Source organism: Peromyscus leucopus, chromosome 7 (assembly GCF_004664715.2).
Source record: "Peromyscus leucopus breed LL Stock chromosome 7, UCI_PerLeu_2.1, whole genome shotgun sequence".
In the NCBI taxonomy this organism is placed as follows: Eukaryota; Metazoa; Chordata; class Mammalia; order Rodentia; family Cricetidae; genus Peromyscus; species Peromyscus leucopus.
In genome coordinates this window covers 67,467,529-67,538,633 of record NC_051069.1, presented here as the reverse complement: position 1 = coordinate 67,538,633, position 71,105 = coordinate 67,467,529, and the positions used below count along the sequence as shown (strand labels likewise).

The 71,105-nt window shown below is 43.4% G+C and overlaps 3 protein-coding genes across 4 annotated transcripts; all 3 read right to left on the bottom strand.

The window, feature by feature from the left end:
- Window positions 1-12,228: 12,228 nt before the first annotated feature.
- LOC114686796 (glutathione S-transferase A2-like) lies at window positions 12,229-24,820 on the bottom strand. The gene is made up of 7 exons (XM_028861466.2): window positions 24,701-24,820; window positions 21,638-21,746; window positions 18,519-18,570; window positions 17,557-17,689; window positions 15,549-15,690; window positions 13,393-13,524; window positions 12,229-12,599 (listed from the first exon to the last, which is right to left on the bottom strand). Exons 2-7 carry the CDS (start codon window positions 21,677-21,679, stop codon window positions 12,477-12,479), a joined length of 624 nt encoding a protein of 207 aa, XP_028717299.1. The 5' UTR covers window positions 21,680-21,746; window positions 24,701-24,820; the 3' UTR covers window positions 12,229-12,476.
- Window positions 24,821-34,055: 9,235 nt separating this feature from the next.
- LOC114686794 (glutathione S-transferase A2-like) lies at window positions 34,056-46,111 on the bottom strand. Its single transcript, XM_028861464.2, has 7 exons — window positions 45,985-46,111; window positions 43,106-43,215; window positions 40,143-40,194; window positions 39,173-39,305; window positions 37,209-37,350; window positions 35,068-35,199; window positions 34,056-34,270 (listed from the first exon to the last, which is right to left on the bottom strand). The coding sequence occupies exons 2-7, from the start codon at window positions 43,190-43,192 to the stop codon at window positions 34,148-34,150; spliced, it is 669 nt and encodes a 222-aa protein (XP_028717297.1). The 5' UTR covers window positions 43,193-43,215; window positions 45,985-46,111; the 3' UTR covers window positions 34,056-34,147.
- An 8,957-nt stretch (window positions 46,112-55,068) lies between these two features.
- Window positions 55,069-69,938, bottom strand: LOC114686793 (glutathione S-transferase A2-like). 2 transcript variants are annotated; one of them, XM_028861461.2, is made up of 7 exons: window positions 69,885-69,938; window positions 67,159-67,268; window positions 63,914-63,965; window positions 62,697-62,829; window positions 58,816-58,957; window positions 56,103-56,234; window positions 55,069-55,312 (listed from the first exon to the last, which is right to left on the bottom strand). In XM_028861461.2, exons 2-7 carry the CDS (start codon window positions 67,243-67,245, stop codon window positions 55,190-55,192), a joined length of 669 nt encoding a protein of 222 aa, XP_028717294.1. In that variant the 5' UTR covers window positions 67,246-67,268; window positions 69,885-69,938; the 3' UTR covers window positions 55,069-55,189. The 2 variants fall into 2 exon arrangements, with proteins under 2 accessions (XP_028717294.1, XP_037063692.1); XM_037207797.1 differs by lacking the exons at window positions 62,697-62,829; window positions 63,914-63,965; window positions 69,885-69,938 and having other exon boundaries at window positions 67,159-67,230.
- Between the last annotated feature and the right edge of the window lie 1,167 nt (window positions 69,939-71,105).

The window sequence follows — 71,105 nt, the reverse complement described above, 5'->3', positions numbered from 1 at the left end:
TCTCTTGATATAATTTAGCCAAATCTAAGGATTCATTAGAATTATGCCAAATTCCTTTAAGATGTGCCTTAACCCTTTTCCATCCAATAGCACTTTATTTATACGCAGAAGATGTAACAGAAATCCACTCATAATTGGCATGACATTTCAAATGTACTCTAGTTTTCAGGCTTTGGAGTTCATCTCCCAAAAATTGTACTACATCATACAAAGCATTCAATTTCTGTTCCATTTTCACATCTATACCTTCTTGAGTCTCTAAGGTCATAGTAACATTCATAGACAATTGATTAACAAACCCTGTTGTCTGGATGGACTGAGACAAATGCATTGAAGCAACAGTAGTAGTAGCAAGCATAGTAACAAGAGCTGCAATTCCTGCTATAACTAATCCAGCAACACGCTTCTGTTGCTTAAAGCTTTCTTGACTTCTTAAATCACTTGTAAACTTTTATCATCAAATCATGATTCACTCATATATACTGACAATATTACAAAAGAGGGTTGTTTTAACATTATTACATGAGTATGGCTATCCATTTGAGAAATACAATTGGTTAAAATGCAATTAAGACATGATATATCAAACATAGAATCATTCATTGAAATATTTGCATCACCAACTAAAAGATCATAGCTCATTTTAACACAAGCTAAAACAATTCCTTTCAAAAGACAAGCAGGTTTCAAGCAACTGGAATTTCCTGCCACTGTTCCCATGGCAGCAGCAAGTTTCCAAACATAAATTTGTGGGGATCCAGTACTTGAATACCAAATTCCAGCAGCCAGTCCTTGGTCCCAAGATTCTGCTGTAATCGTCCTGATTTCTGGACCAATTAGGAATATACTGTTGTGTCCCCATGATGTTATACTTTAAAGGAACAATGCCAGTATATCATCTTCATAGCAAAGTTCTGTTAGACTCTTGCAGTTCTTTTGTGCATGGAGGAAATTGTTGAGAGGGTGAAATATTACTTATCCAATTACTTTGAGGAAGCAATCCAAGACATTCCTCCAAAGTAATATTTTTTTTCAAAATATATAGGAATTCTTTTACCAATATCCAATATAAGAATATTGTGAGCAATCTGGAACTCTTAGGTGGCAAGTTGATCTAAAAGCCTGGCATCATTAATGGCAACCACAATTCTTTTCCTTTCCAAGTTTCAGGATGTAAAATTGGTGGATCAGGAACATAGGCCCAATAGGTTTCATTCTGGCATCTCTGGATGGTCATCAGCAACATCAGGATTAGCATCTCTCTGCTCCATACAACGCACCAATCTTTTAGGCAACCAATGAGTTTCATTTTCATGCTGTGAAAAAACATAAACATGCCCTCATCCTCATATTAAAACAGGGTTGGGGCCCTTCCATAAGCCAGTACAAGGATCTTTACATTTAACTTGAGCAAATTTTGTGGTGATGCCTTCATGCCAAAATCGATCAGTTGCAGATTTTCCAGCAGCATCCACATTTAAAAAATTTAAAACAAGATTTAAAGCATTATGTGATAACTGGGGGTATAACTCCCCCTGGTTTTATTTATTTATTTTTATTTTTGAAGTTGCAATTTTAGACTGCCATAGGCTCATTCAAAAATACTTGTCTTTGAGGTTCATAAGGAATACCTTTTTTAAAATATTCAGTTTGCCATTGAGAGCAAAACTGATAAAAAGCTTTATTAATATATCCAGATCCGTTATCAGTTTTAATAACTTTTGGTATCCCCATATAGGAGAAACATTTCAGGCAATGAGCAATTACATGCTTAGTAGCCTCCATTAAAAATCCTGAATAAATATCAATTGTCACATGCACATATTTCAATTTTCCAAATTCTACAATATGAGTGACATCCACTTGCCACATGATTAGGAAGAAGATCTCAAGGATTGACTTCAAAGTGAGGTACAGGCAAATATTGTGGACATGTAGCACATTTCTTAACATGATGATGAGCAGTTTCTCTTGTTAAACCAAATTGTTTTCTTAAGCTTTTACTATTTTGATGATGCAAAGCATGTGATCGCTGAGCAAACTCAGCTAGAGATAAAGTGATCAACCAAGTAAGTTTATCTGCTAAAGCATTACCTTCAGCCAACGGACTGGGAAGATTTGAATGTGCTCTAGCATGTCCCATAAAATATGGCAATTTATTTAAATGAATGGCATCCTGGATTTGTTGAAACAATATTCTTATTTGCTCATTAATAGTTTTAATATAAGAAACAGTTTCTAGCCGGGTGGTAGTGGTGGTGGTGGTGGTGCACACCTTTAATCTCAGCATTCGGGAGGCTGAGTCAAGTCAATCTCTGTGAGTTCGAGGTCAGCCTGGGCTACCAAGTGAGTTCCAGGAAAAGCACAAAACTACATAGAGAAACCCTGTCTTGAAAAGCCAAAAAAAAAAAAAAAAGTTTCTATAACTTGAAGAGCTCTATAAATATATTGACTATATATAAATTACATAAATTATCTTTAAGAACTTGAAAAACCAACAGCTCAACTCAACACCTTGAGCTGAATCAGGAGTAGTTTGAACTACATATCCTTCATCATTAATCACATAAGCTGCTGCTTTCTCATAATCACTTCACGTTTTTAAAGACCATTATTATCTGAGAGACTCTTAAATTGCAAAGTTTACCTCTCAGAGCAAGGTGCATTTTTGTGTATAAAAGCATTGAGGTGCAGCTTTAATATGTTATTAAACATTGTTTTAAGATCTTATCTTTTTAAACCTTATTTTTATAACATGAATTATCATATAGAAATCTATCCCAATCTAAAATATTTGAGGACTGTTGCCTCCTTAGTCTAAAAGGAGATACAATGAACAGATTCTTTTTTTTATTATTTTTTTATTTTTTAAGATTTATTTATTATGTATACAGCAAGTATGACTGCAGGCCAGAAGAGGGCACCAGATCTCATCACAGATGGTTGTGAGCCATCATGTGGTTGCTGGGAAATGAACTCAGGACCTGTAGTAGAGCAATCAATGCTCTTAACCTCTGAGCCATCTCTCCAGCCCAATGAACAGATTCTTTAACCTTATTTAAAGATTGTTGGGGGCTGGAGAGATGACTCAGGGGTTAAGAGTACCAACTGCTCTTCCAGAGATCCCGAGTTCAATTCCCAGCAACCACATGGTGGCTCACAACCATCTGTAATGAGATCTGGCACCCTCTTTTGTATACATAATAAATGAATAAATTTAAAGATTGTTGCCAGCCACGTGGCTGCCCATTTTATGATGAGGTCACAAGCCAAGATGGAGGAAGACCATATGGTTGCTATTTAAAATTAAACAATAGTTACATGCACACATACACACAGTTGGATCCAACTTTCATTCATACCCATAAGTCAATACGTCTACATACATACACATGTATATATTTCCATTTTAAACATAAAAAATTTTCAATGAAGAATCATCAGCTTTTTTTTTTAAATGAAGAAAACCAGAATTAACATAATATGGTTAAATCCCACTTATATCTTAAAGTTTTCCTTCACATTCTGCATAGTTCACATCTTCTCTGACCTTCTACAACTTACCATTTACCTTGAGGTCAGGTCCTTCCCTATGTTTGCTCTTCTGGTTCAGCCTGACATAGACAAATTCCTTTTTTCCCTTTCCTATCATTATTCTAATCTTTCACCTTCTCTTGCTTTTCAGACAATATGCAAATTTCCACCAAAGTTCCTTTCCTTGTGGTTTCTTCCCAGCAGTTTAGAACACTGCATATGCATAACATTTCAAACAAGAATAGAAACTTATAGATATATGCATATATCATAACAAAAGCTTATTTTTTACATTAATATATTAAAAACATGTATCAATGTGAAACATTTCAGATTAGCAAAAGTTTTTCTTATCTTAATCAATAATAATTTGTAATCAGTTCTCTTAAATGATGACAAGTATTTGTAACTCATTGAACTCAAATGACCGGAATCCATGTACTTTTTCTTTTCCTGTGGAGGCGAAAGCATAATTTTCCCCAAAACTGCAGAGTATGCAGGCTGGTAATTCAACATCTTTTCTCAAGCTGTATCAGGACACAGAAGGGTTAAAGTGGGTTAAAATTGGAAGTTGCTGGCCAGCAGAAAAGTTCTTGATGTTATCACAGTGAAGAACTTGGCATAGCAAGGAAAGGAGGTACAGAGTGTGTCCTTAGATGCCCGTGTTCCTGAAAAAAACTTTTTTTTTGTTCACTTCTCTGACTATAATAATTAATAATTAACATCACATTCTCTTTTTGACATTTTTTCAGCTTGCTAATTGTAGGAATGAACTCCCTGCCACTTCGTCTGCAGCTTCGGTCTCTGCCCTTTCCACTCCAAGAACGCATACCCTCACCCTCTGAGAGCTGCTGGCAGGCTGCAGGCTTCTCCTGCTGGCCAAGACCAGCTCCACTCATGCGTGCAGGCTTGATAGAAAGATGGAGGGAGGTGGCCCTTGCCATGCCTCCCTCTCCTTCTCTTTGAGGAAAATGAAGAAGATTAGTAGACAGAAATGAATAACACTGACGTAGACATAAGCACCGGAACATCAGCACCGAGACAATGGCCTCACTCACGCTTAGCGAGTCCCGTCTAAATGATGGCTTCTCTTGAAATCCGCAAGTCACACCTGGCAGGAGCTACCTGCTTATCTCAGTTCAGTCAGGGGGATCCAGTCCCCTTAAACACAGGGAACAGAACAGTAACATAGTAACAGTCACAACACAGACCAAGACAAAGAGTGCTCACGTTTATATTTACCAGCCACAGGGAACAGATCTGAAAGTGAGACACTGGGCTACCGGTTTGCTGTGACAACTGGCTTACTTTCCAGATGAACCAGTCATAGTCAGGAATGGAGGTGGGGGAGAATCTTGAGGTGTGAGAAAATCTTCATTATAACACTTAGCAGTCTTTTCCTCTAATTCTGCCTCATTGCCAAAATCTAACTGGTCTTTGTCATCAAATAACTTTGTAAAAGCATCCGAATAAAGCTGTCTCTCTGACAGAGCAGAATGTTTAGTTTCAGTTATACTTCGTTCAGGAAACACTTTATGCCTTTCAGAACAGAGGTCTAAGTTGTCCTGAATGAGTGTCCAGAGACTGAAAATATCTGTTCTATGTTTTTCTGGACCATGCTTATCATAATACTGCTGTACCTTAACTCCAGCATGTTCTACAAATTCTAAAAATTTACACAACTGCTTACATCCTATTTAGTACCTCTAGCCTTTAAGATATATTTAAGTAAATGTACAAATAGCTGTTTTCTATTTCCTTGGCCCATACTTATTTTTACACTTATTCACAAATTTTTACCACACATCTGCTTTTTTATTTACTCTTATTACTTTTACTCTCGAGTTAACTCACCACAGCTTCCACTTTTCGAGTGCACTCCTTTTTCTTCTGTGGTGTCCGTCACAGACTCCTCTGTACCTGCCCCCTCGCTGGGCGCCACTTGTCGGGCCTTCCGATAGTTAGCTGGGTAGCTGGGTAGAGGCGTGTGGATTGAAGAGACGATGAAGAAGACAGAAAAGAGTCGAGAGGTCTGCTGGTCAATGCCGGACAGCCCCGAGTTTATTTCACAGCCAGCTTATATACAGTCTTGAAGGACAGAGGTAGAACAATGCTCAGCTGTCTATCCTGCCTCCTGTCAAGGAGCAGGCAGTTTCTTTTTCTATCTCAATGTACCTGTGGCTAGCATCAGCAGCCTGTATCTAGCTAGACAGTGTGTTCCTTCTTGTGGGCTAATCAGGACTTTCTCACAGCCTTGGAGCAAACAAGCCTGAACTTTGTTGATTCAGAATAGACTTCAGATTCAAACTGGGAAACTGAGTCAGTTGTGGGCTCCCACATCTCTCTCTCTCTCTCTCTCTCTCTCTCTCTCTCTCTCTCTCTCTCTCCCTCGCTTTCACTCTCTGTCTTGCTCTGTCTCTGTCTCTCTGTCTCTGTCTCTGTCTCTCTATCTCTCTCTCTTTCTCTTTCCCTCGCTTTCGCTCTCTGCCTTGCTCTGTCTCTGTCTCTCTCTATCTCTCTCTCTTTCTCTCTCCCTCGCTTTCACTCTCTGTCTTGCTCTGTCTCTGTCTCTCTGTCTCTGTCTCTCTCTATCTCTCTCTCTTTCTCTCTCCCTCGCTTTCGCTCTCCGTCTTGCTCTGTCTCTGTCTCTCTGTCTCTGTCTCTGTCTCTGTCTCTCTCTCTCTCACACACACACACATACACACAGGGTCAAGAGGTAGGAAGGAAGGAAGAAGGAAAAAGTTCATGAGAATCTTAAATACTTTGACCTTCCTTAACTGAGCAAACCTACAGAACCCTCAGCTATTATAACAAAATGTGACTTTAAACTACTGACATTCAGGGATAGTTTGTTAGTAGTCCTAAATTACAAAATTAATACATTGTCTCAAATTTAAAGGTAAGTAAAGTACAGGTTACATTGCCCCCTGCTTATTGTATCCAATGAAGCATTCTGATATCTTATAATACCATGATAGCTGTCTTAACTTCGTCCTCTTTTAATCAGGATGTGAAGGACAGAAAGGAAATTCACAATTCACAATTTAATGGATGACTGTCCCAGCATGTCCCTGTCAAGGCATCTGTGCATCCCTGCAGCCACTACTGTGGAAAAATTGCCTTGTCACCATCACTAATGCCATTTCCAAGCTAATGATAATTACTGCTACTTTGTGCCAAGTTCAGACTCCCAGCTCTTATCCACAAACAAGGACATCTACCACTGACTTTATGCACAGACTCCCATGCTCATTTGTGGTTTTAGTTATACTCATTGGTTCATAGGTCTTTATTAATCATTACCTGGTGACCTGGTTGGCTTCAGAGATGCATGTCACATGCCTGAGTCTGCACACTGAAGGGGTTGGTTAAACTCTCCCATTTTCACAACTGAATTTAGGTTCCAGTTCTCTGAGAAGGGCAATCAGGTGTCTTTCACAACACAGGGCCATTTGTCTCCAAGGCTCTTACATTCAGGGCTGAGGGAGAGAAAGGACGCAGAGGGTCTAAGTCAGCATCAGCAAGTCTCAAGGACAAACCCAGCTGCCCCTTCTGAGTCATGTCCAAGCTTGTACAGATGTGTCCAAAATGGTAAGACTAAACCTCAGGCAATTAGAAATATCCTAATGTAAATGCTACTTGCTTAACCAATTATGTAGCTGGCCCTGAAACTCCCCTTAGCTGTTCTTTAAAGGAGCCTACACATCCCTCTTGGGGTCATTGCCATCCTGTGCAGGTGAGCAACCCCACATGCATGCTGGGAAATAAACACTCTCTTTTCTTAAATACTATTTGACTCTGGGGTCTTCCTTCAGCATTTCCTCAGACCCTACACATACCCTACCAGTGTCCAGGGCTGGCCACTTTTATCTTGGTATACACTGCTAATTTCTTTTCAACTTTAGGATTTCAATCCTCTAGAGGCGCTGAACTTCTCTAAAAATGGATGAAAAATTGGCAGTGCTGCCCTTCAGGGTGATGCTCATGTGCACCAGACCAGGATCTCAGGTCCAGGCATCAGTCTCAGTTACAGGGATGAGTTTGAACACCGCCCATGAAGAGTCCCTGTCACAGGCTGTCAGCTTATGGCAGAGGAAGACACAAACCCTGTGGGGAAGGCCAAGTGTCCCAGGAGAGCAATGTGAAGACTTGCTCAAGAGAATGAGGAGATCTTAAATGCACAGCAAGGACTGAATCAGGAATGCTGCTGAGGACTGCTGTTGCCTTAAAACTGAGTCTATTGTCCCAGCCCTGAAAGGAAGAAGCTTTTTTTTTTTTTTTTTTTTTTTTTTTTTTTTTTTTTTGCTGAGGAAGGAAGCCCTCAGCTGCCTGCCTGTCCCAGGCCATTTCCCTGGGCTCACGTTGAGTCCCTGTCCTTCTAGCTCCTGTACTTTAGTCTTCCTCTGCAGCCCAGGCCCTGCACAAACCATTTCTTCAGCTGAGCCTACTCCTCTCCATCCTCTAGACATGCTGTGTTTCCTCCATCACTGTCCTTCCAGACAGTGTGGAGCCCTGAGCAAGGAGCTCTCCAGGACTTGGTTCCAAGTTCCCATGGCTGGTCTAGAGTGCAGCTCAGGGGGCAGCCTTGAGGAGCATGTGACCAACTTTTCTTTAGTGTTTGGGATGTGTCACCATGTGCAGGTGTAAGAAGGACATTCTGGTGGCTCATCATGTGTCCACCACCAAACTAACAGATGTAAATTGTCTGATGCAGATCCTGGACTGTTTCTTCAATAAAAATGGAATGTGTCCTACAAGTATGTTCTTAAAATACCTTGGTCTCAAGAAGAGTTTACAGGGCTGGGAGCAGAGCTGGGTGGTACAGTTTGTTTTCTCATGCTCCCAAGAGCCTGGGGTAAAGCCCAACATGGAAAAGAGAAGTTCAAAGGTAAGAACCCCCAAATCTCTTCCCCAGCATGACAGTGAATGTGGGCATCAACCCCCCTTGGTGCCCTCACTCTGGGTTGTCTCTCTTTGCCTCTTAAAAGTTTGTGTCTTTGAAGAGTGCTAGCCATGTCTTTTGGCCTGTCTTGGGTCTTGTGGAGAGTTGATCAATTTAAGGCTTTCTTTGTCCTTGCTCAGGAGTGAACTTGGAAAGACCAGTCTGGGGTTGAGGCCTGGGCTTTGTAGGAGGTAAGGTTTTAGTTCCTGGAAACTTGGCTTTTCCTGATGAAGAGACTGGAGTTATCAGTCCCAAGGTCGCTATGCTCACCCTCTGAAATGCTCTTGAGATACCCTGTGTTCCCTTTGGGCAACATTGCTTGATTAGCCTCCTGCTGACTCTGTCCATATGTGACAGTCTCTGTGACTGTCCATATGTGACAGTCTCTGTGACTGTCCATATGTGACAGTCTCTGTGACTCTGTCCATATGTGACAGTCTCTGTGACTCTGTCCATATGTGACAGTCTCTGTGACTCTGTCCATATGTGACAGTCTCTGTGACTCTGTCCATATGTGACAGTCTCTGTGACTCTGTCCATGTGTGACAGTCTCTGTGACTCTGTCCATGTGTGACCATCTCTGTGACTCTGTCCATGTGTGACAGTCTCTGTGACTCTGTCCATATGTGACAGTCTCTGTGACTCTGTCCATGTGTGACAGTCTCTGTGACTCTGTCCATATGTGACAGTCTCTGCTGACTCTGTCCATATGTGACCATCTCTGTGACTCTGTCCATATGTGACAGTCTCTGTGACTCTGTCCATATGTGACCGTCTCTGTGACTCTGTCCATATGTGACCGTCTCTGTGACTCTGTCCCATTCCTCCCCTAACAACATTATATAGGATGCTGCACTTTTTAACAAGCTTCCTTGGCTTAGGACACAGCTTGTGTAAGACCTCCTCATTCCAACCTTATCTGCCTCTTTACCTTCTGATACCCTCATCCTCTCTCTCAAGGACCCTGTCACTCAAGAATGACCTAGTGGTCTAGGTCAGAATCTCCTTGTTATTTTCTGATAACCTGATTGAAGTTAAATATTAGTTGCAAGTTAATGCTGTTTCTCTCTCAACATATTATTTCCCTCAGTGTCATATGCAAGAAAATGTAGCTTGTGTCTTCCTAGAGACTTCTATAGTAAATCTCTTCTAGACTCGTATTTCTTCCTTCTCAAGCCAGGACCTCTGTTCTTCTCCAGAAATTTTTGTTTTTGTTCTCTTTCTTTCTTTGTTTCAGTTCACATATGCTAGTGGTTTGCCTGCGTGTATGCATGTGTACCAGTGTGTGTGTATTGTCCACAGAGGAGGGCTTCAGACACCCTGAAACTGGAGTTACACCATGTGAATGCTAGAAGATGAACATGAGTTCTCTTCTAGAACAAGTGCCCTTAACTACTGAGCTGTCTCTCCAGAATGAAGGACACGGTTGCACAACAGTGGCACATGCCTGTAATCTCAGCCCATTGCAAGCAGAAGCAGGAGGGGTCAATTCAAGGCCAATCTGATCTGTATAAGGAGTTCCAGGCCACCTAAGAGTGCAGAGTAAAATAGGGGGAGAGGTTTCTTCAGCATTTCAGTCCACGAGTAACAGTATCCTAACAGTTCTCTCACTGTCAACATAGAATGAACTGCTGCTGGAGGTCAACTTGGGCTTTAATTTGCATTAGCACTTACATGCATAGTAGTCCAAGTTGTTGACCTCATGACTTTAAAAAGTAACTCTAAAAAAGTAAAATGGCCCTTCTTGGAAGACTAAAGAAAGACATCCAGCCACAGTTGTAAAAAGTCTCATCAAAACAATGTACCCTTTTATGAATTACACCTCAATTAAAAAAAAAAAAGTAGCCCCAAATAAGAAGCAGCTCTGAAAAAGAAAATATAACTTAAGATATTTGAAAAAAACAAGGTGAATACAGGTTCAAAAATAATTAAGATACATTTTCCTAAGGCTACCTAGAATTAGGCTTTAAAGAATTCTACCATATCCTATATGCGCAATAAAACTTAAGACATGACTACACCAAAATTCTTTATAAGGTACACATGACATCTTCCATAAAGATGGATTCTATAGATTGACAGTTCATGATGAAGATCTGGTAGAGGATCCAGTGTAGTCTTTGATACTAAGATAGCTCAAAGGTCACCAGGCTCTTAGCCATATTCATTCCCAGACCCTGGAAGGGAAAGAGTTAATCCATCATTCTCTTTGATAGGACAATCCTATGTGTTTAGCATTCCTAGTCCCCCTAGTGCTTGTCTGTGACCACAAGGATCTCTGTGTCTCCCACAGTTGAGGGGAGAACCTGGACCTGTGTGTAAGATGTGCATCCTGGCCTGAGCTGGAGGTTGATGACAGTGTAAGTGGAGCTCAGCAGGGTGTGGAGCCCAGGCTTGATCAGAGGAAGCGGGGGGGGGGGGGGGGGTGGGTGGGGTGGGTGGTGGGGGGTGGTATGCAGAGAGTAGGATTAGGCAGACCCACCAGGCTAGACCTCAACACAAGATATTCAGGACAGGACTCAACCTAGAGATTTGAGGTTGCAAGGAAAAGATGAATTCATCAGATTCCAGTGGGGCAAGGACAGAATTTATTTATCATTTATTTATTCATTTGAGACTGGGCATCACTATTCTGTAGCTCTAGCTGTCCTGGAACTCACTATGTAGATCAGGCTGGCCTTGAACTCACAGAGATCCATGTAGCTCTGCTTCCCAAGTGCTGCGATTAAAGGCATGTGCCACCACATCCAGATAAAAACAAACATTTCAAAGATATTTTCTGTTATTGTTATTTTGCTTGAATGTGTATTTTCCTCTCTATTTTTACTATTAAAGTATTTTTTAATTTTTGTTTTACATGTTGAGATGTTTTGACTACATATATGTATGTATCTCATGGGTGAACAGTGACCACAGAAGTCTGAAGATGACATCAGGTTCTATGGAGCTGGAGTTACAGATGGTTGTGAGATGTCATGGAGATGCTGGGCACCTAACCTGGTCCTCTCCAAGAAAAACCAGTGCTTGTAACTTGTGAGCCTGCTGTCCAGATTCACCCTCACTATTTTAAATATTTAATTTTGTTTTCTCTGGTATTTTTTCTTTCTTTAAAATGTCTTTACACATTGAGGATTTAGCTCAGTGGTAGAGCGCTTGCCTAGCAAGCACAAGGCCCCGGGTTCGGTCCTCAGCTCTGAAAAAAAAAAATTGTTTAGAAAGAATACACATCTTTGCCGGGCGGTGGTGGCGCACGCCTTTAATCCCAGCACTTGGGAGGCAGAGGCAGGCGGATCTCTGTGAGTTCGAGGCCAGCCTGGGCTACCAAGTGAGTTCCAGGAAAGGCGCAGAGCTACACAGAGAAACCCTGTCTCGAAAAAACCAAAAAAAAAAAAAAAAAAAATCTTTACACTAGTTATCCAATTCCTTCTCCTGTAATTGCACTCTTTTTTAGACCTTAAATTTTTTCTTTATTTTTTATTCTATTTTTTTCATTTTTATTTCTCTGTCTTGTAATTAATGTTACCTTTAAATGTGGCTCATTCTACAACCATGTTAGTCACTACAACGGGTGTTAGTCAGAGCTGAGAAAAGTGACTCCAGTTTTCAACCTGGAGATAAGGATGGGGTCCCTGGGGGATGGAGGACGGCATGGTGGGGGCTGTGGAGAGGGAAACACAGTGTTGAGAAGTCAGAGCTGAGAAAAGGGATCAGCATGACAGAGACCTGCTGAGACACTGAGTGTACAAAGTTTGTCTTTTCTCTTGTCAGTGTTCTTTTTACTTAGGTTTTCCTCATTTGTACAACGTTTGCTCTTATTTGAAATGATTATTATTTGCCTTCTTGGAATGTGATCCTGCAATCCCAGGTCAACAACTTGAACACATGCCATGCATATATCCCTTGTTCATGTTCATTTTCTCAAACACCAGGATGAACAATTGCTGTTTATTATTTAAAATCCCAGAGACTGGTGTCTGTGGGCTCTCTCAATGCAGCTTTCCTAGAACTTGAAAATCTTCCTAGCCTCTGCGAGTTGCTTTGCATCAATGGGAAGCTTTCTCTGACTGCCAGGCTGTAGGAACTTCTTCACATTGGGCAGGCTGCTGAGTCTGCTCTTCAGGGCCTGTAATCCAGAAAACACAGCCTGAGAGTCAGAATGGCTTATGTGGACAATCCAAAAAACTCTGAGCCCCTCCCAGAACATGACCAACTGCATCCTTACAACAGCTCCAGTGTAGACAGGAGAAAAATGATAAAACCATTAGCTGAATCCACAGTTCACAATAACCTGACGAAAGACCTCCTTAGACATCCACTTACCTTTTCCTCAGGTCCCTGACACACCCTGTAGTCTGGTTTTGTGGTGCAGAGCACAGAGCACTGTGTTTCTCAGGTGTGAAAGCAGAGACTACCAAAGAAAACTGAAGACATGAAAAACTGAGTTGGAAATGGAGGCAGAAAAGTTCAAAGTCTAACCAGGAGCAACTCACAGCCAGTTTTCAACCTGGAGATAAGGATGGGGTCACTGGGGAATGGAGGACGACATGGTGGGGGCTGTGGAGAGGGAAGCACAGTGTTGAGTAGTCAGAGCTGAAAAAAGGGATCAGCATGATAGAGACCTACTCAGACACTGAATGTGCAAAGACAGGAAACGTGAGATGAAGATGAAGGCCAGAAGCATCCTGCAAAAAACAGGGGTCCAGGGAAACTCTTGCATCTTTCTCATGACAAAAGGTAAAATATTCTTCTTGGAGTACCAGTCTCCAATCTCCATACACAAAAGATAATTTTCATGCCTGAACCCAGGGTCTAGTAGCTCAGTTTGGAGGCCTGAGGATGGGCCCTAGGAAGACCAAAGACCACCATTATATTCTCAGAGGCATGTGTGTGTGGCTGCCTCTCTCAGGTGATCTCACCTTCAGCAGGGGGAAAGGGGCCAGAAGGCTGGAGTCAAGCTCTTCAATATAGAGGAGAAGTTCCAGCAGGTGAATGTCCACCCTGGTCAGCCTGTTGCCAACAAGGTAGTCTTGTCCATGGCTCTTCAACACCTGCAGAATTAAAGGAGACAGATTATGAACATAGAGTTGGGCAGGGACCACTGACTTTTCCCAAGTCTCCCAAGGGGTGGCTCTGCCTTTGCCTGGCAGGGATAGACGTGCAGACACTTCTCTAGGCCTGTGATGTAAGAGGGAGAGGGAGAAGTCAGGCAGGCAACCTCCTCTTTAAAGTTCAGGTGACCTTTCTCTCTCATTGCCAGTTCCTATGGCCTTCACACCACCCACCCTTCTGTACATTTTCCACTTGTGGTAAGGATTAGCCCTGACACATCTTGTTTCTTCCTTTTATTTTAAGCTGATGGGACACTGGAATGTCAGGACTTTCCTCTCCCTGTCCTCTGTTCAATCTCTCTTGGACAGAGACTCTGCCTGCAGGGAGCATCAGTCACCAGAGGACATCCCCTGTCTGCATTCTCGTCTGTCTGCTCTCCTCAGGTCTCTGGAATCTGAAGTACACCTGACTGAACTACAGCACATCCTCCCCTTTACAGCATTGGCTCTGACTCCCATCCTTCACTGTGTGGTGATTGACATGCTGAATTGCACAGGGTGACCTGAGTTGAAGTCTGTAACATTGTACTGATAACACTTGAATGTTGACAGATGAGCAAACCGACACCGTATGGTTTTAATCTTGCTATCTGATTGGTAGCTACGTATTTATTTAACATTGATGTCAACATTTCTGGTTGTGTGAATATTGGATATTAATACTGTCTTAGTTACATTCATATGGCATTTACTTAAATATCCCAGCAATATGAAAATCACAGATAACCACAAGGAAAAGCCATTCTTAAGGCATGAGCTACAAGTAAAGAACTATCAAAGGCTTTGTGATCACCTTCTCACACTGTACATGTCTACAGAGAAAAATAAAATTAGCACATCCAAAAACAAAAGGAAGCCAGGCACAGTGGCACACACACATAATCCCAGCACTCAAGAGGCTGAGGCAGGTGGATCTCTGTGAGCTCAAGGCCAGTCTACATAGACAGTTCCCGAAGAGCCAGAGCTACATAAAAGAGAAACCCTATTTAAAATTAAAAAAAAATTGAAAAATGAAGAAAAACTAAAAATACAAAAGGCAGCATCAAATGTTCTCAGTACATAGTTCATCGTGTACAAGGAGGTTATGAATCTCATACGCCCTGTGCAGTAAGCTGTGATGGCTGGACATTATGTTCTACGAGACAGGGCCTTGACTTTAGAGGGCTGTGTGAGGACCTGAAGGCTCTAAAACTCTCCCACAGAGCAGAGACAGCCATGAATGAACTTTCAGTGAAAGATGAAAAAAAGGTGATGCTTTGTAACATGGGGGTCAAAGTCAGGTCTTTCAGGAATGTCCAGGATGCACTTATCCTCTAGGATCATAGCTCTGTTCTTATCTTTTACTTGACAGAAGATAAATAGTTCTGAAGTGTTCTTGATCTTCCTCCAAAGAGAAGCCCTGACTAAGAGAGGCACTCCATGTCAAGGACACACCTTCATTTGCTGAGTGTGCATGGCTCTTCCTCCGGGCCTGGCATCTGTGACCCCAATTCGGTAGATCAGTTTCCCTTAACATCACTTCATCAGCTTCCTCCTCTCCACACTCCATCCCTGTCCTTGTCCAGGCACTTCCCCTCTGTCTTTGAAGCACTATCATATTCTGACAGCCAGTCACTCTCTGCCTCCCTGTGTGATGTGACAGAATATTTCCCATCTGTGTTTTTCTTGAGTTTGCTCTGGAATTGAAGCCTGTTGTGTTCTGCAGGATCTGGGTCCATCTCTGGTGTGGCTCAGCTTTCACAGATCAAGTTCTGGTTGTGGCCATGAACCCTGTTGAATACTGCCCTTAGATTCATGACCATGCAGGGCTCCTTCACAGGCCATTTTCCACAGTGCCCTGTGGGGCAGGGGGCTGCACAGAGAGGCTCATGGAAGGTCAGCACTGCAGCAACCTTTCTCTCCCAGACTCTACATTTCTCCTGTCCTTGGAACTCAGTGTCCCTGACTTCAAAGAGCCCACTTACTTTTTCAAAGGCAGGCAAGTACCGGTTTTTGGTCCTGTCTTTTATCATGGAAATCTTGGCTTCTTTTTGGTCCGGGGGACATTTAACCCGTTGCCAAATCATGTCAATCAGATCTACAATGCCCTCTGAATACATGTCAATCCTGAAAGACAAAATTGTCCAAATGGTCAGGGTCTTGTGTAATTCACTATTTTACATTTTAATCTAAAAACCTGAGAAATTAACACTGAAATGTGTTTGCAAGCTTATTCACCTCTAGTGGGTTATTATCTTTATATTTAACAGATTTAACTTTCCTTCTAGGATATCGTGACATTTCAGATACACTTTTAGAATTTTTTTTACACTCATGGCCCATCCCAAGGACAAAGAGCATCACTGGCATTTCAGAAGATAACCATCAAATTCTACATCTCTCTCTCTCTCTCTCTCTCTCTCTCTCTCTCTCTCTCTCTCTCTCTTTCTCCTTCTCTCTCTCTTCCCTTGTTTTAAACTCTCTCTGACAAAATATGTTCTTAACAACCCTGTTGAGATTCTCAGAGCTAACACTCTGACTCCCATGTAAGTTCAACACAGAGTCCTGGTTGAAGCATCAGATGCATCTCTGTGCATCTCTCCTTCTGCTGCATGGTCCAGAGTCATTCTTGGTCAGTGTTAGAGGTTCTCCAGTCTTTTCTGATGAAGAACATCTGTATGTCCTCCACACACTGCTCCTAGACTCTGGCCTTGTTAACTTTTGTCAGACTGGTCTATTTCTTTATTCAGTTGACCCACAGCACAGCACAGGACACATGTGTTCCCTTCTTTAACCTGTATTTCACACAGTGCTTTTGGAAAAGTGTTTCATTGTCACATTTTCACATGCTACCATTGCTGGCCCCCAGAAAGGTGGTATTCTGTGTTTCCATGCATCTGTAGCAGTCTAAGCATGTTAACATCCTTCAGTGCTAGAAGAGTTTGATCCTCATTCCCTTCAAAACTCTAATTCCACCCCTGTGGCAGCTGCTCCAGAAGGTGCTGATCCACTTCCTTCTTATCCACAGGGAGGACAGGAATGTTTCCTATGGAATGAACCATGGAGCATGTGCCCTGGTGTCTGCCTACTTTACATAATGCAGTGTCCACACTTGACCTTTGTTCTGTGCCCCTCAGCACTTCAGATATTTTCATCGCTAAAATTACAAGTTTTGCTCCTCTTTCTTCTATTACTGAATATCTGGGCTGAGTCCACCATGAGAAAATTATAAATAATGTTGTTAGGTGTATTTCTATACAAGCACTATTAAAGTGCTTCTCTTTACTATTAAAGCCGAGTCTCTCTTTCCATGGACATATGTTTCCAACACTAGTGTTTCTGGCTAGCACCACATTTAGCTCTCTGAACAACTAAAATACTCATACACAGTGGTTTATGAATGAAGGATTTTGTCATATTACAATGAGTCCCAGCATGGGTGGTACATTCAGCCTGGTTACTTTAGTTCTGAATTAAATGGTTCAGGTAATCTAGGTCCTTGAGAACCAGTCTGTCTAAGGCTCATTGAGTTGACCAGTCCATAGAACTGGCTGGCAATTCAGGTCTTGCTCTGCACTTTTTCTACTCCTGGGATGTGGAAAGCAGCCTCTTTCTCCTTCCCTTCCTAGGACTCCTCCTCTAGCCTCAAGTCCTGTGTCCTTTGCCCTAAGCTGTTGGCTGAGGTCTAGTCTCTGAAGCCTTGAGCACCTGGAGTCCTGATTCCACCATGCTCAGGGTCCTTGGACCATCATGTTTGCAACTGTGTCCCCATGCTCTGATGGCAACATCACCCTCTGCTGCAGTCACACTCACCTGAACCCACCCCAGCTGCTCCTCCCTCTCCTCCATGGACTCTTCCATACTTGGACTAAGTGTTTATATCAAGAGCCAGCCTGCTCCTAGAATCAAAGCCTGCACTCTCTTGCTCATTGATGGAGACACCAATTCCTTCCTTTCTTTCCCCTTGGAGTAATAACAGGAAATGTACCATACAGGGCTCTCTCCTTCATGTCCTTGCCATAGAGGTCGTATTTGGTGGCAATGTAGTTGAGAATGGCTCTGGTCTGCACCAGCATCATCCCGTCAATCTCCACCATGGGCAGTTGCTCAAACATCAATTTCCCGTCTTTGAAAGAAGAAAGGAAAGAGGTCTGTGAAGTGTTCAAGTCTCACTTCTCAGGAACAGAAAAGTTGTATTGAAATGTCCAATCATGCAAAGGAAAGATAAGTGATTGGCAGCCAGTCTTTAATTAATATCCCATTTACTTTTATCTCCTGCTTTCTCTTTGTTTCATAATCTTCTGTTGGCTTTGAGCTTCGCTCATTCACTGTTATTTCCTATCCAGATTCATATTATATCTCCCATGCATGTTTTTATGTTCAGTTCTTGTCTCCGGATACATTTGAGAGTTAGGAGGGACAGCAGAGGGCCATCATGCAAATAGAGCTATGTAGGGAGTTTGGAAGTCTAGTTATCTTCAAGACATAAGGTGTATGACAGTTTCCTGTGTAGTGAGCCACTGATTCCTCCAGGCTGTATTTATGGGGTGATAGTAACTCATCAGTAGGTATAATGAAAATGCTCAAGAAAATTATCCCTGCTCTTTGTCCACCCACGATTTAATCAATGGCCATGTACCTCTGTGGATATTGGGCATTGTGGGTGAAGAAAACGAAGGTAGAAGTGAATGAAAGTGAGCCTGAATGAAATAGCTCACTCTGATGCAGAAATAGTAAGAAAACATTTATTTACCGGTCACCAGACAAATGTTTGCTGAAACTAACTTCCTCTCTCTTGTCATTGTTTCCATTTTCAGAGCACTCAAGGAAACCCACCACCTACATCATATCACTCTGCCATTCTTGACTATTCCAACCCACCACCCACCACCATCACCATCTGGTAAACCTTCTACTAGGCACCACATTGAAGACATATGGATACTTAGTGTTACCTTTTCTTAACTTTTCCAAATCTTCTGGACATTCTATAAACTTCTCTTCAAACTGAAGACAGAAAAAGTAAATGCATTTTCATTAGCTCATTCTGTGTTGTTGTAGACTTTTGAACTTGAGTGGTCTGTGTCTGGTAGTACATCTGCAGAAGTTAAAACTTGCAGTAGACATGAAGGAGTCTGGACCTGGCCACTTGCAAATTCAGATTAGATCCATCAACAAAAGGTTGTTGACCATGACAAAGCTGCTCATTATTATTATTATTATTGTTATTATTTTGGTTTTTTCGAGACAGTGTTTCTCTGTGTAGCTTTGCGCCTCTCCTGGAGCTCACTTGGTAGCCCAGGCTGGCCTCGAACTCACAGAGATCCACCTGCCTCTGCCTCCCGAGTGCTGGGATTAAAGGCGTGCGCCACCAATGCCCAGCCAGCTATTCATTCTTGTAGTGTTCCTCCTCCCTGACCCCACTATGTTCCTGCTTATGTCCTAAGAATAGAGTGATCTCACTGAAGGACCAGCACTGGGAAATGGACTGTTGAGTGTTTGAACTCTCAGCAAAGCCTGTTAACTTCAGTGATAACAGAATAGAACATTCTGGGTCTTCATTATGGCACATGGTATGACCCACAATACGTGGTTTTTTTTTTTTTTATTATTGAGGATTTAGTTTTACAAATTTTAAATGTGTGTGTGTGGGGGGGGGCGGGTATGCATGTGAAAACATCCATCTCAAGGTTAGAGATCCTGGAAGCCAGAGGTTATGATTCAGTTTGATATGGGGTGGTAAACAGTTTTAACTGTCATATGTGGATGCTGGGAATCATAGTACATTGTATGTGCAACAAGAATTCAAAACAACCAAGCATTTACTCTAGGCCCACATCAAACTTGCTTATATTGTGGGGTTGTTATTATATTTTTTAGATAGTTATTTGTTTTATGTATACATATTAATTTATTTTTGTGTGAGGATACACATACCCAATGAAAACCCACTCTGGATCTGAACCCATGAGCCTTAGTTTTTAGTCACCTTGCCCTCTCTCCAGCCCTCTAGAGTAATAAGCCACTCTCTTCTTTTCTCAGTTTAAAGAAACTTTTCAATCATGAAAGGTTGAAAATCAGCTTCTTCCTTGCTTGGAGAGGCAGTTTGCAGATGACTCCATAACTGCCCAGACTGAACTGATGGAATGAAATGGTGAGTGTGGACAACTTCCACAGCTTTCAGAGGGCTGCACAGAGTGCTGACGTCATCACCGAGGGCGGCTGAACTGTGATGGGGTTGGTGGGTGTGAGGGTGATGAGGTGGCAGCCTGTGGGCACATTGAGTCTGGAAGGTTTGAGCCAGGGTCTCTAATAGCCCCTGCCCACTGGCTTCTCAGTCACTCTGGGACACAGAACAGGAAGGCTTCTATGCAGATGCCCCATTCCCTCCTCCTGTGCTGAATCAGCAGTCCAGTGGTTTAGAACATATCCCTGAGCCGCAAAGCTGGCATAAGACACTGGCACCCAATTATTGAATTATTTAAAGCAATCCTCCCAGGCTGGCATTTGTGTGTCTCGGTTCGAATGCACCCCTTCATTCAGAAAGGATCCAGCTGAAGCCCTCCCTATTCTTTTAGGAAAGGATGTGTGATTCCATGGCTGAGGTAAACATGTTGCCATGACACTGAGGGAAGACACCAAGGCAGCCTTCACAGGACACCACTTCATCCTTCAAGCCTCCTGAGGACAAGATCTCAGGAAGTGTCCCTGACTTCCTCTCAGGAAATGCCAACTTCTGAGCTGCCCTATGTGAACTGGGAAGTATTTTTCCCAGTGACACCTCTAGAGGGCAGCACTAAAGCCTACCACAACTTTCTGCTCTACAACTGGAAAGGAAAACATTTAACCTCAGAATGTTGCTTCCACACCTCACTGGGGCCACTCACACACTTAGCTGAAAGCTCATAGACATGGGGGCCACCTGAAGATGGGGCCTCTGTTTTATTCACCACCTCTACCCTCCCGACCAGGCCTGCCCCTGGCATTTGATGGTCTCTACAAACTGATCACTGAGTATTGATGAGTTTTGACAGGCAGGCTGTTACTGCCTTCTGTGTCAGGTTTCCCATTTGTGGTGCATATTTTTAATTTAATTCCATCAAGCTTCTCTTGTATAGTTTACCACTATTAACATTTTTTTCTATTATAGTAGTGTAGGGGGAGGCAGTGTAAGTGCCCATGGAGACCAGAGGCAGGGGAACCCTCTGAGGCTAGGGTAACAGGCGGCTGTGAGCATCCGGTGTGGGTCCTCTGCAAGAACAGTATTGGATTTTGACACTGAGCCATCACTTCAGTCTCCTGTCCCCTCTAAACCATTTTTATCATGGGAATTCCTGGGTCTCTGCTGTAAAACTGCACAAGGTGCAAAGAGCCTCCATCCATCATCACCATCTCCAACAACCACCAGCTAAAGTCACCCTGTTCCCCTCTGTGCGCATCATCTCTGTGACTCTGACCTTAAAGTCAGAGCTGAGGTGTCACACGTCCCTGTCACAAACACCTCACCAGGAATCTACAATGTTAGGACTCTTTTCCCCCTTTGGTTTTTGGAGAAAGGATTTCTCCTTGAAACAGCCCTGACTGTCCTGGAACTCATTCTGTAAAGCAGGCTGGCACAAACTTACAGAGGTCTGCCTGCTTCTGCCTCCTGAGTATTGAGATTAAGCAGGTACCACCACCACCCTGCATAAGAATACTTTTCAAAAGATTTTAGGTGTCACACCTAAAATCACAATATCTTAACGTAATCTGTAATAATCAATTAGTACGGCCTAATAGCCAATATTCAAGTTTCTATTTCTATATCATATTTTCTACCTTGATTCAACTCAAATAAGCAAGTAACCAAATAATTATTTGTTTTTTTTCTATTGAAAACATCTTTTAATGTGAATGTGTTCTTTGATAGAGAGCATAATAAGATTTTCATTTGTTCAAATCTATCTATCTTCTTCTCATTACCATTTTTTGTGGGGTTGTTGTCCACATTCTATGATGAGAACCAGGGAAGGGAAGCTCTTTTATCAGTAAGAGTACAGCCAGTCTGGTTCCAGAAGCACAATGCACAACCTACCTCCACCCCTGCTGCAGCCAGCAGCCACCTGATGTATTCCATTCGGCCCCGGGAATTGAAATAATGAAGCACTGGCTTCCAGCCATGGCAGCAACTGTGGTTTCACTGACTGTGAAGGAAAAGCAAAGAGGTCAATGCCAGGGAGACTGTGCTTTGGAATGTGAGTAATAACACAACACTAGCAGAGGGAAATCTGCCTTCTTCATGGGCAGCTTCCAGGGGGCCCAGGAGGGATGTTGACTAATTTCTCACCCATCAGTGACCACAAAACTGCAATTGCACCAAACAGGTCTCAGCTGGCCATGTGCCTTTGTTGTGGCGATGTTGTGAGACATCTGAACAAGACCACCACAGAGCCAATATCCGATGCAAAACACAAAGGTGTTTATTGATAACAAACAAGCCAAGGCTTGGCCCATGTCCAACACTCAACACAGCGGGTGGAGGAGGATGGCCCTGAGCTCTCAGGATGAGGGTTTTTAAAGGGAAAAACTGCAAACAGGATGGTACAAGCCTTGCCCTTATATGGTTGGTTGAGGGTTTGTAACCTTTGAATTTACTGCACTTATTATTTTGAGGGAAGGCCTAGAGAAGTGCCCAGTTGTCCTTGAGCTGCCATGGAGGCTGGCTGGCCGTGCACATTCGCATTGACCCATGCAAGTAGCTCTAAGTTGTTGAGGGGTCCCAGACAGTAAACAAATGGCTGAACCTAGAACAGATCAGAGTATGTACAGAAAGGGAGCTACTGCAAGGACTATGTCTTTTGTTCATGGCCCTCCCAGAAACTGCTTGATTAAGTCTCGGGAAACTGAAATTGAGCCTGATCTCTGAGAGAAGACTGAACGGCCTGTCAAGGGGTTGGCTTGGTTCTTTCACCTTCTCTTTGAGGACATAAACGGAGCAGCCCTGATCCTCTAGTGATGAAGGACTGGAAGCCGTTGACCTTGGACAGCAGAGCCATCACAGAGGGATGAGACAAAGTCCCTCCCCAGTCCTTTGGTCCCAGAGCTGCTCAGTTCAGAAGATGTCGATGGCTTTGTGTCACCTTGGCTGTGTCAAACCCTAGTTCTCCCAGGAGAATGGCTTGTCTCTAGGTTGCAGTTCTGTTTCCCACTGAACACTGGACCCTGTTCTGTGTTCACAAGAGAGCCATTGATGCAGTAACAGCACGTAACGGGCAGTTCTTCATTAGAACTTTACTTCATCTCCACAAAGTTATTGGTGAGGAGCTGTCCCTGTCACATGTTTGCAGGAGAGAGGATGTCCATACAGTTCCATGATGAGGAGACCCTGAGAGTGCAGCTCAGTTCCCGCACAGTGAGCAGATGTGCTGGGTCCCTGCTGATCAGGGGCTGGAAAGTCAACATCATGGGTCATGGGTAGTGCTTTAACTTGTGATGTGATAGGAAATTTCAGAGTCTGCCTTTTACAAAGTACTGTGTGAGTGTGTGTGTCTGTGTGTGTGTGTGTGTGTGTCTGTCTGTGTCTGTGTGTCTGTCTGTCTGTCTGTCTGTAGGTGCACATGGGTACAGTGGCTGCAAAGACCAGAAGAAGACACCAGATCCTCTAGAGCTGGTGGGCTCTCTCTACTGGGTCAGTATCACCAGGCCTCAGCAACATTCTTACCCCTCAGATGTTGGCCTCCCTGCCCTCAGTTTACACTCCCTTCTCATGGGCACCTCACTATTTCCACAGGCACTTTATAACACTCTGTTCTTTTCTGCCTGTGCTTTTCTTTGTTTATTCCATGAACTGTAGTTTGCTCTGTACAGCTTCTGTCCTGGGGACCTCACAGGGACTCTGAGATTCTGAGGCTTTCAAAGACTTTCTTCTTGTGTTCCCTGGGTTGCAGCCTTTCCTCAGTATCACTTGCCTTGCAGCCATATGGTGACTTACACCTTAAAAACGACATCTCTGCTGAGCTGTGTGGCTCTCTCTTTAACCTCCCAGTTTTAGAACTGCACGTGTTAAGATTCTGCTAGCCTTCTCCATATTCATGAGGAATGCTTTGAACCTTAGCATAGGGTTGGCCACATAACTACTTAGTGTCAGAGTTTGTATTTAACCTCGTTCTTCTACAGACTCATTTCTTCCTGCCATGTCTTCTTACAGGATTTTAAACTGTTTTCTGGTCTCCCATTCATTCCTTCCTACACACATCTGTGATCACGGAGGAAATAAGTAGACAACTTCTCCCTGGTATGTGATGGAGTCCTCAGATCTCTCAGAGATCAATAGTCACACTTTTCTTTTCCATTTTCTTTCTTGGGCTTACCATTTAATAAAAGAGGTTGTGTTGGGCAATTAAATATTAAGATAGTAGTAAGGTAACAAATCCTAAATGTGAAATAGCCATTCTGCTATTTAAACAGAATTATCAATGCAATTAGAATCCACAAGACAGAAACAAATGTGGTAGAAAACCCAACTGGGGAAGTGTTTTGGGAGGGTGGCTGGGAGAGTCTGGGTAAATATAAGTTCTCACCTTGGAGGAATCTGCAAGTTCTCTGTGAAGTTGGCACATGCAATTCAAGAGAAGAATGCTATTGATCTTAAGTTTCCCTGAGAGGGCAGTCCAGGTCTACTCCTCACTGTCCTGAATCCCATCATTTAGAGGCCCTTGCAAATACATTAAACCCCACCCTTCAGCTCAGTGACTGAAGCAGGAGGAGGGAAGAGGGAACAGAGAAAGAAGCAGAAGGAGAAAAAGGAGGAGTAGGTGAGGAGGGAAGGAGCAGAAGAAGAGCAGAATGAAGACCAGGATGAGGAAGGAGGGAGAAGGGGGAGGAGGGATGGAGGAGGGGAGGGGTGTAGTGGGGGATGACCGAAACAGAGGAGGAAAAGAGAAGGAGAAATAGCTCCTTCATAAAATAACTCATATGAACTAGAAATCAAACACAGGTAAAAATTGAAAGTAGTGAGAAGTGAATATGATCAAAGTATACAACATACATGAGTGAAAATTACATAATAAAACCAGCTGTTCTGTACAATTAATGCATAATAAATAAAGCACTTTAAAGCTATTTTCCAGTGATGCAGACATGAGAACATAGAACTGACCTACTGAGAGTCCAGGCTTCCTCTCCACTCAGCGCCCCAGCTGCAGCTCCAGATGAGTGTGGACGCTGCTTTAATAAGGTGATGATTCTTACGTTTTTGGTGGTGAGCCTAGCCTTTAATGGCTGACCCATCTCTCCAGCCCTAAGGTGACCATTCTAATAAGGGGGTGGGGACCAATAGGGAACAGCCACTCCCATGGACTCCCACATAGTTCAACATTCCAGAGTTTCATAACAGACTAGAAATGAGACAAATCAGGGGGAGGCTCGCAAGCCACCACCCTTTCCTGAAGAGCTAGAGACCTTTAATGGATTCATGGTTTAATGCTTATGTGTCTCTAAATAACGTGTCATCCATGCTATTGTGAACAACCCTAATGAAACACATTGGTCAAGAAAAGAAGAAATAAAGAGAGCAGACCATAGTAGAAGCATAAATGGAATCACAGAGTCAACCCACAGAACCCTCAACTCTAACAATAAAATGAGACTTTACACTAGTGACTATGGGGGATAGTGTGTTAAGTAGCCTTCAATTTCAGAATTAAGACATTGTCCCAAATTCAAGGCTCACTGAAGTACAGGTTACACTGTCCCCTGCTTATTGTATCTAACGATCAATCTAATATCCTGTAAGAGCATATTTGTCTTAACCTTTGTCCTGTTTTAATCAGGAGCTGAAGGGCAGAAAGAAATTTCACAATCCACACTTAACTTCACCTAGAGTACTCTCAACAGTCTGTCCCAGCATGCTCTGGGCCTCAATACAGACTGTATCGCTGCAGTTTCTACTGTGGAAAAATTGCCTTGTCACCATTAGTAATGTCATCTCCAAGCTAGTGATAATTACTGTTACTTCTTGTCAAGTACAGATTCACAGCTCTTATCCACAAACAAGGACATCTACCACTGACTTTATGCACAGACTCACATGCTCACTTGTGGTTTTAGTTATAATCATTGGTTCATAGGTCTTTATTAATCATTACCCGATGATCTGGTTGACTTCAGAGATGCGTGTCACTTGCCTGAGTCTGATACCCTACCAGTGTTCAGGGTTGGACTCTTTTATCTTGGTATACACTGCTAATTTCTTTTCAACATTAGGATTTCAATCCTCTAGAGGCACTGCACTTCTCTAAAAACAGATAACAAATGGGCAGTGCTGCCCTTCAGGGTGATGCTCATGTGCACCAGCACAGGATCTCAGGTCCAGGCATCAGTCTCAGTTACAGGGATGAGTTTGAACACCGCCCATGAAGAGTCCCTGTCACAGGCTGTGAGCTTATGGCAGAGGAAGAAACAAACCCTGTCGGAAGGCAAGTGTCCCTGGAGAGCAATGTGAAGACTTGCTCGAGAGAACAGGGAGATCTCCAGTGCACAGCAAGGGCTGAATCAGGAGTGCTGCTGAGGACTGCTGTTGCCTTAAATCTGAGTCTACTGTCCCAGCCCTGAAAGGAAGGAAGCCCTCAGCTGCCTGCCTGTCCCAGGCCATTTCCCTGGGCTCACGTTGAGTCCCTGTTCTTCTAGCTCCTATACTTTAGTCTTCCTCTGCAGCCCAGGCCATGCACAGACCATTTCTTCAGCTGGGCCTACTCCTCTCCATCCTCTGGACATGCTGTGTTTCCTCCATCAGGGCCCTGTCCAGACAGTGTGGAGCCCTGAGCAAGGAGCTCTCCAGGGCTTGGTTCCAAGTTCCCATGGCTGGTCTAGAGTGCAGCTCAGGGGGGAGCCTTGAGGAGAATGTGACCAACATTCCTTTAGTGTTTGGGATGTGTCACCATGTGCAGGTGTAAGAAGGACATTCTGGTGGCTCATCATGTGTCCACCACCAAACTAACACATGTAAAATTTCTTTGATGGAGATCCTGGACTTTATCTTCAGTGAAGATAAAATATGTCCTGAAAATATGCTCTTTAAAAACTTGGTCTTAAGAAGAGTTTACAGGGCTGGGAGCAGAGCTGGGTGGTACAATTGTTTCTCATGCTCCCAAGAGCCTGGGGTAAAGCCCAACATGGAAAAGAGAAATTAAAGGTAAGAACCCCCAAAATCTCTTCCCCAGCATGACAGTGAATGTGGGCATCAACACCCCTTGGTGCCCTCACTCTAGGCTGTCTCGCTTTGCCTCTTAAGAGTTTGTGCCTTTGAAGAGTGCAAGCCATGTGTTTGGTGTCTGTCTTTGATCTTTTTGAGAGTTGATCAAGCTAAAGTTTTCTTTGTCTTTGTTCAGGAGTGAACTTGGAGGGACCAGTCTGGGGATGAGCCTAGGCCTTGAAGGAGTTAAGGTTTTGGTTCCTGGGAACTTGGCTTTCCCTGATGAAGAGACTGGAGTTATCAGTCCTAAGGCCACTGTGCTCACCCTCTGAAATGCTCTGAGATACCCTGTGTTCCCTTTGGGCAACATTGCTTCATTAGCCTCCTGCTGACTCTGTCCATATGTGACAGTCTCTGTGACTCTGTCCATATGTGACAGTCTCTGTGACTCTGTCCATGTGACCGTCTCTGTGACTCTGTCCATGTGTGACAGTCTCTGTGACTCTGTCCATATGTGACAGTCTCTGTGACTCTGTCCATATGTGACAGTCTCTGTGACTCTGTCCATATGTGACAGTCTCTGTGACTCTGTCCATATGTGACAGTCTCTGTGACTCTGTCCATATGTGACCGTCTCTGTGACTCTGTCCATATGTGACCGTCTCTGTGACTCTGTCCATATGTGACAGTCTCTGTGACTCTGTCCATATGTGACAGTCTCTGTGACTCTGTCCATATGTGACAGTCTCTGTGACTCTGTCCATTGTGACAGTCTCTGTGACTCTGTCCATATGTGACAGTCTCTGTGACTCTGTCCATATGTGACAGTCTCTGTGACTCTGTCCATGTGACAGTCTCTGTGACTCTGTCCATTGTGACAGTCTCTGTGACTATGTCCATTGTGACAGTCTCTGTGACTTTGTCCCATTCCTGTCCTAACATCAGTATATAGGATGCTGCACTTTTTAACAAGCTTCCTTGGCTTAGGACACAGCTTGTGTAAGACCTCCTCATTCCAACCTTACCTGTCTCTTTACCTACTGATCCCCTCATCCTCTCTCTCAAGAACCCTGTCACTCAAGAATTACCTACTTGCCTAGGTCAGAATCTCATTGTTATTTTCAGATAACTTGATTGAAGTTAACTATTATTTGCAAGTTAATGCTGTTTGTCTCTCAACATATGATTTCCCTCAGTGTCATATGCAAGAAAATATAGCTTGAATCTTCCTAGAGACTTCTATAGTAAAGCTCTTCTAGACTTGCATTTCTTTATTCTCAATCCAGGACCTCTGCTGTTCCTCCAGAGATTTTTGTTTTTGTTCTCTTTCTTTCTTTGTTTTAGTTCACATATGCTAGTGGTTTGCCTGCATGTGTGCATGTGTACCAGTGTGTGTGTATTGTCCACAGATGAGGGCTTCAGACACCCTGAAACTGAAGTTACACCATGTGAATGCTAGAAGATGAACATGAGTTTGCTTCTAGAACAAGTGCCCTTTACTATTGACCTGTCTCTCCAGATGAAGAAAACTGATGTCCAACAGTGGCACATGCCTGTAATCTCAGCCCATTGCAAGCAGAAGCAGGAAGGGTCAATTCAAGGCCAATCTGATCTGTATAAGGAGTTCCAGGCCACCTAAGAGTGCAGAGTAAAACCCTGTCCCCAAAGTATAAATACAAAAGGAAGGAACTTTAAAATGGTGCCAGAGAGATTGCTGCTCTAGAAGAATGAGAGTTGGATCCCAGCATGAGGAGGCTCACAGCTACCTATACCACCATTTCCAGGAGATCCAGTGCCCTCTTCTGCTTCCATGAGAACCTGCATCCACAGGCATCAGACATACCCAGAGACACACACACAAGAAAATAATAATAATAATAATAATAATAATAATAATAATAATGAGCCAAGTGTGAAAAAGAGTACTTGAGATAGAGGATAGTGGTCGAGCATGTGTGAGGGTGGAGCTTCAACCTCCTGTTCCACAAAATGAAACATAAAGAATGGCCAGTCTGGCACAGGATTAACACTGTTGTGCATCAGTTCAGTGGCTCTCTGTGTTATGCTGCATAAACTGTACTTGATGAACTTGGAACTCTGAGTTCAAGGCTCAACTGTTCACTAACTCATGCTCACTGACTTGTATTTGACTCCATTATCTCAGAGGGAAAGCAGAGCTCCTAACACTGATAGTGTGAGATGTAAATGTGCATCATGGAGCACAATTCCCCAGGGCAGCTAGGGTTAGGATACATTGTGTGTAGAATTGCATGGACAGAGAGAAGTTGCACATGCCCAGAGATCCTAAGAATCCCAGCTCCTGGGCCCATAAGGTGGGAGTGAGCAGGTCATGGAGTCAAGGGAGTGTTTAATGTTCTGGAGGAGACTGGCCAGGCAGCATTTCACCAAAGAGGTAGCTGAGTCAAGATAGATTTTATTAGTCAAAAGACAATCCAAAACTAACAGTATGTCAAATTGAAAAAGACATTGAAACTCAAAGTCCCAGGTCATCAGCATCTCGGGTCCTTGAAGTTCATGAATGAGCCCAGTGGAGGGTGGCCAATGCTATGAAGCGGAGGTCAAAGTACCAGTGTTAATGTGGGGCCTTAAAAGGACAGGCTGAGTTATGCTTGGCTTGGGAAACTCAGGATGTGTGGTGGAAGGTAGTCCTAGAAGCTTTCTTGTTCTATAGCACATTTAACAAGTTTGTAGCAGGAATCTAAAAAGTCCTTATCAATAAAATCATACCTGAGGCCAGTTATTGGGGTGAACACTGGAAGATCAGAGAGATAGAACAAGCCACAGCTAACCTCACCTGGCCAATTTCTCAGCTGATCTTGTTTCCTCAGACTGGAAGCCTCTGTGTCATCATATCCAAATGGCTCTCAGCTGAACTGTGCTGCTCAAAACCTAAAAGCTTAACCAGCCAAATGCTTCTAGTTCCTAGTCCTCACGCCTTATAAACCTTTCTGCCTTCTACCACCACTCCCTGGGATTAAAGGCCTGAGTTACCATGGTTGGCTGTATCCTTGAACAGAGGGATTTCTGCCTCTGGAATGCTAGGATTAAATGCGTGTGCTACCACTGCCTAACCTAAGTATCTAGTGGCTTTTCTGACCCCAGATGAATTTAATAGGGTACACAATATTTTGGGGAACACAATATCACCACATAAGTTAGAGAATCTTTGCACATTTCTGACTTTTATTTTTATGTATTTTTTTGGAGACAGGGTCCTACTACATAGTCCTGGCTGTGTGACCTTTATTCTTTATTAGAAGCTAAGAGTCATAGAATGTCACCAAAAGACAGATGCAGCAGCTAAAGAGAATACGTGGACACCCAGGTTCTCTTTGGATCTTTGAGATGACTAAGCAGATAAAGGCCAAATTCACAGATCTTGGCACTAGAAAGAGAAGAATACATTAAAGACATAATGATATATTCAATAGAATCATAGGAGAAAAGTTCACCAAACTCAGAGAAAAACATAATCTGGACTCAAGAGACACAAAGATCACCAAATGGACAAAACTAGAAAAGAATTTCCATGTCGATTAGTTAAAGAACTAAACATAAAGAACAAGGAAAACATTCACTGTTGCATGAATCAAGTATTAACTCACAATACAAAGGAAACATGTGAGAATCACAACAGATTTTCAACCTTACAAGAAAGAATATCATGAAATTTAGAAAACCTTAAGAACATACTTTAAAACCTCTGTGCCAATAAATGGGAAAATTTAAAATAAATGGAAGAATTTCTAAATGCATATGATGTGGCACAATTAAGTTGAGAAGAAAAGTACTTAAACTGATTCATAACCAGGAACAAGATTGAAGCAGTATTTTAAAAAAGTCTCCTACCTAAAATATGCCCAGAACCAGATGGATTCACAGCAGAAGTCTACCAGAACTTAGAGAAGAATTGACACTTACATTACCCAAACTGTTCCATGAAATAGCAGGAAGAAAGGTTTCCAAGCTCATTTTATGATGCAGTATTACCCTGACACCAAAACCCAGATGAAGACACCAGCAGCCAGCAAGGGCTCCTCTCTCTTCACACTGTCACCAGCCATTTTCTTACATTTATTTATGGACGTCTAAGTGTGCACACACACACACACGTGTGTGTGTGTGTGTGTGTGTGTGTGTGTGTGTGTGTGTGTGTGTGTGTCACAGTGTATCTATAAAGATCAGAAGACAGCTTAGTGGAGTTGATTCTCTCCTTCCACTGTGTGGAATGAAGGAATTAAATTCAGGTGGTAGGTTTGGCAGACGGTGTCTTTCCCCAGTGAGTCATCTTGTGACACCCTCACCAGTCCTTGTTGTGATTTTTAAAATTTAATTAAAATATAAATACATCATTCTCCACTCTTTCCCCCTTACTGTCCCTCCAGTGTCCACCCCTCCCAACCTCTCTCCCAAATTCACAGCCTCCTTTTCTTTAATCACGGTTACATACACATATAAACAAACAAACAATAATACAGCCTTTTGAACCTGTTTAGTGTTGCCCACATTTATGTGGATCCAATCAAGGGACTCATCCCCGAGAAAGCCGAATCTCTCTCAACAGTTACTAATTGCTTATGGCTCTTTATTTATGGGTGTGGCCCATAAGATTTCCTCTATCTATATTGGGATGACAGCTGGTGTTAGGATTGCTCCTGTTCCAGGATGTGGTCTATTTAGAGAAATTTCCATGACCTAGAATGTATATTCTATGGGGTGTGTGTGTGTGTGTGTGTGTGTGTGTGTGTGTGTGTGTAATATTTTGTAGATTTCTGTGAAGCCCGTTTGATGGATGTCATTCATTTCTCATTTTTAGTTTATTTTTGTCAAGAAGATTTGTCTATTGGAGCAAATAGAGTATGGAAAGCCCCTTCTATGGGTGGATTGTCATTGCTCTGTGTCTGTAATTAAGTAGTACCATTTTTGTGAAACTTTGTCCATCAGAGTTTGGGGTCCCCACAACATGAGGAACTGTGTTAAATGATCGCAGCAATGGGAAGTTTGAGGACCACTCTTCTATGATCTTGTTGAAGGTCTTGTCTATGCCATTGACCTGGGATTCTTCTCTGTCACCTGTGCCTATATTTAAGAGTTAGAATGTTCATGGTGTCCTACATTTCCTGGATGTTTCTTTATATATTTTTAATTTCATAATATTTGTGTGATCTCTCCCCTCTACTTTATCTTTGAGGACTGATACAGTTTCTTATTCTTGACCCATCCTCTATGTAAGACATTCCCCTGAGTTTTTTCTAATTGGATCATTCATTTTTTCAATTCTGCATTCATTTCAGCTTGAGTTCTCTAAATATTTCTCTCTACTGAATCTGTTTTCAAATCCTGGGTTGTCTTCATTATGGCCATCATGTCTGTGTTTTCTTGGACATTACCCAAGCATTTATTTTCTTCTTTTGATTTCATTGAGCTGTTTCTTTGATTCTTCTCTAATCACTCAGAATCCTTTGAGGAAACATGTGATTTCTCTTTCAGATCTGTGTTCTGGGGTTCATTCTCACTGGAGAGCATGTTGTAGTTCTGCTGGATTTGGCTTGGGAAAGATACTGCCTTTATCATTCATATTGCTTGTATTGTTCTCCATGAAAACTGGGTATGTAGACTTTTGTTGGTTCTGTGTCTGATGTGGACACAGCAGTCTGGCATAAAGCACAGGATTTTAGGAAGGGCTGGGATTGGGAGTTGGGTACAGTCAGAAGGGATGGGTTCAGGTTGTAGTGGGGTTTTGCGTATGGGAGTCTCTGCAACCACCACAGACAGAACAACAACAATCCATGGGAGGGAAGAAAGTAGTCTGACTCTGAGTAGTTTATTTAAGCACAGCAAAATTAGTTGAAAAATTCCTGTCCATAAACTATATCCTGTAGGCATAATAAAACTAAAGACATGACTATATCAGAATTCTTTATAAGGTACACATAACATCTTCCATAAAGATGGATTCTATAGATTGACAGCTCATGATGAAGATCTGGTAGAGGATCCAGTGTAGTCTTTGATACTAAGATAGCTCAAAGGTCACCAGGCTTTAGCCCTATTCCTTCCCAGACCCCTGGAAGGGAAAGAGTTAATACATCATTCTCTTTGATAGGACAATCCTATGTGTTTAGCATTCCTAGTCCCCCTAGTGCTTGTCTGTGAGCACAAGGATCTCTGTGTCTCCCACAGTTGAGGGGAGAACCTGGACCTGTGTGTAAGATGTGCATCCTGGCCTGAGCTAGAGGTTGACAACAGTGTAAGTGGAGCTCAGCAGGGCAGTGGGTGTGGAGCCCAGGCTGGATCAGAGGAAGGGGGAGGGTATGCAGAGAGTAGGATTCGGCAGACCCACCAGGCTAGACCTCAACACAAGATATTCAGGACAGGACTGGACCTAGAGATTTGAGGTTGCAAGGAAAAGATGAAATCATCAGATTCCAGTGGAGCAAGGCAGAATTTATTTATCATTTATTTATTCATTTGAGACTGGGCATCACTATTCTGTAGCTCTAGCTGTCCTGGAACTCACTATGTAGACCAGGCTGGCCTTGAACTCACAGAGATGCATGTAGCTCTGCTTCCCAATGCTGGGATTAAAGGCATGTGCCACCACACCCTGCTAAAGACAGAAACTTTTCAAAGATATTTTCTGTTATTGTTATTTTGCTTGAAAGTGTATTTTTCTCTCTATTTTTACTATTAAAGTATTTTTTAATTTTTATTTTACATGTCGAGGTGTTTTGACTAAATATATGTATGTATATCACGGGTGAACAGTGACCACAGAGGTCTGAAGATGACATCAGGTTCTATGGAGCTGGAGTTACAGTTGGTTGTGAGATGTCATGGAGATGTTAGGCACCTAACCTGGTCCTCTCCAAGAAAAACCAGTGCTTGTAACTTGTGAGCCTGCCCTCCAGATTCACCCTCACTATTTTAAATATTTAGTTTTATTTTCTCTGGTATTTTATCTTTCTTTAAAATATCTTTACACTAGTTATCCAATTCCTTGTCCTGTAATTGCACCTCTATTTTTAGACCTTAAATTTTTTTCTTTATTTTTTATTCTATTTTTTCATTTTTATTTCTTTGTCTTGTAATTAAATGTTACCTTTAAATTTTGTGGCTCATTCTACAACAATGTTAGTCACTTCTTTTCTCTTGACAGTGTTCTTTTTAGTTAGTTTTTCCTCATTTGTACAACCTTTGCTCTTATTTGTAATGATTATTATTTGCCTTCTTAGAATGTGATCCTGCAATCCCAGGTCAACAACTTGAACACATGCCATGCATATATCCCTTGTTCATGTTCATTTTCTCAAACACCAGGATGAACAATTGCTGTTTATTATTTAAAAACCCCAGAGACTGGTGTCTGTGGGCTCTCTCAATGCAGCTTTCCTAGAACTTGAAAATCTTCCTAGCCTCTTCGATTTGTTTGGCATCAAGGGGAGGCTTTCTCTGACTGCCAGGCTGTAGGAACTTCTTCACATTGGGCAGGCTGCTGAGTCTGCTCTTCAGGGCCTGTAATCCAGAAAACACAGCCTGAGAGTCAGAATGGCTTATGTGGACAATCCAAAAAACTCTGAGCCCCTCCCAGAACATGACCAACTAACTGCATCCTTACAACAGCTCCAGTGTAGACATGAGAAGAATAATAAAACCATGAGCTGAAACCACAGTTCAGAATAACCTGCCTAAAGACCTCCTTTGACATACACTTTCCTTCCCTCTGGTCCCTGACACACCCTGTAGATCTGGTTTTGTGGTGCAGAGCACAGAGCACTGTGTTTCTCAGGTGTGAAAGCAGAGACTACCAAAGAAAACTGAAGACATGAAAAACTGAGTTGGAAATGGACACAGAAAATCTCAGTCTAACTAGGAGCAAGTTACAGCCAGTTTTCACCCCTGGAGATAAGGATGGGGTAACTGGGGGATGGAAGTTGTCATGGTGGATGTTGTGGAGAGGGAAGCACAGTGTTGATTAGTCAGAGCTGAGGAAGGGGATCAGCATGACAGAGAACTGCTGAGACCTTGAGTGTGGAAAGACAGGACACATGAGATGAAGATGAAGGCCAGAAGCATCCTGCAAAAAACAGGGGTCCAGGGAAACTCTTGCATCTTTCTCATGACAAAAGGCAAAATATTCTTCTTGGGGTACCAGCCTCCAGTCTCCATACACAAAAAGATAATTTTCATGCCTGAAACCAGGGTCCAGTATCTCAGTTTGGAGGCTTGAGGATGGGCCCTCAATAGCCCCCAGGCCACCATTATATTCTCAGAGTCATGTGTGTGTGGCTGCCTCTCTCAGGTGATCTCACCTTCAGCAGGGGGAAAGGGGCCAGAAGGCTGGAGTCAAGTTCTTCAATATAGAGGAGAAGTTCCAGCAGGTGAATGTCCACCCTGGTCAGCCTGTTGCCAACAAGGTAGTCTTGTCCATGGCTCTTCAACACCTGCAGAATTAAAGGAGACAGATTATGAACATAGAGTTGGGCAGGGACCACTGACTTTTCCCAAGTCTCCCAAGGGATACTCTGCCTCTTCCGGTCAGGGATAGACGTGCAGACACTTCTCTAGGCCTAAGATACAAGAGGGAGAGGGAGAAGTCAGGCAGGCAACCTCCTCTTTAAAGTTCAGGTGACCTTTCTCTCTCATTGCCAGTTCCTATGGCCTTCACACCACCTACCATTCTTTACATTTTCCACCTGTTGTAAGGATTAGCCCTGACACATCTTGTTCTTCCTATTATTTTAAGCTGATGGGACACTGGAATGTCAGGACTTTCCTCTCCCTGTCCTCTGTTCAATCTCTCTTGGACAGAGACTGCCTGCAGGGAGCATCAGTCACCAGAGAACATCCCGTCTGCATTTTTCTGTCTGCTCTCCTCAGGTCTCTGGAATCTGAAGTACACCCATCCTCCCCTTTACAGCATTGGCTTTGACTCCCATCCTTCACTGTGTCATGATTGACATGCTGAATTGCACAGGGTGAACTGAGTTGGAGTCTGTAAGTAACATTGTACTGATAACACATGAATGTTGACAGATGAGCATGCCAACACCATACGGTGCTAATCTTGCTATCTGATTGGTAGCTATGTATTTATTTAACATTGATTTCAACATTTCTGGTAGTGTGAATATTGGATATTAATACTGTCTTAGTTACATTCATATGGCATTTACTTAAATATTCCAGCAATATGAAAATCACAGATATTCACAAGGAAAAGCCATTCTTAAGGCATGAGCTACAAGTAAAGAACTATAAAGGCTTTGTGATCACCTTCTCACACTGTACATGTCTACAGAGAAAAATAAAATTAGCACCTCCAAAAATAAAGGAAGCCAGGCACAGTGGTACACACATATAATCTCAGCATTCAAGAAGCTGAGGCAGTGGATCTTTGTGAGCTCAAGGCCAGTCCACATAGAGACTTCTGGAAGAGCCAGAGCTACATAATAGAGAGACGCTGTTTTTGTTTTATTTTTTAAAGGAAAAATGAAGAAAAACTAAAAATACAAAAGGCAGCATCAAATGTTCTCAGGACATAGCTCATTGTGTGCATGGATGTTATGAATCTCATACACCATATGCTGTAAGTTGTGATGGCTGGACATTATATTCTAGGAGATGTAGCCTTGACTTTAGCGGGCTGTGTGAGGACCTGATGGCCCTAAAACTCTCCCACAGAGCAGAGACATCAGTGAGTGAACTTTCAGTGAAAGGATGAAAATTAAGGTGATGCTTTGTAACATGGGGGTCATAGTCAGGTCTCTCCTGAATGTGTAGGATGCCCATATCCTCTAGGATCATAGCTCTGTTCTTACCTTTACTTGATAGAAAATCAAGTATTTATGAAGTGTTCTTGATATTCCTCCAAAGAGAATCCCTGACTAAGAGAGGCACTCCATGTCACTGACACACCTTCATTTGTTGAATTTTCATGGCTCTCCTCCAAGCCTGGCATCTGAGACCCCAATTCTGGCAGGTCAGTTTCCCTTAACATCACTTCATCAGCCTCCTCCCGTCCACCCTCTGTCCCTGTCCTTGTTCAGGCACTTCCCTTCTGTCTTTGAAGCACTATCATATTCTCCTGACAGCCAGTCACTCTGCCTCCCTGTGTGATGTGACAGAATATTTTCCCATCTGTGTTTTTCTTGAGTTTGCTCTGGAATTGAAGCCTGTTGTGTTCTGCAGGATCTGAGTCCATCTCTGGTGTGGCTCAGCTTCCACAGATCAAGTTCTGGTTGTGGCCATGAACCCTGTTGCATACTGCCCCCTAGACTGGCATGACCATGCAGGGCTCCTTCACAGGCCATTTTCCACAGTGTCCTGTGGGGCAGGGGGCTGCACAGAGAGGCTCATGGAAGGTCAGCACTGCAGCAAACTTTCTCTCCCAGACTCTACATTCTCCTGTCCTTGGAACTCAGTGTCCCCTGACTTCAAAGAGCCCACTTACTTTTTCAAAGGCAGGCAAGTACCGGTTTTTGGTCCTGTCTTTTATCATGGAAATCTTGGCTTCTTTTTGGTCCGGGGGACATATAATCAGTTGCATAATCATTTCACTCAGATCTACAATGCCCTCTGAATACATGTCAATCCTGAAAGACAAAATTATCCAAATGGTCAAGGATTTTCAGGGATTCACTATTTTACATTTTAATCTAAAACCCTGAGAAATTTACACTGAAATGTGTTTGCAAAATTATTAGCCTCTAGTGGGTTATTATCTTTTATATTTAAAGATTTAATTTCCCTCAAGGATATCCTGTCAGTTCAGATACACTTTTAGAATTTTTTACACACATGCCCATCCCAAGGACAAAGAGCATCACTAGCAATCCAGAAGATAACCGTCAAAGTCTACAGCTCTCTCTCTCTCTCTCTCTCTCTCTCTCTCTCTCTCTCTCTCTCTCTCTCTCTCTCTCTCTCTCTTGCCCCCCTCTCTCTCTGACATAATTTGTTCTCAACAACCCTGCTGAGATTCTCAGAGCTAACACTCTGACTCCCACGTAAGCTCAACACAGAGCCCTGTTTGAAGCACCAGATGCATCTCTGTGCACCTCTCCTTCTGCTGCATGGTCCAGAGTCATTCTTGGTCAGTGTTAGAAGTTCTCCATGAAGAACATCTGTATGTCCTCCAAACAGTGCTGCTGGATTCTGGCCTTCTTAACTTTTGTCAAGACTGGACTATTTCTTTATTCAGTTGACCCACAGCACAGCACAGGACACATGTGTTCCCTTGTTTAAACTGTACTTCGCAAGGTGCTTTTGGAAAAGAGTTTCATTGTCACATTTTCACATACTACCGTTGCTGGCCCACAGAAAGGTGGTATTCTGTGTTTCCATGAATCTGTAGCAGTCTTAGCATGTTAACATCCTCCAATGTTAGAAGAGTTTGATCCTCACTTCCTTGAAACTTCTAATCCCACCCCTGTGGCAGTTACTCCAGAAGGTGCTGACCCATTTCCTTCTTATCCACGGGGAGGACAGGAATGTTTCCTATGGAATGAACCATGGAGCATGTGCCCTGGTGTCTGCCTACTTTACATAATGCAGTGTCCACACTTGACCTTTGTTCTCCTTCCCTCAGCACTCAGGTATTTTTATTGCAAAATTATGCTTTGCTTCTCTTTCCTCTATTATTGAATATCTGGGCTGATTCCACCATGAGAAAATTATAAATAATGTTGTTAGGTTTATTTCTATACAAGCACTATAAAGCCGAGTCTCTCTTTCCATGGACATATGTTTCTCACACTAGTGTTGCTGGCTAGCACCACATTTAGCTCTCTGAGCACTACAATACTCATACACAGTGGTTTATGAATGAATGAATATGTCACAGCAGCATGGGTCCCACCATGGGTGGTACATTCAGCCTGGTTGCTTTAGTTCTGAATTAAATGCTTCAGGTAATCTTGGTCCATGGGAACCGGTCTCTCTAAGGCTCATTGAGTTGACCAGTCCATAGAACCGGCTGGCAATTCAGGTCTTGCTCTGCACTATTCCTACTCCTGGGATGTGGGAAGCAGCTCCTTCCTCCTTCCCTCCCTAGGACTCCTCCTCTAGCCTCAAGCCCTGTGTCCTTTGTCCTAAGCTGTTGGCTGAGGTCCAGTCTCTGAAGCCTGGAGCACCTGGAGTCCTGATTCCACCATGCTCAGGGCCCTTGGAACATCATGTTTGCAACTCTGTCCCGGAGCTGTGCTGGCAACATCATCCTCTGCTGCAGTCACACTCACCTGAACCCACCCCAGCTCCTCCTCCCTCTCCTTCGTCTACTCTTAAGTACTTGGACTAAGTGTTTATATCAAGAGCCAGCCTGCTCCAAGACTCAAAGCCTGACACATTTTTGCTCATTGATGGAGACACCAATTCCTTCCTTTGTTTCCCCTTGGAGTAATAACAGGAAATGTACCGTACATGGCCCTCTCCTTCACATCCTTGCCATAGAGGTCGTATTTGGTGGCAATGTAGTTGAGAATGGCTCTGGTCTGCACCAGTATCATCCCGTCAATCTCCACCATGGGCACCTGGTCAAACATCAGTTTCCCATCTTTGAAAGAAGAAAGGAAAGAGGTCTGTGAAGTGTGCAAGTCTCACTCTCAGGAACAGAAAAGTTGTATTGAAATATCTGATCATGCAAAGGAAAGATAAATGATTGGTAGCCAGTCTTTAATTAAAATCCCATTTACTTTTAGCTCCTGCTTTCTCTCTGTCTCATAATCTTTTGTTGGCTTTTGAGCTTCGCTCATTCACTGTTATTTCCTATCCAGATTCATATTATATCTCTCATGCATGTTTTTATGTTCAGTTCTTGTCTCTGGATACATTTGAGAAGTTAGGAGGGAGAGCAGAGGTCCACCATGCAAATAGAGCTATGTAGGGAGTTTGGAAGTCTAGTTATCTTCAAGACATAAGGTGTACGACAGTTTCCTGGGTAGTGAGCCACTAATTCCTCCAGGCTGTATTTGTGGGTTGATAGCAACTCATCAGTAGCCGGAATGAAAATGCTCAAGAAAATTAACCCAGCTGTTTGTCCACCTATGATTTAATCAATGGCCATGTACCTGTGAGGTTATTGGGCATTGTGGGTGAAGAAAATGATGGTAGAAGTGAATGAAAGTGAGCCTGAATGAAATAGCACACTCTGATGCAGAAATAGTAAGAAAACATTTATTTACCAGTCACCAGACAAATGTTTGCAGAAACTAACTTCCTCTCTCTTATCATTGTTTTCATTTTCAGAGCACTCAAGGGAACCCACTATCTACATCATATCACTCTGCCGTTCTTGACTATTCCCACCCACCACCCACTACCCACCAACATCACCATCTGGTAAACCTTCTACTAGGCACCTCATTGAAGACATATGGATACTTGGTGTTACCTTTTTTTAACTTTTCCAAGTCTTCTGGACATTCTATAAACTTCTCTTCAAACTGAAGAAAGAAAAAGTAAATGCATTTTCATTAGCTCATTCTGTGTTGTTGTAGACTTTTGAACTTGAGTGGTCTGTGTCTGGTAGTACATCTGCAGAAGTTAAAACTTGGAGTACACATGAAGGCATCTGGACCTGGCCACTTGCAAATTCAGATTTAGATCCATCAACAAAAGGGTGATGACCATGACAAAGCTGCTCATTCTTGTAGTGTTCCTCCTCCCTGCCCCCACTATGTCCATGCTTAGGTCCTAAGAAGACAGTGATCTCACTGTAAGGACCAGCACTGGGAAATGGACTGTTGAGGTTTTGAACTCTCAGGAAAGCCTGTTAACTTCAGTGATAACAGAATAGAACTTTCTGTGTCTTCATTATGGCACATGCTATGACCATAATGCATAGTTTTTTTTTTTTAAATTTTCTTCAGGATTTAGTTTTACAATTTTAAATGTATGTGTGTGTGTTGGGGGGGGATGGTCTTATGCATGTGAAAACACACATCTCAGTGGTCAGAGATCATGGAAGCAAGAGGTTATGATTCAGTTGGATATGGGGTAATAAACAGTTTTAACTGTCATATATGGATGCTGGGAACCATAGTACATTGTATATGCAATAAGAACTCTAAACAGCCAAGCTATTACTCTAGGCCCACATCAAACTTGCTTACTTTGTGGGGCTGTTATTGTATTTTTTAAATAGTTATTTGTTTTATGTATACGTAATAATATATTTTTGTGTGAGGATACACATACCCAACGAAAACCCACTCTGGCCTTTCACATGGATTCCTGGGATCTGAACCCATGTGGCTTAATTTTTAGTCACCCAGTCCTCTCTCCAGCCCTCTAGAGTAGTAAACCACTCTCTTCCTTTCACGGTTTAAAGAAACTTTTCTTTCATGAAAGGTTGAAAATCATCTTCTACCTTGCTTGGCGAGGCAGTTTGTGGATGACTCCATAACCACCTGGACTGAACTGATGGAATGAAATGTGAGTATGGACAACACGCACAGATTTCAGAGAGCTGCACAGAGTGCTGACGTCATCACAGAGGGCGGCTGAACTGTGAGGGGGTTGGTGGGTGTGAGGGTGATGAGGTCAACGGGCAGCCTGTGGGCACATTGAGTCTGGAAGGTGTGAGCCAGGGTCTCTAATAGCCCCTGCCCACTGGCTTCTCAGTCACTCTGGGACAGGGAACAGGAAGGTTTCTATGCAGATGCCCCACCCCCTCCTCCTGTGCTGAATCAGCAGTCCAATGGCTTAGAACATATCCCTGAGCCACAAAGCTGGCATAAGACACTGGCACCCAATTATTGAATTATTTAAAGCAATCCTCCCAGGCTGGCATTTGTGTGTCTCGGTTCCAATGCACCCCTTCATTCAGAAAGGATCCAGCTGAAGCCATCCCTGTTCTTTTAGAAATGGATGTGTGATTCCATGGCTGAGGTAAACATGTTGCCATGACACTGAGGGAAGACACCAAAGCAGCCTTCACAGGACACCACTTCATCCTTCAAGCCTCTTGAGGACAAGGTCTCAGGAAGTGTCCCTGACTTCCTCTCAGGAAATTGCCAACTTCTGAGCTGTCCTGATGTGAACTGGGAAGTGTTTTTCCCAGTGACACCTCTAGAGGGCAGCACTAAAGCCTACCAGAACTTTCTGCTCTACAACTGGAAAGGAAAACATTTAACCTCAGAATGTTGCTTCCACACCTCACTGGGGCCACTCACACTCTTAGCTGAAAGCTCATTGACATGGGGGTCACCTGAAGATGGGGCCTCTGTTTTATTCACCACCTATACCCTCCCTACCAGGCCTGCCCCTGGCATTTGATGGTCTCTACAAACTGATTACTGAGTATTGATCGGTTTTGACAGGAGGGTTCTTACTGCCTTCTGTGTCAGGTTTCCCATTTGTGCTGCATATTTTTAATTTAATTCCATTAAGCTTCTCTTGTATAGTTTACCACTGTTAACATTTTTTCTATTATAGGAGTGTAGGGGGAGGCAGTGTAAGTTCCCATGGAGACCAGAGGCACGGGAACCCTCTGAGGCTAGGGTAACAGGCGGCTGTGAGCATCCGGTGTGGGTCCTCTGCAAGAACAGTATTGGATTTTGATACTGAACCATCACTTCAGTCTCCTGTCCCCTCTAAACCATTTTTATCATGGGAATTCCTGGGTCTCTGCTGTAAAACTGCACAAGGTGCAAAGAGCCTCCATCTATCAATTACCATATCGAACAACAACCAGCTAAAGTCACCCTGTTCCCCTCTGTGCCCATCTTCTCTGTGACTCTGACCTTAATGTCAGAGGTGAGGTGTCATACGTCCCTGTCACAAACACCTCACCGTGAATCTCCAAATGTAAGGACTCTTTTCCCCCTTTGGTTTTTGGAGAAAGTATCTGATTATTAAGTATCTGATTTTTTTTCTATTGAAAACATCTTTTAATGTGAATGTGTTCTTTGATAGAGAGCATAGTAAGATTTTCATTTGTTCAAATCAATCCATCTTCTTCTCATTACCATTTTTGTGGGGTTGGTGTTCACATTCTATGGGAAGCATCAGGAAAGGGGGGCTCTTCCATCAACAAGAGTACAGCAATTCTAGGCCTGGGCCCAAGGGTCATCGTGGTGGCTGGGCACACTGGGCGTGATTCCATTATCTCCCACAGGCACTGTGTAAGTTGTAGTGTGTGGTCTGGTAGATAAAGGTGGCATACTTCTTTTAGAGGCTGACTGTGAACATAATTATAGTCCTGCCTTTTTGTCTTGCCAGCACCATGGAGCCAAGATGAATACCATTTAGTGCATATCTGTTTACAGTTTTCCTGGTGTGAAGACTCTCAGCTTACAGAAGTATTTTCAACTTGTCTTAGGTCCGGTTCCAGAAGCACAATGCACAACCTACCTCCACCCCTGCTGCAGCCAGCAGCCACCTGATGCATTCCATTCGGCCCCGGGCTTTGAAGTAATGAAGCACGGGCTTCCCGGCCATGGCAGCAACTGTGGTTTCACTGACTGTGAAGGAAAAGCAAAGAGGTCAATGCCAGGAAGACTGTGCTTTGGGACGTGAGTAATAACACAACACTAGAGGAGGGAAATCTGCCTTCTTCATGGGCAGCTTCCAGGGGGCTCAGGAGGGTCTTGTTGACTGATTTCTCACCCATCAGTGACCACAAACCTGCAATTACACCAAACAGGTCTCAGCTGGCCATGTGCCTTTGTTTGGGAGATGTTGTGAGACCCCTGAACAAGACCACCACAGAGCCAATATCCGATACAAAACACAAAGGTGTTTTTTGATAACAAACAAGCCAAGGCTTGGTCCATGTCCAACACTCAACACAGTGGGTGGAGGAGGATGGCCCTGAGCTCTCAGGATGAGGGGGTTTAAAGGGAAAAACCACAAACAGGATAGTATAAGTAAAGAACTAGCTGAACCTTGAGCAGTCAGAGTATGTGCAAAGGGGAGCTACTGCAAGGACTATGTCTTTGTTCATGACCCTCCCAGAAACTGCTTGATTAAGTCTCGGGAAACTGAAATTGAGCCTGATCTCTGAGAGAAGACTGAACGGCCTGTCAAGGGGTTGGCTTGGTTCTTTCACCTTCTCTTTGAGGACATAAACGGAGCAGCCCTGATCCTATAGAGATGAAGGACTGGAAGCTGTTGACCTTGGACAGCTGAGCCATCACAGAGGGATGAGACAAAGTCCCTCCCCAGTCCTTTGCTCCTGGGCTGCTCAATTCAGAAGCTGTCAATGGCTTGGTGTCACCTTGGCTGTGCCAAACCCTAGTTCTCCCAGGAGAAGAGCTCGTCTCTGGGTTACAGTTCTGTTTCCCACTGAACACTGGACCCTGTTCTGTGTTCACAAGAGAGCCATTGATGCAGTAACACCACAAAACGGGCAGTTCTTCATTGGAACTTTACTTCATCTCCACAAAGTTATTGGTGAGGAGGTGTCCCTGTCACACGTTTGCAGGAGAGAGGATGTCCATACAGTTCCGTGCTGAGGACACCCTGAGAGCACAGCTCAGTTCCTGCACAGTGAGCAGATGTGCTGGGTCCCTGCTGCTCAGGGGCTGGAAAGTCAACATCATGGGTCATGGGTAGTGCTTTAACTTGTGATGTGATAGGAAATTTCAGTGTCTCCTTTAACTAGGTACTCTGTGTGTGTGTGTGTGTGTGTGTGTGTGTGTGTGTGTGTGTGTGTGTGTGGTCTGTCTGTCTGTCTGTCTGTAGGTGCACATGGGTGCAGTAGCTGCAAAGGCCAGGAGAAGACACCAGATCCTCTAGAGCTGGTGGGCTCTCTCTACTGGGTCAGTATCACCAGGCCCCAGGAACATTCTTACCCCTCAGATGTTGGCCTCCCTGCCCTCAGTTTACACTTGCTTCTCATGGGCACCTAACAGTGTTCTCAGGCACTTTATAACACTCTGTTCTTTTCTGTCTGTGCTTTTCTTTGTTTATTCCATGAACTCTAGTTTGCTCTGCACAGCTTCTGTCCTGGGGACCTCACAGGGACTCTGAGATTCTGAGGCTTTCAAAGACTTTCTTCTTGTGTTCCCTGGGTTGCAGCCTTTCCTCAGCATCACTTGCCTTGCAGCCATATGGTGACTTACACCTTAAAAACGACATCTCTGCTGAGCTGTGTGGCTCTCTCTTTAACCTCCCAGTTTTAGAACTGCACGTGTTAAGATTCTGCTAGCCTTCTCCATATTCATGAGGAATGCTTTGAACCTTAGCATAGGATTGGCCACATAACTACTTAGTGTCAGAATTTGTATTTAACCTCGTTCTTCTACAGACTCATTTCTTCCTGCCATGTCTTCTTACAGGATTTTAAACTGTTTTCTGGTCTCCCATTCATTCCTTCCTACACACATCTGTGATCACAGAGAAAATAAGTAGACAACTTCTCCCTGGTATATGATGGAGTCCTCAGATCTCTCAGAGATCAATAGTCACACTTTTCTTTTCCATTTTCTTTCTTGGGCTTACCATTTAATAACAGAGTTTGTGTTGGGCAATTAAATATTAAGATAGTAGTAAGGTAACAAATCCTAAATGTGAAAAGGCCATTCTGCTATTTAAACAGAATTATCAATACAATTAGATTCCACAAGACAGAAACAAATGTGGTAGAAAACCCAACTGGGGAAGTGCTTTGGGAGGGTGGCTGGGAGAGTCTGGGTAAATAGAAGTTCTCACCTGGGAGGAATCTACAAGTTCTCTGTGAGGTTGGCACATACAATTCAAGAGAAGAACACTATTGATCTTAGGTTTCCCTGAGAGGGCAGTCCAGGTCTACTCCTCACTGTCCTGAATCCCATCATTTAGAGGCCCTTGCAAATACATTAAACCCCACCCTTCAGCTCAGTGACTGAAGCAGGAGGAGGGAAGAGGGAACAGAGAGAGAAGCAGAAGGAGAAAAAGGAGGAGTAGTTGACGAGGGAAGGAGCAGAAGAAGAGCAGAATGAAGACCAGGATGAGGAAGGAGGGAGAAGGGGGAGGAGGGATGGTGGAGGGGAGGGGTGTAGTGGGGGATGACCAAAAGAGAGAAGGAAAAGAGAAGGAGAAATAGCTCCTTCATAAAATAATTCATATGAACTAGAAATCAAACACAGGTAAAAATTGAAAGTAGTGAGAAGTGAATATGATCAAAGTATACAACATACATGAGTGAAAATTACATAATAAAACCAGCTGTTCTGTACAATTAATGCATAATAAATAAAGCACTTTAAAGCTATTTTCCAGTGATGCAGACATGAGAACATAGAACTGACCTACTGAGAGTCCAGGCTTCCTCTCCACTCAGCGCCCCACCTGCAGCTCCAGATGAGTGTGGACGCTGCTTTAATAAGGTGACGATTCTTATGTTTTTGGTGGTGAGCCTAGCCTTTAACGGCTGACCCATCTCTCCAGCCCTAAGGTGACCATTCTAATAAGGGGGTAGGGACCAATAGGGAACAGCCACTCCCATGGACTCCCACATAGTTCAACATTCCAGAGTTTCATAACAGACTAGAAATGAGACAAATCAGGGGGAGGCTTACAAGTCACCACCCTTTCCTGAAGAGCTAGAGTCCTTTAAGGGATTAATAGTTTAATGCTTATGTGTCTCTAAATAACGTGTCATCCATGCTATTGTGAACAACCCTAATGAAACACATTGGTCAAGAAAAGAAGAAACAATGAAAGCAGACTGTACTAGAAGCATAAATGGAATCACAGAGTCAACCCATAGAACCCTCAACTCTAACAATAAAATGAGACTTTACACTAGTGACTTTGGGGGATAGTGTGTTAAGTAGCCTTCAATTTCAGAATTAAGACATTGTCCCAAATTCAAGGCTAACTGAAGTACAGGTTACACTGTCCCCTGCTTATTGTATCTAATGATCAATCTAATATCCTGTAAGAGCATATTTGTCTTAACCTTTGTCCTGTTTTAATCAGGAGCTGAAGGGCAGAAAGGAATTTCACAATCCACACTTAACTTCACCTGGATGACTCTCAACAGTCTGTCCCAGCATGCTCTGGGCCTCAATACAGACTGTATCGCTGCAGTTTCTACTGTGGAAAAATTGCCTTGTCACCATTAGTAATGTCATCTCCAAGCTAGTGATAATTACTGTTACTTCTTGTCAAGTACAGATTCACAGCTCTTATCCACAAACAAGGACATCTACCACTGACTTTATGCACAGACTCACATGCTCACTTGTGGTTTTAGTTATAATCATTGGTTCATAGGTCTTTATTAACCATTACCCGATGATCTGGTTGACTTTAGAGATGTGTGTCACTTGCCTGAGTCTAATACCCTACCAGTGTTCAGGGTTGGACTCTTTTATCTTGGTATACACTGCTAATTTCTTTTCAACTTTAGGATTTCAATCCTCTAGAGGCACTGCACTTCTCTAAAAACAGATAACAAATGGGCAGTGCTACCCTTCAGGGTGATGCTCATGTGCACCAGCACAGGATCTCAGGTCCAGGCATCAGTCTCACTTACAGGGATGAGTTTGAACACCACCCATGAAGAGTCCCTGTCACAGGCTGTCAGCTTTAGGCAGAGGAAGAAACAAACTCTGTGAGAAGTCCAGTGTCCCAGAAGAGCAATGTGAAGACTTGCTTGAGAGAACAGGAAGATCTCGAGTGCACAGCAAGGGCTGAATCAGGAGTGCTGCTGAGGACTGCTGTTGCCTTAAAACTGAGTGTATTGTCCCAGCCCTGAAAGGAAGGAAGACCTCAGCTGCCTGCCTGTCCCAGGCCATTTCCCTGGGCTCACGTTGAGTCCCTGTCCTTCTAGCTCCTGTACTTTAGTCTTCCTCTGTAGCCCAGGCCATGCACAGACCATTTCTTCAGGTGTGCCTACTCCTCTCCATCCTCTGGACATGCTGTGTTTCCCCCATCAGGGCCCTGTCCAGACAGTGTGGAGCCCTGAGCAAGGAGCTCTCCAGGGCTTGGTTCCAAGTTCCCATGGCTGGTCTAGAGTGCAGCTCAGGAGGCAGCCTTGAGGAACATGTCACCAACTTTCCTTTAGTGTTTGGAATGTGTCACCAAGTGCAGGTGTAAGAAGGACATTCTGGTGGCTCATCATGTGTCCACCACCAAACTAACAGATGTAAAAGTTCTTTGATGGAGATCCTGGACTTTATCTTCAGTGAAGATGAAATATGTCCTGCAAATATGCTCTTTAAAAACTTGGTCTTAAGAAGAGTTTACAGGGCTGGGAGCAGAGCTGGGTGGTACAGTTTGTTTTCTCATGCTCCCAAGAGCCTGGGGTAAAGCCCAACATGGAAAAGAGAAGTTAAAGGTAAGAACCCCCAAAATCTCTTCTCCAGCATGACAGTGAATGTGGGCATCAACACCCCTTGGTGCCCTCACTCTAGGCTGTCTCTCTTTGCTTCTTAAGAGTTTGTGCCTTTGAAGAATGCAAGTCATGTGGTTGGCGCCTGTCTTTGTTCTTTTTGAGAGTTGATCAAGCTAAAGTTTTCTTTGTCCTTGTTCAGGAGTGAACTTGGCAGGACCAGTCTGGGGATGAGCCTGGGCCTTGAAGGAGTTAAGGGTTTGGTTCTTGGGAACTTGGCTTTCCCTGATGAAGAGACTGGAGTTATCAGTCCCGAGGCCACTGTGGTCAACCCTCTGAAATGCTCTGAGATACCCTGTGTTCCCTTTGGGCAACATTGCTTCATTAGCCTCCTGCTGACTCTGTCCATGTGTGACCGTCTCTGTGACTCTGTCCATGTGACAGTCTCTGTGACTCTGTCCATACTGACAGTCTCTGTGACTCTGTCCATATGTGACAGTCTCTGTGACTCTGTCCATATGTGACAGTCTCTGTGACTCTGTCCATGTGTGACAATCTCTGTGACTCTGTCCATATGTGACCATCTCTGTGACTCTGTCCATGTGTGACAGTCTCTGTGACTCTGTCCATTGTGACAGTCTCTGTGACTCTGTCCATTGTGACAGTCTCTGTGACTCTGTCCCATTCCTCCCCTAACATCAGTATATAGGATGCTGCACTTTTTAACAAGCTTCCTTGGCGTAGGACACAGCTTGTGTAAGACCTCCTAATTCCAACCTTACCTGTCTCTTTACCTTCTGATCCCCTCATCCTCTCTCTCAAGAACCCTGTCACTGAAGAATGATGTACTGGCCTGGGTCAGAATCTCATTGTTATTTTCTGATAACCTGATTGAAGTTAAATATTAGTTGCAAGTTAATGTTGTTTCTCTCTCAACATATGATTTTCCTCGGTGTCATATGCAAGAAAATGTAGCTTGAGTCTTCCTAGAGACTTCTATAGTAAATCTCTTCTAGACTTGTATTTCTTCCTTCTCAAGCCAGGACCTCTGCTGTTCCTCCAGAGATTTTTGTTAATGTTCTTTTTCTTTCTTTGTTTTAGTTCACATATGCTAGTGGTTTGCCTGCATGTATGCATGTGTACCAGTGTGTGTGTATTGTCCACGGATGAGGGCTTCAGACACCCTGAAACTGGAGTTACACCATGTGAATGCTGGAAGATGAACATGAGTTCTCTTCTAGAACAAGTGCCCTTAACTACTGAGCTGTCTCTCTAGATGAAGAAAACTGATGCCCAACAGTGGCATGTGCCTGAAAACTCAGCCCATTGCAAACAGAAGCAGGAGGGGTCGATTCAAGGCCAATCTGATCTGTATAAGGAGTTCCAGGCCACCTAAGAGGGCAGAGTAAAACCCTGTCCCCAAAGTATAAATACAAAAGGAAGGAACGTTAAAATGGGGCCAGAGAGATTGCTGCTCTAGAAGAATGAGAGTTGGATCCCAGCACCCAGGAGGCTCACAGCTACCTATACCACCATTTCCAGGAAATCCAGTGCCCTCTTCTGCTTCCATGAGAACCTGCATCCACAGGCATCAGACATACCCAGAGACACACAAACAAGAAAATAAAATAATAATGATGATGATGATGATGATGATGATAAGCCAAGTGTGAAAAAGAGGACTTGAGATAGAGGATAGTGATAGAGCATGTGTGAGGGTGGAGTTTCACCCTCCTGTTTCACAGAATGAAATATAAAGAATGCCCAGTCTGGCACAGGATTAACACTGTTGTGCATCAGTTCAGTGGCTCTGTGTGTTATGCTGCATAAACTGTACTTGATGAACTTGGAACTCTGAGTTCAAGGCTCAACTGCTCACTAACCCATGCTCACTGACTTGTATTTGACTCCATTATCTCAGAGGGAAAGCTGAGCTCCTAACACTGATAGTGTGAGATGTAAATATGAATCATGGAGCACAATTCCCCAGGGCAGCTAGGGTTAGGATACATTGTGTGTAGAAATTGCATGGAAAGAGAGAAGTTGCACATGCCCAGAGATCCTAAGAATCCCAGCTCCTGGGCCCATAAGATGGGAGTGAGCAGGTCATGGAGTCGAGGGAGTACTTAATGTTCTGGAGGAGACTGGCCAGGCAGCATTTCACCAAAGAGGTAGCTGAGTCAAGATAGATTTTATTAGTCAAAAGGCAATCCAAAACTAACAGTATGTCAAATTGAAAAAGACATTGAAACTCAAAGTCCCAGGTCATCAGCATCTGGGGTCCTTGAAGTTCAATGAATGAGCTCAGTGGAGGGTGGCTAATGCTGTGAGGCAAGAGGTCAAAGTAGCAGGGTTAATGTGGAATCTCAAAGGGACAGGCTGAGCCAGGCTTGGCTTGGGAAACTCAGGATGTGTGGTGGAAGGTAGTCCTAGAAGCTTTCTTGTTCTATAGCACATTTAACAAGTTTGTAGCAGGAATCCTGAAAGGTCTTATTAATAAAATCAAACCTGAAACCATTATTGGGGTGAACACTGGAAGATCATTGAGACAGAACAAGCCACAGCTAACCTCACCTTTCCAACTTCTCAGCTGATCTTGTTTCCTCAGACTGGAAGCCTCTGAGTCCTTATATCTGAATGGCTCTCAGCTGAACTGTGCTGCTCAAAACCTAAAAGCTTAACCAGCCAAATGCTTAACCAGCCAAATGCTTCTAGTTTGTGGTCCTCATGCCTTATATACCTTTCTGCTTTCTACCATCACTCGCTGGAATTAAAGGCTCACTTTCTGGGATTATAGGCTTGAATCACCATGGTTGGCTGTATCCTTGAACAGATGGATTTCTGCCCATGGCATGCGAGGATCAAATGCATGTGCTACCACTGCCTAACCTAAGTATCTAGTGGCTTTTCTGTTCTCTGACCCCAGATAAATTTATTAGGGTACCCATATTTTGGGTAACTCAATACCACCACACAAGTTAGAGAATCTTTGCACAATTCTGACTTTTATTTTTATGTATTTTTTTGGAGACAGGGCCTTACTACGTAGTTCTGGCTGTGTGACGTTTATTCTTTATCAGAGGCTAAGAGTCATAGAATGTCACCAAAAGACAGATGCAGCAGCTAAAGAGAAAACATGGACACCCAGGTTCTCTTTGGATCTTTGAGATGGCTAAGCAGGTAAAGGCCAAATTCACAGATCTTGACTAGAAAAAGAAGAATGCATTAAAGGCATTGTGATATATTCAATAGAATCATAGGAGAAAAGTTCCCAAAACTCAGAGAAAGACATGATAATCTGGACTCAAGAGACACAAAGATCACCTTAGTTAAAGAACTAAACACAGAGAACAAGGGAAACATTCACTGTTGCATGAATGAAGTATTAAGTCACAATACAAAGGCAAACACGTGAGAATCACAACAAATTTTCAACCATACAAGAAAGAATATCATGAAATTCAGAAAACCTTAAGAACATACTTTAAAACTTCTGTGCCAATAAATGGGAAAATTTAAAATAAATGGATGAATTTCTAAATGCATATGATGTAGCACAAGCTGAGAAGAAAAGTACTTAAACTGATTCATTACCAGCAACAAGATTGATGCAGTATTTTTAAAAAAAAGTCTCCTACCTAAAATATGCCCAGAACCAGATGGATTCACAGCAGAAGTCTACCAGAACTTAGAGAAGAATTGACACTTACATTACCCAAACTGTTCCATGAAATAGCAGGAAGAAAGGTTTCCAAGCTCATTTTATGATGCAGTATTACCCTGACACCAAAACCCAGATGAAGACACCAGCAGTCAGCAAGGGCTCCTGTCTCCTCACACTGTCACCAGACATTTTCTCACATTTATTAATGGACGTCTAAGTGTGCACACGTGTGTGTGTGTGTGTGTGTGTGTGTGTGTGTGTGTGTGTGTGTGTCACAGTGCATCTATAAAGGTCAGAGGACAGCTTAGTGGAGTTGATTCTCTCCTTCCACTGTGTGGAACAAAGGAATTAAATTCAGGTGGTAGGTTTGGCAGACGGTGCCTTTCCCCAGTGAGTCATCTTGTGACACCCTCACCAGTCCTTGTTGTGATTTTTTTTAAATTTAATTAAAATATAATTACATCATTCTCCACTCTTTCCCCTTACTGTCCCTCCAGTGTCCACCCCTCCCAACCTCTCTCCCAAATTCAAAGCCTCCTTTTCTTTAATCACGGTTACATACACATATAAACAAACAAACAGGAATACAGCCTGCTGAATCTGTTTAGTGTTGCCCACATTTATGCGTCTAGGGTTGACCACTTGGTATTGGATCCAATCAAGGGACTCATCCCCGAGAAAGCCGAATTCTCTCTCTCTCAACAGTTACTAATTGCTTATGGCTCTTTATTTATGGGTGTGGCCCATAAGATTTCCTCCATCTATATTGGGATGACAGCTGGTATTAGGATTGCTCATGTCCCAGGATGTGGTCTATTTTAGAGAAATTTCCATGACCTAGAATTTATATTGTATGGTGTGTTTGTGGAATATTTTGTAGACTTCTGTGAAGCCCGTTTGATGCATGTCATTCATTTCTCATGTTCAGTTTATTTTTGTCAAGAAGACTTGTTTATTAGAGCAAATAGAGTATGGAAAGCCCTGTCCATTGGTGGATTGTCATTGCTCTGTGTTTTTAATTAAGTAGTACAATTTTTGTTAAAATTTTTCCATCAGAGTTTGGTGTCCCCAGAACATGAGGAACTGTGTTAAATGATCACAGGGCTGGAAAGCTTGAGGACCACTCTTCTATGATCTTGTTGAAGATCTTGTCTATGCCATTGGCCTGGGATTCTTCTCTGTCACCTGTGCCTATAATTAAGAGTTAGAATGTTCATGGTGTCCTACATTTCCTGGATGTTTCTTTATATATTTTTAATTTAATATTTTGTGTGATCTCTCCCCTCTACTTATCTTTGAGGACTGATACAGTTTCTTATTCTTGACCCATCCTATATGTAAGACATTTCCCTGAGTTTTCTAATGGGATCATTAAGTTTTTCAATTCTACCTTCATTTCAGCCTGAGTTCTCTAAATATTTCTCTCTACTGAATTTGTTTTTCAAATCCTGGGTTGTCTTCATTATGGCCATCATGTCTGTGTTTTCTTGGACATCACCCAAGCATTTATTTTCTTCTTTTGATTTCATTGAGCTGTTTCTTTGATTCTTCTCTAACCACTCAGAATCCTTTGGTGAAATTTGTGAGTTCTCTTTCAGATCTGTGTTCTGGGGTTCATTCTCACTGGAGAGCATGTTGTAGTAGTTCTGCTGGATTTGGCTTGGGAAAGATACTGCCTTTATCATTCATATTGCTTGTATTGTTCTCCATGAGAACTGGGTATGTAGACTTTTGTTGATTCTGTGTCTGATGTGGACACAGCAGTCTGGCATAAAGCACAGGATTTTAGGAAGGGCTGGGATTGGGAGTTGGGTACACTCAGAAGCGATGGATTCAGGTTGTAGTGGGGTTTTAGGTATGGGAGTCTGCAACCACCACAGCTAGAACAACAATAATCCATGGGAAGGAAGAAGGTAGTCTGACTCTGAGTAGTTTATGTAAGCACAACAAAATTTGTTGAAAAATTCCTGTTGATAAACTATACCCTGTAGCCACAGTAAAGGTTAAGACATGATTACACCAGAATTCTTTGTAAGGTACATGTGACATCTTCCATAAAGATGGATTCTATAGATTGACAGCTCATGATGAAGATCTGGTAGAGGATCCAGTGTAGTCTTTGATACTAAGATAGCTCAAAGGTCACCAGGCTTTAGCCCTATTCCTTCCCAGACCCCTGGAAGGGAAAGAGTTAATACATCATTCTCTTTGATAGGACAATCCTATGTGTTTAGCATTCCTAGTCCCCTAGTGCTTGTCTGTGAGCACAAGGATCTCTGTGTCTCCCACAGTTGAGGGGAGAACCTGGACCTGTGTGTAAGATGTGCATCCTGGCCTGAGCTAGAGGTTGACTACAGTGTAAGTGGAGCTCAGCAGGGCAGTGGGTGTGGAGCCCAGGCTGGATCAGAGGAAGGGGGAGGGTATGCAGAGAGTAGGATTCGGCAGACCCACCAGGCTAGACCTCAACACAAGATATTCAGGACAGGACTGGACCTAGAGATTTGAGGTTCCAAGGAAAAGATGAAGTCATCAGATTCCAGTGGAGCAAGGACAGAATTTATTTATCATTTATTTATTCATTTGAGACTGGGCATCACTATTCTGTAGCTCTAGCTGTCCTGGAAGTTACTATGTAGATCAGGCTGGCCTTGAGACTTCACAAAGATCCATGTAGCTCTGCTTCCCAAGTACTGGGTTTAAAGGCATGTGCCACCACACCCAGCTAAAGACAGAAACTTTTCAAAGATATTTTCTGTTATTGTTATTTTGCTTGAAAGTGTATTTTTCTCTCTATTTTTACTATTAAAGTATTTTTTAATTTTTATTTTACATGTCGAGGTGTTTTGACTACATATATGTATGTATCTCACGGGTGAACAGTGACCACAGAGGTCTGAAGATGACATCAGGTTCTATGGAGCTGAAGTTACAGATGGTTGTGAGATGTCATGGAGATGCTGGGCACCTAACCTGAGCCTCTCTAATAAAAACCAGTGCTTGTCACTTGTGAGCCTGCTCTCCAGATTCACCCTCAGTATTTTAAATATTTAATTTTGTTTTCTCTGGTATTTTTTCTTTCTTTAAAGTATCTTTACACTCGTTATACAATTCCTTCTCCCCTAATTGCAGTCTTTTTTTAGACCTTAAATTTTTCTCCTCTATTTTTTATTCTATTTTTTCATTTTTATTTTTTTGTCTTGTAATTAATGTTACCTTTAAATTTTGTGGCTCATTCTACAAAGATGTTAGTCACTTCTTTTGTCTTGTTAGTGTTCTTTTTGCGTAGTTTTTCCTTATTTTTACAAGCTTTGCTCTTATTTGTCATGATTATGGTTTGCCTTCTTGGAACGTGCTCCTGCAATCCAAGGATTAAAGGCATGTGCCACCACACCCAGATATATATATATCCTTTATTCATGTTCATTTTCTCTACTACCAGTATAAAAAATTGCTGTTCATTATTTAAAAACCCCAGATACTAGTGTCTGTGGGCTCTCTCAATGCAGCTTTCCTAGAACTTGAACAACTTCCTAGCCTCTTCGATTTGTTTTGCATCAACGGGAGGCTTTCTCTGGCTGCCAGGCTGTAGGAACTTCTTCACATTGGGCAGGCTGCTGAGTCTGCTCTTCAGGGCCTGTAATCCAGAAAACACAGCCTGAGAGTCAGAATGGCTTATGTGGACAATCCAAAAAACTCTGAGCCCCTTCCAGAACACAACTATCTGCATCCTTACAAAGCTCCAGTGTAGACATGAGTAGAATGATAAAACCATGATCTGAAACCATAGCTCAGAATAATGTTCCTAAAGACCTCCTTTGTCATCCTATTACCTTCTCCTCTGGTCCATGACACACTCTGTAGTCTGGTTTTGTGGTACAGAGCACAGAGCACTGTGTCTCTCAGGTGTGAAAGCAGAGACTACCAAAGAAAACTGAAGACATGAAAAACTGAGTTGGAAATGGACACAGAAAACCTCAAAGTCTAACCAGGAGCAACTCACAGCCAGTTTTCACACCTGGAGATAAGATGGGGTCCCTAGGGGTGAGGACCGGATGGTGGGGGCTGTGGAGAGGGAAGTACAGTGTTGAGAAGTCAGAGCTGAGGAAGGGGATCAGCATGACAGAGACCTGCTCAGACAAAAAGTATGCAAAGACAGGACACATGAGATGAAGATGAAGGCCAGAAGCATCCTGCAAAAAACAGGGGTCCAAGGAAACTCTTGCATCTTTCTCATGACAAAAGGCAAAATATTCTTCTTGGAGTACCAGCCTCCAGTCTCCATACACAAAAGATAATTTTCATGCCTGAACCCAGGGTCTAGTAGCTCAGTTTGGAGGCCTGAGGATGGGCCCTAGGAAGACCACAGGCCACCATTATATTCTCAGAGGCATGTGTGTGTGGCTGCCTCTCTCAGGTGATCTCACCTTCAGCAGGGGGAAAGGGGCCAGAAGGCTGGAGTCAAGCTCTTCAATATAGAGGAGAAGTTCCAGCAGGTGAATGTCCACCCTGGTCAGCCTGTTGCCAACAAGGTAGTCTTGTCCATGGCTCTTCAACACCTGCAGAATTAAAGGAGACAGATTATGAACATAGAGTTGGGCAGGGACCACTGACTTTTCCCAAGTCTTCCAAGGGGTGGCTCTGCCTCTGCCTGGCAGGGATAGACGTGCAGACACTTCTCTAGGCCTAAGATACAAGAGGGAGAGGGAGAAGTCAGGCAGGCAACCTCCTCTTTAAAGTTCAGGTGACCTTTCTCTCTCATTGCCAGTTCCTATGGCCTTCACACCACCCACCCTTCTGTACATTTTCCACTTGTGGTAAGGATTAGCCCTGACACATCTTGTTTCTTCCTCTTATTTTAAGCTGACGGGACACTGGAATGTCAGGACTTTCCTCTCCCTGTCCTCTGTTCAATCTCTCTTGGACAGAGACTCCACCTGCAGGGAGCATCAGTCACAGAGGACATCCCCTGTCTGCATTCTCGTCTGTCTGCTCTCCTCAGGTCTCTGGAATCTGAAGTACACCTGACTGAACTACAGCACATCCTCCCCTTTACAGCATTGGCTCTGACTCCCATCCTTCACTGTGTGGTGATTGACATGCTGAATTGCACAGGGTGAACTGAGTGGGAGTCTGTAAGTAACATTGTTCTGATAACACGTGAATGTTGACAGATGAGCATCCCGACATCATATGGTGGTAATCTTGCTATCTGATTGGCAGCTATGTATTTATTTAACATTGATGTCAACATTTCTGGTTGTGTGAAGATTGGATAATAATACTGTCATAGTTACATTCATATGGCATTTACTTAAATATCCCAGCAATATGAAAATCAGAGATATTCACAAGGAAATCCATTCTTAAGTCATGAGCTACAAGTAAAGAACTATCAAAGGCTTTGTGATCACCTTCTCACACTGTACATGTCTACAGAGAAAAATATAATTAGCACATCCAGAAACAAAAGGAAGCCAGGCATGGTGGCACACACACATAATCTCAGCACTCAAGAGGCTGAGGCAGGTGGATCTTTGTGAGCTCAAGGCCAGTCCACGTAGAGAGTTCTGGAAGAGCCAGAGCTACATAATAGAGAGACGCTGTTTAAAAAAAAAAAAAAAAAAAGGAAAAATGAAGAAAAACTAAAAATACAAAAGGCAGCATCACACGTTCTCAGTACATAGTTCATTGTGTACATGGAGGTCATGAATCTCATACCAGAGATGTTGTAAGCTGTGATGGCTGGACATTATGTCCTAGGAGACAGGGCCTTGACTTTAGAGGGTTGTGTGAGGACCTGGTGGCTCCTAAAACCCTGGCAGCTTCCACAGAGCAGAGACTGCAGTGAGTGAACTTTAGTAAAAGCATGAAAAATAAGGTGATGCTTTGTAACATGGGGGTAACAGTCAGTTCTCACAGGAATGTGTAGGATGCCCATATCCTCTAGGATTATAGCTCTGTTCTTATCTTTTACTTGACAGAAGATCAAGTAGTTCTGAAGTGTTCTCGATCTTCCTCCAAAGAGAAGCTCTGACTAAGAAAGGTGTGGTGGTAATTGTGTGGTGGTGATTATGTTCCCCAAAATATTGTGCACACTAGCAAGCATATCTGGGGCCAAAGAACAGAACAGCCACTAGATACAGAGGCTAGAAAATGGTTTCACTCACACTTTTAATCTTAGCATTCCAGAAGCAGAAATCCCTCTGGAATCTCTATGAGTTCAAGGCCACATTGGAAACAGCCAGGCATGGTGACTCACGCCTTTAATCCCAAGAAGTGAGCCTTTAATCCCAGGGAGTGATGGCAGAAAGCAGAAAGATATATAAGGCGTCAAGACCAGAGACAAGAAGTATTTGGCTGGTGAAGCTTTTAAGCTTTTGAGCAACAGTTCTGCTGAGACCCATTCTGGATGAGGACTCAGAGGCTTCCAGTCTTAGGAAACATGATCAGCTGAGGAACTGGCAAGGTGAGGTAGCTGTGGCTTGTTCTGCTTCTCTCATCTCCCAGCATTCACCCCAAAAACTGGCCTCAGGTTCGATTTTATTAAAAAGAACTTTTAAGACTCCAGCTACAGAGAGGCACTCCATGTCACTGACACACCTTCATTTGCTGAGTGTGCATGGCTCTCCTCCAAGCCCTGCATCTGTGACCCCAATTCAGGCAGATCAGTTTTCCTTAACATCACATCATCAACCTCCTCCTCTCCACCCTCTGTCCCTGTCCTTGTTCAGGCACTACCCTCTGTCTTTGAAGCACTATCATATTCTCCTGACAGCCAGTCACTCTCTGCCTCCCTGTGTGATGTGACAGAATATTTTCCCATCTGTGTTTTTCTTGAGTTTGCTCTGGCATTGAAGCCCATTGTGTTCTGCAGGATCTGGGTCCATCTCTGGTGTGGCTCAGCTTTCACAGATCAAGTTCTGGTTGTGGCCATGAACCCTGTTGCATACTGCCCCCTAGACTGGCATGACCATGCAGGGCTCCTTCACAGGCTGTTTTCCACAGTGCCCTGTGGGGCAGGGGGCTGCACAGAGAGGCTCATGGAAGGTCAGCACTGCAGCAACCTTTCTCTCCCAGACTCTACCTTTCTCCTGTCCTTGGAACTCAGTGTCCCCTGACTTCAAAGAGCCCACTTACTTTTTCAAAGGCAGGCAAGTACCGGTTTTTGGTCCTGTCTTTTATCATGGAAATCTTGGCTTCTTTCTGGTCCGGGGGACATAGTATCAGTTGCAGCATCATTTCAGTCACATCTACAATACCCTCTGTATACATGTCAATTCTGAAAGACAAAATTATCCAAATGGTCAAGGGTTTTCAGGGATTCACTATTTTACATTTTAATCTAAAACCCTGAAAAATTTACACTGAAATCTGGTTGCAAGTGTATTCGCCTCTAGTGGGTTATTACTGTAGCTAGAGAATTTTTCTCTAGCTCCCAAGAAGTCACGCCAGTCCTAGAGCCCACTTATAAAATAAGCACAGAGACTCTTACATTATGTAAACTGCTTGGCCATTAGCTCATTGTCTAGACCTTACTCTTATATTTAGTGCTGTGGGCCACAGGAATATATCATAAGAACTCAGCTGGTTATGGCAAAGTCACTACCTGGAGGAATCAGGGAATTCCTCCAGAGGAAGCCAAATCCCAAGGAGTTTATGGTGTTACTTGACTTGTTATATATCAGCTCTCTTCTGTTATGAAAACCATGTGAGCCTTCAGAGTTTTCCCAATTGACTTTTCCCTAAGAAGCACTAACAGTGTGGACTGATCACTCTCTGGACATACACATTCCAGGTATTTGGAGAACTGCCTCAGGAAAGGCTTTCTCTGGAATCAGATATCTCCCTTGGCTTCTTTCAAGGACTAGCAGTAATAACAGTCCACATGCAAGTCTCTTGATTTAAGACAAATTCCACAAGGAGACACTATCTAGGTCAGGTGGATGTTCAGTAATAGCTTTACATAATTTAGCTCGAACCCTCCTTCTTTACAGCCTTTCTAACTTTATAGACCTCTAACTCCTTACCTAACCACTTTTAGGAATATTTAGATAACCTTCTGTACTGACAGCTATGCTCAGCCAGAACCCCAGTTCAAGCCTCCCTGTAATTATCATCATTGGCAGCATCCGGCCAGGTCCATCCCCAGATGGAGGAAAGTACTTTATCAGAGATAACTCTGTACTGTCTAAGAATAGATTTAAGCATCTGGGCCACCTGTTTGAGAAGGCCTGGCAGATGTGCCAATTAAGCCTTACTTCCTCTTTCCCAAACCTTACCTCTAGTTCCAGATCTCCCTTTAACTATCACCAGAGGCAGCTAGCTGTACAGGTTGCCTAGCGACCAAGCACACTTTCCCCCACCCTGCAGAAAAATGGCAGGTAGCTTGGACAGACATGAGTTACAGGAAAAAAGAAGACAGATTTATTTTCTCCCATTGACGTATAGAATCTTAACATTTTCTACCAATCATGTTTAAGATTATAGTTGAGCACATAAGAGCACTCTTCTTAGATATTACCTGAATTTAGCCTTTAGTTAATTCATTTCCCCATTGGTCACTTCCCTTTGGAGCTGCAATGATAATTAACGGTTATTGCCTCCCTGTGTGATTCTTATCACCCCTCCGTTTGACCCTGGAAGCCTGACTTTGCACTGCTAAGCAATTACTGCTTGTAAGTGTATATATACCAGGACTTCCAGGGCACATGGAGGACAGAGAAGAGAAAAGAGAATGGAAGAACTAGATGGGTAAGAACTTGAGAGGAACAAACTGAAATGGGCAAGAAGTAGATTGAAGGGCTAGAAGAGGGTACTAGAGGAAGGAGATGGAAGATGAGGAAGAGCCAGACGGGGAAGAACAAGATGAGGAAGAACGAGATGAGGAGAGAGGAGATGGGAGAGGAAATGATATGGGAAGGGACAAGATGGATGAGAACCTAGAAGGGACAGAACTAGATGAAGGAATTAAGATAGAACCTAGAGGAGACCGCAGACAAGTGTAAAGAGAAATCAGGCAAGAAATGAGCTAAATATGAGAGCAGAATAAAAGCTTGTAACTGACACAGAATAATATGTATACGGACTAAGGAGTTTCGTGTACACAGATTCATTTCTTCTCATCAAAGATTAATTATCAGCTGGTTGTAGATTCTTCCCGGACCCTGGGAGGGGACTATCGAGGGGCTGGACCCCCATAGTCCACGATAATTTAGCCCATTTCTACTAATCTATGCTTTGCCAATCAGTGTTTATTTATACAGAGCAATATCCACAGCATATTATCCTTAATATTTAACAGATTTAACTTTCTTTCTAGGATAGCCTGTTGGTTCAGATACAATTTTAGAATTTTTTTTACACACATGGCCCATCCCAAGGACAAAGAGCGTCACTGGCATTCCAGAAGACAATCATCAAAGTCTACAACGCTCTCTCTCTCTCTCGCTCTCTCTCTCTCTCTCTCTCTCTCTCTCTCTCTCTCTCTCTCTCTCTCTCTCACACACACACACACACACACACACACACACACAAACACACACACACACAATTTGTTCTCAACAACCCTGCTGAGATTCTCAGAGCTAACAGGCTGCCTCCCATGTAAGCTCAACACAGAGCCCTGTTTGAAGCACCAGATGCATCTCTGTGCATCTCTCCTTCTGCTGCATGATCCAGAGTCATTCTTGGTCAGTGTTAGAAGTTCTCCATGAAGAACATCTGTATGTCCTCCAAACAGTGCTGCTGGATTCTGGCCTTCTTAACTTTTGTAAAGACTTGACTATTTCTTTATACAGTTGACCCACAGCACAGCACAGGACACATGTGTTCCCTTCTTTAAACTGAAATTCACACAGTGCTTTTGGAAAAGAGTTTCATTGTCACATTTTCACATACTACCATTGCTGGCCCCCAGAGAGGTGGTATTCTGTGTTTCCATGCATCTGTAGCGGTCTAAGCATGTTAAAATCCTCCAATGTTAGAGGAGGTTGATCCTCACTCCCTTCAAACCTCTAATCCCACCCCTGTGGCAGCTGCTCCAGAAGGTGCTGACCCATTTCCTTCTTATCCACGGGGAGGACAGGAACGTTTCCTATGGAATGAACCATGGAGCATGTGCCCTGGTGTCTGCCTACTTTACATAATGCAGTGTCCACACTTGACCTTTGTTCTGAGCCCCTCAGCACTTTGGATATTTTCATGGCTAAAATTATAAGTTGTGCTCCTCTTTCCTCTATTATTGAATATCTGGGCTGAGTCCACCATGAGAAAATTATAAATAATGTTGTTAGGTTTATTTCTATACAAGTACTATTAAAGCCGAGTCTCTCTTTCCATGGACATATGTTTCCCACACTAGTGTTGCTGGCTAGCACCACATTTATCTCTAAGCACCTGCAATACTCATACACAGTGGTTTATGAATGCAGAACTTTGTCATATCACAGTGAGTCCCAGCATTGGTGGTGTAGTCAACCTGGATGCTTTAGTTCTGAATTAAATGCTTTGGGTAATCTAGGTCCATGGGAACCGGTCTATCTAAGGCTCATTGAGTTGACCAGTCCATAGAACTGGCTGGCAATTCAGGTCTTGCTCTGCACTATTCCTACTCCTGGGATGTGGGAAGCAGCTCCTTCCTCCTTCCCTCCCTAGGACTCCTCCCCTAGCCTCAAGCCCTGTGTCCTTTGTCCTAAGCTGTTGGCTGAGGTCCAGTCTCTGAAGCCTGGAGCACCTGGAGTCCTGATTCCACCATGATCAGAGCCCTTGGAACATCATGTTTGCAACTCGGTTCCTGACCTGTGCTGGCAACATCATCCTCTGCTGCAGTCACACTCACCTGAACCCACCCCAGCTCCTCCTCCCTCTCCTCCATGGACTCCTCCATACTTGGACTAAGTGTTTATATCAAGAGTCAGCCTGCTTCTAGACTCAAAGCCTGCCACTCTCTTGCTCATTGATGGAGACACCAATTCCTTCCTTTGCTTCCCCTTAGAAAAATAACAGGAAATGTACCGTACAGGGTTCTCTCCTTCACGTCCTTGCCATAGAGGTCGTATTTGGTGGCAATGTAGTTGAGAATGGCTCTGGTCTGCACCAGCGTCATCCCGTCAATCTCCACCATGGGCACTTGCTCAAACATCAATTTCCCATCTTTGAAAGAAGAAAGGAAAGAGGTCTGTGAAGTGTTCCAGTCTCACTTCTGTTTTTTTTTGTTTGTTTGTTTGTTTGTTTTTGGTTTTTTTGGGAGGGATTTTATTGGTGTTTTTTTTTGTTTGTTTTTGTTTTTTTGGTTTTTTTTATTGGTTATTTGAGGCAAGGTTTCTCTGTAGCTTTGGAGCCTGTCCTGGACTAGCTCTGTAGACCAGGCTGGCCTCAAACTCACAGTGATCTGCCTGCCTCTGCCTCCTGAGTACTGGGATTACAGGTGTGTGCCACCACAGCCTGGGTCAAGTCTCACTTCTTAGTAACAGAAAAGTTGTATTGAAATATCTGATCATGCAAAGGAAAGATAAATGATTGGTAGCCAGTCTTTAATTAAAATCCCATTTACTCTTAGCTCCTGCTTCCTCTTTGTCTCATAATCTTCTGCTGGCTTTTGAGCTTTGCTCATTCACTATTATTCACTATCCAGATACATATTGTATCTCTCATGCATGTTTTCATGTTCAGTTCTTGTCTCTGGATACATTTGAGAAGTTAGGAGGGACAGCAGAGGGCCACCATGCAAATAGAGCTAAGTGGGGAGTTTGGATGTCTAGTTATCTTCAAGACATAAAGTGTATGACAGTTTCCTGTGTAGTGAGCCACTGATTCCTCCAGGCTGTATTTGTGTGGTGATAGCAACTCATCAGTAGCTAGAATCAAACTGCTCAAGAAAATTATCCCAGGTGTTTGTCCACCCATGATTTAATCAATGGCCATGTACCCGTGAGGTTATTGGGCATTATGGGTGAAGAAAATGATGGTAGAAGTGAATGAAAGTGAGCCTGAATGAAATAGCTCACTCTGATGCAGAAATAGTAAGAAAACATTTATTTACCGGTCACCAGACAAATGTTTGCAGAAACTAACTTCCTCTCTCTTATCATTGTTTCCATTTTCAGAGCACTCAGGGAGACCCACCACCTACATCTTATCACTCTGCCATTCTTGACTATTCCCACCCACCACCATCACCATCTGGTAAACCTTCTATTAGGCACCACATTGAAGATATATGGATACTTGGTGTTACCTTTTCTTAACTTTTCCAAGTCTTCTGGACGTTCTATAAACTTCTCTTCAAACTGAAGACAGAAAAAGTAAATGCATTTTCATTAGCTCATTCTGTGTTGTTGTAGACTTTTGAACTTGAGTGGTCTGTGTCTGATAGTACATCTGCTGTAGACCCGAAGTGTCTGATCATGGCCACTTGAAAATTCAGATTAAATCCATCAACAACAAGGTGATGAACATAACGAAGCTGCTCATTCTTGTAGTGTTCCTCCTCCCTGACCGCACTATGTCCATGCTTAGATCCTAAGAAGAGAGTTATCTTCCTGGTGGACCAACACTGGGAAATGGGATATTGAGGTTTTGAACTCTCAGCAAAGCCTGTTATTTTCAGTGATAACAGAATAGAACTTTCTGTGTGTCCATCATGGTGCATGGCATGGACCTGGAATACCTGTTTTTCTTTTCTTTTTTTTTTTTAATTTTCTTCAGGATTTAGTTTTACTAATTTTAAATGTGTGTGTGTGTAGGGGGGTGTCTTATGGATGTTAAAACACCCATCTCAGAGGTCAGAGTTCATGGAGGCCAAAGGTTAGAGATTCAGTTGGATATGGGGTGATAAACACTTTTAACTGTCATATGTGGATGCTGGGAACCATAGTACATTGTATATGCAATAAGAACTCTAAACAGCCAAGCATTTACTCTAGCTCCACATCAAAGATGCTTACATTGTGGAGCTGTTATTGTATTTTTTAAATAGTTATTTGTTTTATGTATACGTATTAATATATTTTTGTGTGAGGATACACATACCCAATGAAAACCCACTCTGGCCTTTTATGTGGATTCCTGGGATTCGAACCCATGTGGCTTAATTTTTAGTCATCCAGCCCTCTCTCCAGCACTCTAGAGTAATAAACCACTCTCTTTCTTTCACGTTTTAAAAGAAACTTTTCTTTCACAAAAGGCTGAAAATCATCTTCTACCTTGCTTGGCGAGGCAGTTTGTGGATGACTCCATAACCACCTGGACTGAACTGATGGAATGAAATGTGAGTGTGGACAACACACACAAATTTCACAGAGCTGCACAGAGTGCTGACGTCATCACAGAGGGCGGCTGAACTGTGAGGGGGTTGGTGGGTGTGAGGGTGATGAGGTCAACGGGCAGCCTGTGGGCACATTGAGTCTGGAAGGTTTGAGCCAGGGTCTCTAATAACCCCTGCCCACTGGCTTCTCAGTCACTCTGGGACAGGGAACAGGAAGGCTTCTATGCAGATGCCCCACCCCCTCCTCCTGTGCTGAATCAGCAGTCCAGTGGCTTAGAACATATCCCTGAGCCGCAAAGCTGGCATAAGACACTGGCACCCAATTATTGAATTATTTAAAGCAATCCTCTCGGACTGGCACTAGTGTGTCTCGGTTCTTATGCACCCCTTCATTCAGAAAGGATCCAGCTGAAGCCCTCCCTATTCTTTTAGGAATGGATGTGTGATTCCATGGCTGAGGTAAACATGTTGCCATGACACTGAGGGAAGACACCAAAGCAGCCTTCACAGGACACCACTTCATCCTTCAAGCCTCCTGAGGACAAGATCTCAGGAAGTATTGCTGACTTCCTCTCAGGAAATGCCAACTACTGAGCTGCCCTGATGTGAACTGGAAGTGTTTTTCCCAGTGAAACCTCTAGAGGGCAGCACTAAGCCTACTAGAACTTTCTGCTCTAAAACTGGAAAGGAAAACATTTAACCTCAGAATGTTGCTTCCACACCTCACTGGGGCCACTCACACTCTTAGCTGAAAGCTCATAGACATGGGGGCCACATGAAGATGGGGCCTCTGTTTTATTCACCACCTCTACCCTCCCGACCAGGCCTGCCCCTGGCATTTGATGGTCTCTACAAACTGATTACTGAGTATTGATCAGTGTTGACAGGAGGATTGTTACTGCCTTCTGTGTCAGGTTTCCCATTTGTGGTGCATATTTTTAATTTAATTCCATCAAGCTTCTCTTGTATAGTTTACCACTGTTAACATTTTTTCTATTATAGGAGTGTAGAGGGAGACAGTGTAAGTGCCCATGGAGACCAGAGGCACGGGAACCCTCTGAGGCTAGGGTAACAGGCGGCTGTGAGCATCCGGTGTGAGTCCTCTGCAAGAACAATATTGGATTTTGACACTGAGCCATCACTTCAGTCTCCTGTCCCCTCTAAACCATTTTTATCATGGGAATTCCTGGGTCTGTGCTGTAAAACTGCGCACAAGTTGCAAAGAGCCTCCATCCATCATCACCATCACCAACCACCACCAGCTAAAGTCACCCTGTTCCCCTCTGTGCCCATCTTCTCTGTGACTCTGACCTTAAAGTCAGAGCTGAGGTGTCACACGTCCTTGTCACAAACACCTCACCGTGAATCTCCAAATGTAAGTGCACTTTTTCTCCCCTTGAGTCTTTTGAAATAGCATTTTTCTTTGTAATAGACCTGGCTCTCCTGGAACTTGCTCTGTAGACGAGGATAGCCTTGAACTCACAGAGATGAGCCTACCTCTGCCTCCTGAGTGCAGAGACTACGATGGAGTGCCACCACTGCCCGGAATGAGTACACTTTTTAAAAGGACAGTGTCACAGCTAAATCACACTCTCTTATCATAAAATGCAATAATCTATTAATGGTTCCTAATAGTCAATATTCAAGTTTTATTTCTATATGTCTCTTCCTGTAACTTGATTCAGCTCCAAAGAGCAACAAACCAGATAGGTATTTGATTGTTTTCTCCTGAAAACATCTTTTAATGGGAATGTGTTCTTTGGTAGAGAGCATAGTAAGATTTTCATTTGTTCAAATCTATCTATCTCCTCCTCATTATCATTTTTTTGTGGGGTTGGTTTTCACATTCTATGGGGAGCACCAGGGAAGTGGGGCTCTTCCATTTCAAGAGTACAGGTTCTTCAGCCATGGCCAGGTTTGGGCCCTGAGCATCGTCGTGGTGACTGGGCACACTGGGCATGCTTCCATTATCTCCCACAGGCACTGGGTAGTTACAGCATGTGGCCTGGTCTACAAGGGGGCATTCTTAGTTTAGGGGCTGACTGTGGACATAATTATAGTCCCTGCCTTCTTAGTCTTGGCAGCGCCATGGGGCCAAGACGACTACCATTTAGGGCAAATCTGTTTACAGTTTTCCTGGTGTGAAGACTCTCAGCTTACAGAAGTATTTTCAACTTGTCTTAGGTCCGGTTCCAGAAGCACAATGCACAACCTACCTCCACCCCTGCTGCAGCCAGCAGCCACCTGATGCATTCCATTCGGCCCCGGCCATTGAAGTGGTGAAGTACCGGCTTCCCGGCCATGGCAGCAACTGTGGTTTCACTGACTGTGAAGGAAAAGCAAAGAGGTCAATGCCAGGGAGACTGTGCTTTGGGACATGAGTAATAACACAACACTAAGGAGGGAAATCTGCCTTCTTCATGGGCAGCTTCCAGGGGGCGCAGGAGGGTCTTATTGACTGATTTCTCAACCATCAGTGACCACAAACCTGCAATTGCACCAAATAGGTCTCAGTTGGCCATGTGCTTTCTCTTTGAGGACTTAAATGGAGTTGCCCTGATCCTCTAGTGAAGAAGGACTGGAAGCTGTTCACCTTGGACAGCAGAGCCATCACAGAGGGATGAGACAAAGTCCCTCCCCAGTCCTTTGGCTCCTGGGCTGCTCAGTTCAGAAGCTGCTGATGGCTTGGTGCCACGATGGCTGTGCCAAACCCTAGTTCTCCCAGGAGAAGAGCTCATCTCTAGGCTGCAGTTCTGTTTCCCACTGAACACTGGACCCTGTTCTGTGTTCACAAGAGAGCGGTTGATGCAGTAACAGCACGTAACGGGCAGTTCTTCATTAGAACTTTACTCCATCTCCACAAAGTTATTGGTGAGGAGCTGTCCCTGTCACACGTTTGCAGGAGAGAGGATGACCATACAGTTCCGTGATGAGGACACCCTGAGAGCACAGCTCAGTTCCTGCACAGTGAGCAGATGTGCTGGGTCCCTGCTCTCAGGGGGCTGGAAAGTCAACATCATGGGTCATGGGTAGTGCTTTAACTTGTGATGTGATAGGAAATTTCAGAGTCTGCCTTTTACAAAGTACTATGTGAGTGTGAGTGTCTCTGTGTGTGTGTGTGTGTGTGTGTGTGTGTGTCTGTCTGTCTGTCTGTCTGTCTGTCTGTCTCTCTGTAGGTGCACATGGGTGCAGTGGCTGCAAAGGCCAGAAGAAGACACCAGATCCTCTAGAGCTGGTGGGCTCTCTCTACTGGGTCAGTATCACCAGGCCTCAGCAACATTCTTACCCCTCAGATGTTGGCCTCCCTGCCCTCAGTTTACATTTGCTTCTCATGGGCACCTCACAGTTTTCTCAGGCACTTTATAACACTCTGTTCTTTTCTGTCTGTGCTTTTCTTTGTTTATTCCATGAACTTTAGTTTGCTCTGCACAGCTTCTGTCCTGGGGACCTCACAGGGACTCTGAGATTCTGAGGCTTTCAAAGACTTTCATCCTGTGTTCCCTGGGTTGCAGCCTTTCCTCAGCATCACTTGCCTTGCAGCCATATGGTGACTTACACCTTAAAAACGCCATCTCTGCTGAGCTGTGTGGCTCTCTCTCTTTAACCTCACTGTTTTAGAGTTATACAAGTTAAGGGTCCTCTATGGAGTTTCTTCATATTCATGAGGAATGCTTTGAACCTTAGCATAGGATTGGTCCACAGCTTGATGTCATAGTTTGTATTTAACTTCATTCTTCTACAGACTTATTTCTTCCTGCCATCTCCTCTTACAGGGTTTTTAATTGTTTTCTGGTCTCCCGTTCCTTCCCTCCTACACACATCTGTGATCACGGAGGAAATAAGCAGACACCTGCTCCCTGGTACATGATGGAAGGCTCAGTCCACAGTCCTCAAATCTCCTGGGGCTCAATAGTTAGTCACCCTTTTCTTTTCCATTTGCTTTCTTGGGCTTACCTTTTAATAACAGAGGTTGTGTTGGGCAATTAAATATTAAGATAGTAATAAAGTAACAAATCCTAAGTGTGGAACCTGCTACTCTGTTATTTAAACAGAATTATCAAAGCAATCAGAATCCACACAACAGAAACAAATGTGGTAGAAAACCCAACTGGGGAAGTGCTTTGGGAGGGTGGCTGGGAGAGTGTGGGTAAATTTAAGTTCTCACCTGAGAGGAATGTGCAAGTTCTCTGTGAGATTGGCACATGCAATTCAAGAGAAGAATGCTATTGATCTTAGGTTTCCCTGAGATGACAATCCAGGTCTACTCCTCACTGTCCTGAATCCCATCATTTAGAGTCCCTTGCAAATACATTAAACCCCACCCTTTGGCTCAGTGACTCTGAAGGAGGAGGAGAAAGGAGGGAACAGAGAGAGAAGCAGAAGGAGAAAAAGGAGCAGTAGGAGATGATGGAAGGAATAGATGAAGAGAAGAATGAAAAACAGGATGAGGAAGGAGGGAGAAGGGGGAGGAGGGATGGAGGACGGGAAGGGTGGAGGGAGGGACAATAGAAAGAGAAAAGGAGGGCTGGAGAGGTGGCTCAGAGGTTAAGAACACTGGCTGTTCTTCCAGAGGTTCTGCGTTCAATTCCCAGCACCCATATGGTGGCTCACAACCATCTGTAATGAGATCTGTTGCCCTCTTCTGGCCTGTAGGCATACATGGAAACAGAACACTGTATACATAATAAAATAAATAAATAAATAAAAAAGAAAGAGAGAAGGAAAAATAGTTTGCTACTCCTTGTTGAGTCACAAAATAATTCATATGAACCAGAGGTAAAATCAATGGTAATGGGGAGTGAATATGATCAAAGTATATAACATACATGAGTGGAAATTACATAATAAAGCCAGCTGTTCTGTACAATTAATGCATAATAAATAAAGCACTGAAAAGCTACAATGAGATCATGACACACAGGTTATAAAAGAGAAAACTGACCTAGTGAGAGTCCAGGCTTCCTATCCACTCAGCTCGGCAACTCCTGCTCCAGATGAATGTGCAAGCTACTTTAATAAGGTGACCATTCTTACCAAGAAGGTGGGGGCCAATAGGAAATAGCCACTCCCATGGACTCCCAGAGTTCAAGATTCCAGAGTTTCCTGATAGACTAGAAATGAGACAAATCAGGGGGAGGCTCACAAGCCACCACCCTTTCCTGAAGAGCTAGAGACCTTTAATGGATTAATAGTTTAATGCTTATGTGTCTCTAAATAACGTGTCATCCATGCTATTGTGAATAACCCTAATGAAACACATTGGTCAAGAAAAGAAGGCAAAAAGGAAGGCAGACCATAATAGAAGCATAAATGGAATCACAGAGTCAACCCACAGAACCCTCAACTCTAACAATAAAATGTGACTTTACACTAGTGACTTTGGGGGACAGTGTGTTAAGTAGCCTTAAATTATAGCATTAAGACATTGTCCCAAATTCAAGGCTAACTGAAGTACAGGTTACACTGTCCCCTGTTTATTGTATCTAATGATCAAGCTAATGTCCTGTAAGAGCATATTTGTCTTAACCTTTGTCCTGTTTTAATCAGGAGCTGAAGGGCAGAAAGGAATTTCACAATCCACACTTAACTTCACCTGGATGACTCTCAACAGTCTGTCCCAGCATGCTCTGGGTCTCAATACAGACTGTGTATCCCTGCAGTTACTACTGTGGAAAAATTGCCTTGTCACCATTAGTAATGTCATCTCCAAGCTAGTGATAATTACTGTTACTTCGTGTCAAGTTCAGACTCCCAGCTCTTATCCACAAACAAGGACATCTACCACTGACTTTATGCACAGACTCACATGCTCACTTGTGGTTTTAGTTATAATCATTGGTTCATAGGTCTTTATTAACCATTACCCGATGATCTGGTTGACTTCAGAGATGCATGTCACTTGCCTGAGTCTGATACCCTATCAGTGTTCAGGGTTGGCCTCTTTTATCTTGGTATACACTGCTAATTTCTTTTCAAATTTAGGATTTCAATCCTCTAGAGGTGCTGCACTTCTCTAAAAACGGATGACAAATTGGCAGTGCTGCCCTTCAGGGTGATGCTCATGTGCACCAGCACAGGATCTCAGGTTCAGGCATCAGTCTCACTTACAGGGATGAGTTTGAACACCGCCCATGAAGAGTCCCTGTCACAGGCTGTCAGCTTA

Coding starts and splice junctions, on each gene's coding strand:
- LOC114686793 (XM_028861461.2), bottom strand. CDS start 67,245: ATGGCCGGGAAGCCGGTACTTCACCACTTCAATGGCCGGGGCCGAATG. Junction 56,235..58,815: donor ACTTGCCTGCCTTTGAAAAA/GTAAGTGGGCTC, acceptor TTAATTCTGCAG/GTGTTGAAGAGCCATGGACA. Junction 55,313..56,102: donor CCCCTTTCCCCCTGCTGAAG/GTGAGATCACCT, acceptor TCTGGATTACAG/GCCCTGAAGAGCAGACTCAG.
- LOC114686796 (XM_028861466.2), bottom strand. CDS start 21,679: ATGGAATACATCAGGTGGCTGCTGGCTGCAGCAGGGGTGGAG. Junction 18,571..21,637: donor TGGCTGCAGCAGGGGTGGAG/GTAGGTTGTGCA, acceptor TTCTGTCTTCAG/TTTGAAGAGAAGTTTATAGA. Junction 17,690..18,518: donor TTTGGAAAAGTTAAGAAAAG/GTAACACTAAGT, acceptor CTTCTTTCAAAG/ACGGGAAATTGATGTTTGAG.
- LOC114686794 (XM_028861464.2), bottom strand. CDS start 43,192: ATGGCCGGGAAGCCCGTGCTTCATTACTTCAAAGCCCGGGGCCGAATG. Junction 39,306..40,142: donor CTTGGAAAAGTTAAAAAAAG/GTAACACCAAGT, acceptor CTTCTTTCAAAG/ATGGGAAACTGATGTTTGAC. Junction 37,351..39,172: donor GATGTGAAGGAGAGGGCCAT/GTACGGTACATT, acceptor TTTGTCTTTCAG/GATTGACATGTATTCAGAGG.